At 41.8% G+C, this 64,808-nt stretch overlaps 1 protein-coding gene, 1 non-coding gene and 1 pseudogene across 2 annotated transcripts; 1 reads left to right on the forward strand and 2 right to left on the reverse strand.

Annotated features, from left to right (window-relative positions):
- Window positions 1-97: 97 nt before the first annotated feature.
- Window positions 98-2,887, reverse strand: LOC101722684 (ataxin-3-like; annotated as a pseudogene).
- A 21,544-nt stretch (window positions 2,888-24,431) lies between these two features.
- Window positions 24,432-56,044, forward strand: Hmgcs2 (3-hydroxy-3-methylglutaryl-CoA synthase 2). Its single transcript, XM_004853851.4, has 10 exons — window positions 24,432-24,585; window positions 39,893-40,347; window positions 43,807-43,932; window positions 44,647-44,811; window positions 46,512-46,677; window positions 49,239-49,409; window positions 50,833-50,939; window positions 51,648-51,773; window positions 53,104-53,215; window positions 55,584-56,044. The coding sequence occupies exons 1-9, from the start codon at window positions 24,482-24,484 to the stop codon at window positions 53,208-53,210; spliced, it is 1,527 nt and encodes a 508-aa protein (XP_004853908.2). The 5' UTR covers window positions 24,432-24,481; the 3' UTR covers window positions 53,211-53,215; window positions 55,584-56,044.
- On the reverse strand, window positions 41,305-41,411 carry LOC147827753 (U6 spliceosomal RNA). Its single transcript, XR_015452128.1, has one exon. It is a non-coding gene; the product is annotated as a U6 spliceosomal RNA (small nuclear RNA).
- Window positions 56,045-64,808: the final 8,764 nt, after the last annotated feature.

Here is a 64,808-nt window from a genome sequence, read left to right on the forward strand (position 1 = left end):
TTGGAGTAACAGAAGGAGAGAAAATATTTCTTTTTTATTTTAAATGTAATTGCTGAATGCCTCTTTGCCTAGCATTTGAAGGATCATTAGTTAGACCTACAACTGACACATTTTCCACCTTCTTGTCATTTTGTTTGCAAACCTCCTAAACATTTCCTCCAATGCACATTGTTCTCTTTGACACATTACCAAAATGCACACTATGCTATAATCACACAGGACCATGTTGGAAAATATGAATATCTAAATGATTTTTTAAAAAATATTTTTTCCTTTCTGTTTTCAATTTGTAAGTTTGTAAAGACATACTCATAGCTGCCCGTAAGCATGTCTTCTTCACTCATAGCCTCACCTAGCTCATTCCCCAGTGCTCCTGAACTAGGGGTTGCCCTTTTGTGTGGATGTGAACCTTGCCCTGGTTAATTTGCCTGCTACTGCTGCTGTTGCTTTTCAAAGTAGGTTTTTCTTCTTTTCCACAGCTCTCCTGATGTAAGCTTTGTACCTGGTGTCTGTGGAACAGCTTTTTATATTTCTGGAACTGACTAGCCCTGAGGAGATCTGCTTCTTCATCTTCCATGTCAGTTTCCTAAGGACTTTAGTGCCAGAGCCCTCTGCAAATCTTCTTCGTCTTCATCTAACATTCCCAACCCATCACTTTCTTCTAAGATTCATTCCATATCTGTTTGAAGGACTTTCTGCTGTTTTAGTTCTGTGCATTTCTTCACCAGTAAGTTTTGGTTAGTGCATCTATTGAACCCTGATCTTCTACCAAAGTTGTTCAGCGTCATAACCTGGCAACAATTAACAACAAATATAGAATAACCTTCCTGTTGTAACTCAGCCAAGAAAGGTGCATGTACAGGTGTCTGACAGTTCTGGACCCATCAAGACAGAATTCAAGCTGAACCACATTTTCCCTAATTTTCTAATTGCAAACCAGTGTTCTTTATAATTGCAAATACATGATTTTTCATTTATAGGTTCAATCCTGACCCTCTAATACCCTGGGAGAGTTGAACAGGATTACTTCTAATCCTCAACCTTTTAAGGCATTGTTTATAATAGAGAAAAGCCCACTGTCATCTGTATTTTCAGAAAGCTGCTGTAAAAATACGTGATAAGGGCCAGGGATATAGCTCAGTGGTGCTGCGCCTGCCTGGCAAGTGCAGGGTCCTCAGTTTGATCCCCAGTATCAAAAAACAAAAACAAAAAACGTGTCAAAAAAACTAGTCTTCACTAGTAACTCTGCCCCTGCCACTTTCATTTTTTCTTCTTCATCTAGCTGATATGCAATTGAGAGATAATTCCACCTGGCTAACATCTTCTCCTGGCTAACGTATTCAAGTAATGAGGAGCCCAAAGTGAGCCTTCTTATTTCTTGTGCAAAATGGATTCTATGTTTATTTAGAAAAAAAATTTCTAAGAAAATGATGCAGGTTGATGAATTGGCTTGAGGAAATTGCACAGTGGGAAGCACCCCAGACCTAGTGCAAATTTTAAATTCTTAAACCCAATGCCTTCAAGCCTCTGTGGTATTTTCCTTCCCACTCACTCTGAGTGGACCATCGCCTAATTAAACTTCATTAAACTTTGCTGCTTTTGCCTTATGGTCACATGTCATGTCCAATTCTTTGTCATCTCATACAAGTTCCTGGAAACCTGTCCGGGACTCTATCACCCATGGTTTTTTTGAGAAAACCAGTAGCAAATTCCTCAAAATACTCCTACATAGCTCAAGAGGTACACAGGCCGTCCCTAAGGCTCATCTGTATAATCTCTTCCTTCATGTCTGAAGACAAGGAAAAATCATGAGTTTGTTGTCCAACACATTTCCAAATAGCAGCTGTATGGCTTTGAATGTCTCACGCAATCACTCTGAGGCTGTTTTCCCATCTGTAAAATGGAAAACTCTATAGCTTTTAAAAAGATAGCTGACTACACTTAATGATATTGTCAAGGCAGATATTAAATTGGAGCATAGTGACAACTGGACATATAGACTCCTATAGTAAATAACAGTTTAAGAAAGAACAAATTTGAATAGCTGCTCTCAGTATATTGAAACTGTCGGTTGCCCCAGGCAGTCATTGCTCTGGGATAAGAATGTAACAGAAAGCTTGAGACTTGATTAAAATTCCTGAGAGTCTGGAGCCAATGTGCTAAGAGAGGGAGATCATCTGCATGGGGAGCCCCAGAGCAGGGGTAACAAACAGGCTGCGCTCCTGGGATGGGTGGGGAGCAGGCCAGCTGTGGCTCACTCTGCAAACTCCTTGGAACCTGCTCTCCCAAAGTAGTGGCTGTGCTTCAGGAAACACGGGCTGAGCATGAAAGGGGAGCCTGCCAGGGGCCGAGCTTGGAGCCCAAACACAGGCCAGCCTAGGCCAGGAGTTCCTTTTCCTTGTAACTGGTGGGGCAAAGTGGAAATTTAAACATCTAAACAGTCCTCTTTGGAGGAAGGTGGCTTCTTTAAACTTCCCTAGGCTGAGGGTGTGACAGCCCGCCTTGAGATGCTGACGCCAGGAGGTGAAGCTCAAGTTTCCTTTCCACAGGAAAGGGACACAGGGAGGCCGGAGATGGGCATTGTCTCATTCTATTCCTTTTCCCCTCTGTTCCTTTCTGTAAATGGCTCCTGTGAACCTAAACAAAGTGAGATGCTGATTTGTGGCAAGATGGGAGGCTTCTGTCTCCTTGGAGCTAGCTTTGAATTATATTTTTCTTTTTCACCAAAAGTGGCCTCCCTGATTTGTTTGGGAGAAGTGAGCAAACAGACCCGAGCAGCTGTACCTGGGCACCCTCTGACAGCTGAATAGCGAGGCTGAGAGTGACAGCAGCCGAAGTCCAGTGTATAGGACAGCAGCTGGGAATGATTTGTGTGCCCGAGGGACATGCAGAGCCACTGCTGAGTTTTAGAATGCTTGGCCTTCTAAAGTGATGGGATTGAGCTTAATGTGCTCCTACTTGAAGACTTTAAATAGAGCAAATATAAAATGGTTCGCAAGGCCAGGGATTTAGCTCAGTGGTGCCGCTGTCTGTCCCACAAGTGCAAGGTCCTAAGTTCGATACCCGGTATCAAAAAAACCAAACAAAACAACAACACATACCAAAAAGCAAATAAAATGGTTTGTAAACTTATTCACAGGGAGAGTGAATTTAGATTTATTAGGGTATTAATTCTTCTGACTTCCAGTGTGTTAATAGAGTGGGTTGTTTTGGGGTTTTGTTTTTTTTTTTGAGATCCCTAGCTTCATCCAAATTTCTCAGAATATAAAACCTCTTCCTGGGACATGAATGAACATAGTAGTGGCCTAAGTTACTAAAGCATGCTTGTTGCCCAAACTAGGGACAACCAGCAGAGATGAAAGCTGGTTCATGGACAATCAAGGAAAAGCTCCATTCGACCAGATTAAAATGCTGAGGTGCTAGAAGAATCCCATGCACATTGGTCTCCCAGGGAAGAAACCCTTGACCCACAACTGGAAAGAGTGCTCACAAGTTGGATAAAGCAGGTGCCAGGAAGGAAAAACAAGGAGAGGCTGATAGGGCTCTGCTCCAGGCGTTATAGACAGCTAAGTTAGGTAAAAATATTATAGGCAGTCAGACAGGGCTAGGTCCTCAAGGGAGTCAGTACAGAAGAGGAGAACACATTACACATTACAAGTGTGATTGGAAGTGCATCTGTCAAAGGCCAGGCCTCAAGATAAAGATGGAATGACCAGGCCTACATGCTTCCCCAAAGGATAAGCAGTAAATTGAAGATTATACTATAATTCATATCACCTGGTCCAATAAAGTCTAGATAGACATCAGTCAGCCAAGTGAGTGACCAGGACCTCCTGATGCATCCCTTCCTAACAAGGTCTTTGTTCTTTCCATGTATACTTCCTACATGACCTGCTTCCCCATTGGATCAATATTAACTAAGCAGCTAGATTTTTTATCTTATTGATTTATTATAGTTCCGATCCACATTGTACCCACCTCATGATTTTGGTCCATAAAACTTCCTCTGTGAAGTGGGGTCCATAGCAACTCACTCTCAGGTCCCCTCCTCTCTCTCAGGAGCTATTTCTCTCAATAAATTTTTCCTACTCTTAACCTCTATTTCTTAGAATTCTTTCTTCAATTTAGGGGAACACAATCTCAGTGTATCTGACATCTACAAGTTTGGGAATTATATTATTTCCACTATGTCACAGGCAGTTTCCATAGCTGGAGGAAAGTTTTTGGAAGCCCAAGAAATAGCATTTGGAAACATGAATCACTGTCACATAATTCTGTTAAGTTTCTCATAACAGAGAAGAGAACCTTAGCCTTACATTATTTTGTAAATTAAATTTGTAAATTTATAAATCTACAAATCTGAGACATCATATTCAGGAAGAAATAATACTGTGTTACAGCCTGATAGAATTTTGCAATGAACATTTAACAGGGTCCTGTGACCTTTGATTTAGTCCTGACAATGGAAAAATCAAGCTCTGCTGGATCAAGTGTCCAGAAAGAATTAAGGAGAAGCATTATTGAAGAAACTTTTGTTCACTGGGAACAACTGGCCCATCCTAATGCTCATTTCTATAAAAACAATTCAATAGGAACAAGAAAGCATGGCTGATCTCAGATGACAAAATCAAAAAGCAAAATGATTCTGGAGAGACCTTGAGGGCAGATCCCTGCCAGAAATATCCTAGGGAGTGAGGAGAAACAAGTCCTCCAGTTTGGGTCAAAAGGTTCCACAGAGAATGCATTCGTTTTCCATTGGTGCTGAGCAAATTACTACAAACTTAGTGGCTCCAAGCAACACACTTTTATTATCTTGAAATCTCAGTGGTGGAGGGAAGTGCATGTGGCTTTGCTGGCTCCTCTTGCTCTGTCTCTCAGAAGGTTCCAATCATGGAGTCAGCAGAGGTGCATTTTTCACTGTGGGCTAGACTAGGAAGAACCACTTCCAAATTTACTCTGGATGTTGCCAAAATTCATTTCCTTGTGGTTGTACAACTGAAGTCCCTGTTCTCTTGCTGGCTAGTTTCCAGAGACGAGACTGGCTCTGAGAGGCTGCCTGTAGCATTGTGTTGTCACCAGCTGGGTCTGAGGGTCCCTGAGGCTGAAGTAAGTAACTTAAACCACCCCTTTAAAAGATATATACAGGTTTGCTGACTCCCATATTGGAAAAAGAATTTTCAGGACCCATCAGTGAAAGAGAGGCATAAGAAGGACTTACTGGAGAAAGATATGGGACACACTGAAGGGCGGGGGAGTCCAGGTGCTCAGAAAAAAGAGCACGATACAGTTGGGGTAAGGCACACATTTAAAGGCTGTCACCAACATGGGTGATCTCGGAAGTGTGTTCCCACTGCCCGCCAGGTTGGAGTGTAAGCTATCCATGTGGGTTTGAAGTGCAGAAACATGTTAAGACACTGAAGTCTCCACCGCAGCTGCTTTCTCGGCTGGAGAGAAGCTGAAGGAAAAAGCAACTTGCAGATGAAAAGGGACTTGCCCAGGTTTGCTGTTTTGGGAGAAGGAAAAAAAGTAAATAACTGGGCTTGTGTTCCGTAGCTGCAGTTTTCTTTCATAGTACAAATTTAAATTCTTGATTTCCTGGCCTCCTTTCTACCTGGTTTTATTTCTTCTGTCCTACCTCAGTGTGACCTTTACAGGTAGCTCAGGCATGGCAGTCTGCTTCTAAATCCCAGCCACAGGGGATTCTTCTCTCTCTGGTCTGCTGTAAGAGATCACAATCACAGGAGGGGCTTGCCCGTCACCTGTGCCACTTTCTGCTCAAGGTTCCAGCCACACTCAGCAGAGGGATTATATGAAAGTCATGATTCCTTGTGCAGGGAAAGCTGGGGCACAGGTAAGGAGAATTAAAGGGCCTTAGTGAGGTTTCAGATGAATAAAGAGTTAAGCCCTTGCTAGAGAGAGTAGCTAAAAAAACAGACAGAGAGAGCTGATAAGGCTGCCTGCCTGGCTCACTTCATGCCAAGGATCAATTCCCTTCTCCCTCCACCTCCAAGTAAACACAAAAGAAACAAAGTGGGGCTATATTTTTTTTTAAAAACTCCCTTAGTATATAAAATATCCACTAATACCTAGACACTCACACATCCATATATATAGGTGCATATGTATTTTTATTATTTTCACTATACTAATAAACTAAAATGCACACATATCCTTTTTACTGTTTCGGCCCTGAATGTAACTGTGTTGTAAACCTCGCCAGAGAAGCACCTGGGCAGCACACAGAGACCACAGAAATGCTTATCAAAAATGTACACGTAGGTGATGGAAGGGGCAACGGCCCAATCAGGGGCCTCAGAGCCAGAACAGCCAATCAAGGTGTAACTGCTCTCAAGGGGGAGAGTCTCTTCCTCACCTTGTGATAAAGGAAGCTTGGGACAAAGACCCTGAGTGCAGCTCTGGGCTCCCTACCTCCTCTGACAAGGTAGCTGTCCATCCATTTATTTCCTCTCCTTTTCCCAATAAAGTGATTTTGCTTCCCCATTTCTCTTCCCTTTCCAATAAAGTGATTTTGTTTCTCCTCCTGAACTTATATCTCTGATTCTTTTACAGGTGTAGGTTTTTATTTTCCAACCCTAAGTAAAAATCCACCCTCCCAAAATGTAACCCTTGGAGACTGTCTTAGGGTGACCCCACCACACGGACAAACCTCTTTATGTGTACCTGTGCACATGTGCGTATGTGTGTTTGTTTGGGTGGGGCAGCTTGAGACTATTACAGGCAGCTAAATTAGAAATAAATATATGATCAGAGAAGGACTGGAATCTCAAGGAGGTCAGCTGAAAAAATAAATCCATCAGAATTGTGACCGGAGGTGCATCTGAAGAAGGCAGGCCCAAGATAAAGATGCAGTGGCCAGGCCTACATGGCTCCCTAAGGGATAACCAGTAACTTGAGGTTATATAGCAATTAGTACCACCTTGACCATTAAGTCCAGGTAAGCATCAGACGCCCAGGTGGGTGACCAGAGCCTCTGGATCCACTCCTTCCCCAAAATGTTTCTGTGTTAGAGGTCATAGATAAGCCAAGGATAATGTTGCCAGCCTATACCCTTGCTACCTGGCTCTCTTCCTCATTGGATCAATGTTAGCTAAGCAGCTATACTTGTAATCCTACTGGATGATTGTAGTTTGACCCACATTGTACGTACATTGTGATTTTGTGATTTTGCTGTATAAATTACCCCTGGAAAAGGGCCTCGGTGGCCACCCACTTTCATGACCTCTCCTGTCTCTGAATAAACCTTTCCTCCTCTTAAACTCCATTGTCCCTTGGAATTCATTCTTCAATACTTGGGGGACTCAAACTTGGCACATCTGACATCTAGCAGATTGGGAGTTATCTTTCTCTTATATCAACACCTTGGTTTGTATTCCCTCACATTCAGTCTTTGAGACAGAATTTGTGTAGGGCAGTTCAACTGGGGCATGGTCTTAGGAGACACTTGTAGGGCTGCAGGGCAGGGGGAGCTAAGACAGGGAAAGGAAGCAGCTAAGGTGGCAAACTCTGGTCATCTGGGTTTGATAGGGCCCCATACAATGCATGACTCTCTGAGAGCTGTACGAGGGGCAGGGGAGCTATTTGCACACCACTGCAGGCACCAAAAATGGTAAGACTGAGAGGACCGTGGCAGAGCACAGAAGGAAACATCATATTCCCACCACAGATGCAATCACCAGACTTGCACCCCTGAGACTTAGCATCTGCTTTCCCTAAAAGAGGGAAAGGAGGGTTCAGGAGGAAGCTGAAGAGTTGTGTTTGGACTGTAAGTTAAGGGAATACCAGGTCTCTTGGCCTGTTCTACCCCATGGAGAGAGGATTTGTGGAGCCAAAATTATAATCATCTGCAAATACTTTTCTCAGATAAAAATGTGATGAGATGGAAAACATTTCACTGATAATAATTGTGGAAAAGGCAGTGAAATTCAGAAGACCAAGGCAGGGCCATTCTCAGGGGGACAGTGGTGGGCTAAGACACTGTGCCCCTCCCAGGAAGCTGCACAAGGTGGAAGATGGTAGAGAAGTTTCCTGAATGTCAAAGGTGCTGCAGGGAAGTGGCTGAGAGATGAGATGAGGGATCTCTAATTCCCAGGTAGCCCAGGAGTGACTTTGGGAAGAGCAGAAAGGTTTAATAAAGCGTTTTAAACTTTTGCCTGAAGTATATAGTATACAAAGAAGTACATACGCACAAATCCATACCTTGATGAATTGCTGCAAATAGCAACCCACAGAAGCAGCCACCTTAGGTTGCCTTCGATCCTCCCCCCAAGGGTAACCAGCATTCTAACTTAGAATGGCACGGATTGGTTTTATCTGTTTTATATTTCATAGAAATGGAATCGCGTAATATGTACTCATTCTGCCTGGCTCCTTTCACTCAATATTGTCTGTGAGAGCATCCATGTTGTCGCCGAGTTGAAAACCATTCATTTTCCTATGGTACAGTATTCCATTCTAAAAATACACACATTTTTTGGTTCATTCTACTTATGGATGGATGTTGGGGTAATTTCTTAATAGGATGTTAGTTTGTTTGCTATACAGTGTACAAACAGCTATCTTCTCTGTCTTTCTATGCTGGGAGCGCAGTGCTGTAGATCCCTATGGCTGGGCCTAAGCTCCTCCTCGCATGGATGAGGCAGGGCCCCATGGAGGAGAACAGGTGGCAAGCTAACGTTATGGAGCAAGGCCCGCCTTAGAACACATGCCTTCCTCCTTATCCTTTCCCCATAAAACCATCAAGCATGATGTTCTGCAGACCTTAGCTGCTCTCCTTGTTCCAGTCAGGAGCAGCCCCTTCACCTCTCCCTGCACTTCCCTTATCACTACTACTATAAATAGCTGCGGTTGCCAGGCAGTCCTTTTCTCCCATCTGGAGGAAGACTCCACCTGGCCTCAGCTTTTGTATCTCTTTGTCTGTCTTTTCTTCATCCCCCACTGTTCATCCCATCCACTGTTCTCCCTCCAAGGGTCTTCCAGCCATGCAGGGCTCCGCATTACCACATCTGCAATCAATGACATGTGATGTCAGAAGATCCTGGAAGGTGAATACAAAGTGCCAAGTCCAGTGTCAGGATAGCATGGGATGAAACGGAGGCCACATACAAACCAGCCCCATCAGATTGATATTTGTTCTCTAAAGTCTTGAATTACTTGTTAGATTTCCTTCAACAAAAGCGCAAGACACCTAGTCAGGTTGACTGGAACAGGACAGATTGAAACAAGGCCCACAGTGGGCATCTGTTACCTTGAGAAATCCCATACAGTCCAGGGCTGCTATTTATAAATCACAATTATTTGTCAAGGGAATGGACATGTGACCCAAAAGGACCAGTTAAATCTTTCTCAGGAATTTGAACCTTGAGAATCAAAATGTGCTTTAAGTTGAATTAACTCATGTGGGCCGTAAACAGATGGTTCTTGAATTTGTGCTACCACAAAGGATCCCAAAAGGTCCCAGAGGATCCCTGGCTCCTAAGATGTGAACAGCCCTCTTTTTAATCTATTTACAGTGAGGTTTGCCACCAAAGAACCTCGACTATTAAAGCTTCTCTGACCAAAAATCCCTCCTATACCTGCCTACCATGTTTTGAAAACCCTGTGTTAGGGATTCCTTAAGAGAATCACGCAATGAGAATAGATGCAATACTAGAGCTATTATATGAAAGTATTGAGGAAGAAAACTCTTAAGCTACACTTAATTTCTGAAACGGTAGTTGTCAATGGTTTGTGAGCTCCCATTTACAGCAGAAGAGAATAGAGAATGAATAATTTGGGCTGTGATGAGGCAGTCTGGCACACGATACCCCTCCAGGTGAAAATCCCTGGCAAGTGAGAGAAAGTCGTAAGGGTGCAGAAAGTTGCTGTCTGAGTGTAAGGAGGCTGCTGAAGACGGTCCCTGTGAACCTCGCAGCTTGAGGGAAGTCAGTTTGACTCCTTGTGGGTAGTCAGGGTGTGCCATCTCCCCAGACTGCATGCACAGGAAGAGTATTGAATGGCTTTGTTTTGGTTTCTAGTGATTCTCATGCACAGCGGGTTTGGGAACCACAGAGTTATATGACTTCATATAAAAATTTGTGGGATTTACCCCAAAGCTTTCCTATTGCCCATTTTTATGGAGATTTAATTTTCCTGAGTTTTCGGAAGGTGGTGTGCTTTGAACTAGTTCAAATTCTACAAATTCCCCTCTTCTTTAGGTGTTTGGAAATACAGTGGACTGTTCTCTGAAATTTCCTGGCTCTGTTCCATTCCCCAAGGAGGACACAAGAAGATCTCAACCTTTTCTTCCCTTCATTGCTGCTGTCCTTACTCTTCTCCGTTGCTGTTTCTACTCAATTTATGGCCCAATGTGGACTGGAGAGTCCAGGGAGCTGGCTCTTCCCACTGCTCAGCAGCTGACAAGAGTCGATTAGACACAACTCTTCCCAACTTTATGTTCCTTTTTATATCCTGCAATGGACCATGATGAGAGGGTTTACACCACAGAGATCAGCAAATACTACCAATCAGCTTGTTATGTAATTCTCAGCAAACCAGTGGTTGGGCTGTTCCAGCCTATGGGGTGTGGCACTTGTAACCCATTAACACCAGGGTGGGCTAAACAAATCTTGATTTGGGCTACGGCTCTTTAATTTGTCTGCCTTTTCTCCAGGAGGATCTCACAGGCTGTTTAGGGCTTTTCCAGTTCTCTGATACCTCAGACACACCATGGTCCCCTCTGCTTTCTCCTTCACAGATGATGCCCAGGTTTATGACTGCTGGTTTATCCTCACCCAATTGTGTTTTGGGGATGATAGAGACACACTATCACTTCATTTTATTGCAAGTGGTGAGATTTTGATTTTCCTCTATATGAATTTTATATGGCGATCAAAGATTCAAAAACTACCACTACCATCTCTCCAGAATCTACACTTAGGTGACTACTAAGAATTGTTCCAGTTCTGGAATTGTCTGAGTTCAAATCTCTGAAAACTCTTTAATGAAATAGTGAATTAAACCTAGAGCTATTGTTGGCCCAAAGGCCTCCTAGGGAGCCAGGGCTGGAGTGTTATAGTTCTCATCTTCTGTTAAACTTTTCTAGAAGATACTTCCCCTTAGTTACTTGTGCTTAGGATCCTGCAGGTTTCTCCTTTGAACTTAAACTTTTGCCTGATTTAGGAAGCCTCTGATGTTAGGCTGTTCTGGTCACTGTTTAACTCAGCAGTTACCGAAGTAATGATAATAAAAATTTTAAAACAGGGTGTGTGAAACCATTACAACCCAATAAACATCCACTTCTTAGGAACTGCCTCCTCCAAAGAAGATGTTTCCTTCCAGGGATTTAGCTCAGTGGTTCTGGCACCTTCCTAGCAAGCGCAAGGTCTGGAGTTCAATCCCTGGTACCAAAAAAAGGGTTGACTGAAGATGTTTCCAGGACTCAGGCCTTCGGGGAAATATCACAGATTTAATGTGAGTTCCTCATGTTGCAAGTGAAAAAATTTTCCCTAGGACTGCATTAGACAAAAGAGTGAGATATCTTGACTATTGAGAAATTTATATAAAAATATAATTCTTCAGTGATAATACCAATTGCTGCATTAGGGTTTTCTGGAGTAACAGAACCAAAAGTGTGTGTGTGTAGGTGTGTAAAAAGATTTATTATAAGGAATTGGCTTATACAATTATGGAGGCTGACAAGTTTCAAGATCTGCAAGCAGAAAGCTGGAGCCCCAGAGAGTGAGCTATATTGTTCAAGTCAGCATCCAAAGGCCTGAGAACCAGGGGAGCTGGTGGCAAGGATTTAGCAATGGCTAGGAGGCTGAAGACCCAGGAGGAGCCAGCCTGTCACTTTGAGTTCAAAGACAGCAGAAGGCCCATGCCCCAGCTTGAAGGCAGGAGGAGTTTCTCTTACTGGAGGGTCAGCCTTTGTCTTATTCAGACCTTCAACTGATTGAATGAGGATCACCCACATTATAGGGTCAATCTGCTTTATTCAGTCTGTGGATTTTAATGGTAAACTCATCCAAAAATATGCGCGCGCACACACACACACACACACACACACACACACACTTCCAGAATAATGTTTTGCCCAAAATCTGGGCATCTCATAGCCCAGTCAGGCTGACACATAAAAGTAACCATTATAATTATTAGCATTTTAAAATATTTTTCAAATATAAATTACTTTTAAGTGATCTCATTTAATGCTCACAACCAGTTTAAAATATTTAAAGTTTTATTCTAATTTTATTATTCTAATTTTATAATTGAGATATTAAAGTTTGGAAGGTTAAAAATTTTGACTAAGATAATAAATAAAGAGTAAATAGCACAATTTTTAATCCAAAAGTTTTTTTACCCTCCCTTTCCTTTTCCCACTCTCCCTTCCTTCTTTCTTCTTTTCCTTCCTTCCTTCCTCCTTTCCCATCTTCTCACCCTCCCTCCTTTCCTCCATTTCTCCCTTGCCTTTTTCTGTGGTTTATTTCTTCCTTCTGTCACAGACCACTGCATGGAGAAAAATAACAGATCTTCCTCCACAGCAGGAAATGGGTCTCTGTGGATTGATTTCTACACAGCAGGCACTCACTGCTGATGTTAGGTGGGATGAGTGGAAGTGTTCAATATAGGAAGAAACAGGGGTGTTACTTATGCTCCTCTCACCCTGTGCTGTGCAGGTAACAGGACAGAAGGCAAGAGGGAGATACACTCAATGAAGAGCTGCTCTGTGCAGTCTGGAACTGATAAATTGGGAGCAGGGACTATTGAGGAAGATGATTCTGTCCAGAGTAATCGATTCTAGCAGTCAGAGGAGAGCGAGACCAGAATGAGTTGTAGTGAATCATCTGGAAGTGATGGAGGCGAGTCGAGTTCTGGAGGCTGAGTGAATTTGCACAGAGGAGAGAACGTTTGAGGAGTAGGCCACTAGCAACTTAGTAGAGTACACACGAAAGAAGAGGTAGCTTTACAATAAAGCAGGAGCCCATAATCCCAGCATTCTAGGAGGCTGATGCAGGAGGATTACAGATTTGAGCCATGCCTGGGCAACTTAGTGACTCAGTGAGAACCTGTTTCAAAGTAAACATACAAGAAAGCTGAGATGTAGCTCAATGGGAAGGCCTTGGGTTCAATCTCAATTACAGAAAGAAAAAAAAATAGGACAGGAAAAAGTCCTGTACTGGAGGAAGGATTATCTGACATGAATGCACGAGTCCACTATCAGCTATAAGTGCTTTGAGTTTTCTGCATCGATGTTATATTTTTTCAGCCTTAATATTCAGAAACCATCCATAAAAGTATACACAAAGGTATTATCATGGTTGTGATTGAATCATGCAGTGTTTTCTTTTTGCTTAATAGCTGTTTTCTGAAATGAGTTTTGTTTCTATACAGAAACTTTCTTGGGAGGGGGGGATTTACATTTGCTGTCCAAATGTTTTTTTGTGTGTGAAAAAGACCAGGAATTTCACAATGACGGGCAGGCACTGGAGTTTTCACAGGAGGCAGAGTTCAAGGTCCTGGGCACCCCTCTTCCCCAGCAGTGTGCACGTGATCAAAGCATTTGGGGTTCTCTGTGCCTGTGCACTTTGTCCAGAGCCCTTCACACTGACTTTTCCTCTAGATCCTGCCACATAACTAAACACAGGCTGATTGCAAAAGGGGGAAATGTTTTCAAGTTTTAAGTTTTTCCATAAAGGTCTTGTACAGTCCTGGCTAAACTGATTACTATGCTTTTGTTGCTATTTTTTCACTGTGTTTTTTAGTGGGTTACTGGTAGTGTAGGGAAGCCCTGTTTGTTTTTATAAATTGATGCTGTCTTTGGCAACTTTGCTGAATCAGAAATACCTTTACTGAGCCCAACACCTGGAAGGAAGCTCCGCCGCCGCCATCCCAGGCTCCTAGGGCAGATAAGGTGAGGTCCCAGAACCCGGAAGGAAGCTCCCCCACTGCCATCCCAAGCTCCTAGGGCAGAGAAGCTGAGCCAGTCCCAGAACCTGGAAGGAAGCTCTCCCTCCGCCGTCCCAAGCTCCTAGGGCAGAAAAGCTGAGCCCGTCCCAGCACCCAGAAGGAAACTCCCCCACCACCATCCCAAGCTCCAGGGGCAGAGAAGGTGAGCCATGCAGGCTCCAGAAGCAACCCACCATCACCACCAGCACCACCCCCACCCCACCCCCCCGTGGAAATGAGAAGACACAGAAACAAGCCTCAAAAACAGACTTCTGGATCACCTACAGCAACCCCAAAGGGAAACGAGATAGAATAATCTGAAACTCAACCACCTGGACTCTCTGAACTGGCAACAAAAGAGGATCTGGGAAAAATGAAATCAGAAATAATTACTCAGATAACACCAAAGATTTTGCTCATGGTGCAAGACATGATTAGTAAATCTAGAGAGGACACAGATAAAAAAATAGAGGATCTGAGGAGCATGATGGAATCGCAACACAGGAAACAAATGGAATCCATAAAACAGATGCAAACAGATTTCCAGGGGATTAAAAACTCCATTGAAAGTCTGCACAGCAGAATGAACCAATGTGAGGATAGAATTTCACATATAGAAGATAAGATTGCAATTAGTGACCAGGAAAAGAAAAATTGCTTTAAAATTGTAAGGGAACATCAGAAATCAATCCAGCAGCTGCTAGATGATGCAAAGAAGAATAACATAAGACTGATTGGAGTCAATGAAGAAAGAGGAGAGAGTGCAGATGACATAAAAAAACTATTCACAGAAGTGATGGCAGAAAACTTCCCAAGGAGGGGAAAAGAACTTGACATACAGATAAGTGAGGCATATAGGACTCCAGCTAGCCTTGATCAAAAAAAAAATCTACACATAGGCATATAATAGTTAGGATTCCAGAAATCCAACAGAAGAACAAAATTCTACAAGCAGTGAGAGAAAAGAAACAAATCACATACAAAGGAAAGCCCATCAGAATCACAGCAGACTTCTCAAGGCAAACCCTCAAGGCAAGAAGAGCTTGGAGTGATGTATTTCAAGCCCTAAAGGAAAACAGCCTCCAATCAAGACTGATGTACCCTACAAAACTATCTTTCAAGATTGATGGAGAAATAAGATACTTTCATGATAAAGAGCACCTCAGGAACTTCATGAATACCAAACCGGCACTCCAAAAATTTTAGACAATACCCTAGGAAAAGACAACAAGGATCACAACCCCAGGAAACCCAGCAGAATGAATCCATTGGGCTTGACAAATTAAACGCAAAGGGGGAGAATCCAACAAAAAGAAAAAGTCATGACAAGGCTTTTAAAACTTAACTTCATCTCCCTAATGAGTGTATAATTCAATCTTGTTATTGTACTGATTAGTATTTTTCTGATTCTAGAGTTGTACACCTTTCCTTGTGCTGTACTGGCTATTTATCATCTTCTTATGTCTTCTTTTTAATTGGGTTGTCTATTAATGAGCTCTAAGAATTCTTTATATATTCTGGTCATAGGTTATGTGCATTGTAAATATGGTCTGCTTAAGGACTACTTTTCATTTTAATGATGTCATTTAAAGTTCTAAATTTTGATGGAATCTCATTTATCAATTTTTTTCTTTTATACATGTCCTTTGTATACTAGGTAGTTCTTGCCTACCCTGAATTCATAAATATTTTCTCTTATAATTTCTTCTTAAAGTTTTATACTTTTAGGCTTTCATATTTAGGTTCATAGGTCCCTTCAAGTTATTTTCATGTATGGAAATAAAAGGTTGAGGTTAATTTTTTGTATATGAATACCAGATGTTCTAGTGCCATTTGCTGAAAACACTGTCTCTTCCTCAGCTCTTGAATTGAGTTTATATTCTATAAAATGCTAATGTTAAATAATCATTCAGAACTCAGTGGACCATATATGTGTGGTTCTATTTCTAGATTCTCTGTTTTATTACAATGATCTATATGTCTTTCCTTACACCAACACTGCCTTGATTACAGTAGCTTTAGAAGAAGTCTTAAAATGAGGTACTATACATCTTCCAACACTGTTTTTGTTTTTGTTTTTGTTTTTAACTTTTCTAGGTCCTTTGTACTCCTACATAACTTTTAAATTTCAATATCCAAGTCTTCATTTATAGCAAGTATACACAGACCTGAATTTTTATATATACCTTGGGTTTTCTAATCCTGCTAAATTCAAATACAAGTTCTAGGGGCTCCTAGAGATTTCTTAGTATTTTCTCTGTAGATGATCATTTCATCTACATATAAAGATTTTGCTTCTACCTTGCCAATCCCATCCTAATTGTGTCATTTTATTGCCAGACTATTTTGGTGGGGCCTAGGTTTTGAAGTTTAATGGACAGATAAAGAGTAGGCATATCTGCCCTTGTTCCCCACCTTAAGGAGAAAGCATTGTATCTTCTCCATTCATATAAGGCGTTCTCGCTGGAAGTATGGAGTACATGTCTTTCATCTGTTGAGAAGGTTCTGTTCTACTTCTAGTCTCCTGATAGCTTTTACCATGAACAGCTGTAGAATTTAGTCCAGTACTTTTTCTCCAACTAGTGACAGGATCATATGGCTTTTTCCTTTCCTCTGTTAAAATGATGACTTTTGGGGGTGGATCTTCCAATGCTGAACCAACACTGCCATCCCTATAACAAAACCACTTTCTACATCCTGCCAGATCTGACTTCTAATAGTTTCTTTTGTTAAACAAATTTCTATCTATGTTCATACTTTTTTCTTCTATTATCTTTATCCAGTTTTAGGATTAGCACAATGTTGAGTTCCTAAAATGAGGGGAGAAGTGTTCCTTCTTTTTTCTGCTTTAAATGTTTGATATAATTTATCAGTTAAAATGTGTATGAACCTGTTGTTGTCATATAGGTAGGTTTCAAGCTAGGAATATACTTTCTTTAATAGGTGCTATTCAAATTTTATATTTCCTCCAGAGTTAGTTTCATTAATTTGTCTTCTAAGGTACTTCTTAGAAGTTGTCAAATTTATTTCAAAACAGATTTTTGAAATATGCTTTCTATATCCTTTTAAATTCTGTAAAATCTGTGGTGATGTCTCCTAGATCTTGATATTGTAATTTTAAAAATGTATAATTGATATTGTGCAACAGGAAGAAAAGGTCTAAAGGTGTAGGGGAAGTGGGAGGGGTAGGGGAAAGGAAAAAAGGGAAAGGAAAAAATATGAGAAAAGGAAAAAAATGGAAACAAAGTCTTTGCAAATATGGAAGGGTGGAGGGGGTGAAGGGAGGGCAGGGGAAGGGGAAAAAATAAGAATCAAGATACTCATGTAATGGTACAAGATCCCAATGATGAATGTAATTGTATTTTATACCTAAAATGTACCAATAAACTTAATGGGGAAAAAAAAGAAATACATTTACTGAAATATTGGATCACCTTTACTTTTTCTGTACTCAGCACTGGATCCTCCTGAATTTGTTTCTCTTTACATTTATTTTATTCTGCAATTCTGTTCCTGTTATGGGTCTTTGTGTACTCAAGAACATATATGGCACCTTCTGCATTTTAATGACAATTTCGATTGCCCTTTCCTTTAGTTCTTTTTTTGTCTGGTTGGATTTTCTGTTTTTTTCCTTTTTGTGCTAGAAGGGGTGGAACCCAGGTATACTCTACCACTGAGCTACAGCCCCAGACCTTTTTGTTTTATGTTTTGAGACAAGATCCCACTAATTTGCCCAAGCCAGCCTTGAACTTGAGATCCTCCTTCCTCAGCCTCCTGAGGGAGTCTGAGTATGCATCACTGCATTTGTCTCCCCTTCAGTTCGTTAACTATGTTGCCGCAGGGTCCAGTGCAGTCCCATGTTTCTGTTGTGTGGTACAGTGCCACTTGACTTTTGTTTCTGTATAAGTGATCTTTCTCTCTAGAAGTTCTTAGAATGTCTTTGTCTACGTATTCTCCATTCATTTTTCTCCTTAGCTCTCTTTTGTCCCTTGATGACTTTTTTCAAACTTAGACGTGACTTCTCTCTTTAACAATGGACAATATATCTTTATAAGTTTTTCCAGTATTCCTGCTTTGGCAATTCCCATTAATCAAATATTGTTGACACCTCGTCTATCTCCTAGTATCTTAGTATTTTTACAAAAATATGTTCCTTTTTTGCACTTTTCTATTGGCCTTTATCTGAGAGTTCCCCAATCAAATACTCCTACTCACTAATGACTTTTATTTCTGTCCACCCTGTATTATTTCTCAGCTAGCATATTCTTTACATCAATATTATATTTAGTTACCTATGTAATTCTTAGTTAAGATTTTTTTTTTTTTTGGTGCCTTACAATCTGAAAGTTTTCTTATGTAGAAATACTGTGAATATTCTCAATTTTTGTTTTGTCTCTTTCAAGAATTCTGTTTGTGGCTGTACGCATTGCACTGTCTTCCTTTTCCAGCCCTTGGGAAAGTGATTATTCTGGCGTGTGAGCTTCCGGAAATTTGTATTTACCAAGGGTAGCAGCTGTCCTCCATGGGGCCGTGTGCTTTAGGGTAAGCATTGCAGGCCTGCCTGGTCTGTGTCCTATTTATTTATTTATTTATTTATTTATTTATTTATTTATTTTTCTCGGTACAGGGCCTCCAACTCAGAACCTTGCGCTTGGAAGGCAGATAGGCCCACGGGGAGAGCAGCGGCAGGTAGAACCCCTGCTCGACACGCCTGTTTGCTGCCTTCACCAGGAGACTCCCTAACCATGGTTTTACATCGAAGCCGCTGGGCAACAACACATTAAACATTGGTGGGGCACCAGTCCGAGGATATGGAAATGGAGCTTTGTTAGACTGTCAGAGCAGGACTGGTCAATCCGCACAGCGTGCCTTTAACATCGCCTCTCCTTCCGCTGGCCCCTCCCGGCCTCCTCCACATCAGGATCCAGGGGCCTCCGGACCCCAGCCCTGCCGCACACATCCATCGCGGGCGTTCTTCAGGCTCTTTGAGACGTCCCCACAGATTTGTAAATACTTGTTCTTCAGATTCATACCCCTCCTAGATACTGGCTACCACTTTTCAGGTCTATTTGGGAGGAGACAGACTGGACAGCCTATGACAGTTTGCCACATTGTCAGACGTTTTGACAGGATCCAGTAGTACACGAATATAAATGATGGTGAAAACTAGGGCAATACTGATAATTATCTATCAATCAACTCCAAGAGCTCAAGAAAGAAAGGAAGAAAGGAAGGAAAGAAAGAGAAAAAAGAAAGGAAAAGAAAAGAAAGAAGGAAAGAAGGAAGGAAGGAAAGAGAAAGGAAAGGACAATCACTTGAGCAAACTGGGTGTTTTGTGACATATTATTTGTTACTGATACAAAATGTCTGTGAGAACAGAATTCTTTTTCAAGCTGTTTAAAAGTCTGTGAAGATGAATTCTTCGACAACAGATTCCAGAGAAAGGATGTAACAAAACACTCTAGTTTGTTTATTAAGAATCAGAGGCAGCTATCCTCCCTCTAATTAGGTCTCCCATGCAAATACTGAGTCCTTCCGTTGAGACGGCACAGTGTCTTGCTGGGTCTGTTTGCTGGAGGATGGATAAGATGTATCAGGGCACACATGGAATGAGGAAACTCACCCCACAACACCCGGGTTCATTGTTTTGCTTCTCAGAGATTTCACCAGACTACGTGCCCTTTCCCCTACTTTCCTCAGGAACTCTGAGCTGATTAGATAGGGATCCCACACTACCTACAGGTTTCAGGACTTCTTGCTCACCAAACTCTGGAGGCATTAAAGTCAAAGATCCGCATTTCACCCCAGGAAATCATCTAAGCCAAGACCTAGAAAATAAGAGATTCAGCTCAGCAGAAGCACAGTCTCAATTATGGTTCGTCTTTCTCCTTCCGCAGCAGCATTCCCATGCAGGTGAGAGGAAACAGCCCTCGATTCAGAGAGATGGCTGTTTTATCCATCCCTGGACACTGTCACTTACTATTCATCTACCCATTGGCCACGTCACTTCATCTCTCACAGCCTCAGTGTCCAGATCTTCAAACGGGGCTAATAATTCAGGTCCGCTCCAAAGAACTGTTTAAGAACAGATCATGTAAGTTCAGAAACTGGGAGAGCATTGGATGCGCTTGTACTTCAGTTGTGTTATTATGAAATAAACAAGGGTTCATTTACAAAAATAAAGGAAGGTTTCCTCTTGCCATAGAAACAGGTTTTTCCCCCCTACTTTCTGATGCCTAGACGTCTGGAAAGTTTTTTCCCTCAGGTTGTAGAAAGTGTCAATCTGTGTGGGAGGAGATTGAACCTTGAGAATGCATTTTCAGAGTATTTGTTGAAAGAAGGTGGCTTTCTGAGGTAGAAGAACACAGACTTTGTGTGAGCTAAAGGGTCTATCTAGAAGCCTAGGAACTCTTTATTTTTCTGTCCTAAACCACCTGTCTTAACAAAATTGCCTGAAAAAGGAACATTCTTTTTACAACACCTCACCATAGATGTCTAAACTTTTAAAATCTCGACAAATCAACCTATTTGACTCATTGGTTTATTTATTTAATATCTACCACACATTTTCATTAATCTGTTCTTTCATCGACATTCTGTATTTAGGAACTGAATGACCTGTCATCTCAAAGCAAAAATAAAAATGTCTGTTTTCAGGCCAGGGATTTAGCTCAGTGGTTTCATCGCCTGCTGCACAAGCGCAAGGACCCGAGTTCGATCCCGTTACCAAAAAAAAAAAAAAAGGCTATTTTCATTCGTGTCTTATTTATTTATTTATTTATTTTTGGTACCGGGGATCGAACTCAGGACCTTGCGCTTGTGAGTCAGGTGGCGGAACCACTGAGCTAAATCCCCAGCCCCATTCGTGTCTTATTTACACACAACTGTTGTGGTTCATTCCCTTCAACAGTGCTTATTGCAATGCTTATATATACTATGTACAGTTTGGCCAGGTGTGGTGGTGCACACCTGTAATCCCAGTGCTCAGGAAGCTGAGCCAGGAGGATCACAGTGAGTTCAAAGGCAGACTGAACTACATAGTGAGACCCTACGTCAAAGAAACTAAAGAAAAAAATACAGTTTTTATTACATTAGATGGTTTTGATCTTTAATTTTATCAAGTTGGCCTGTGTATATCTATAGTCCTGTGTGAACATTTAAGTACAGGCCTAATGCTCCTACTCAGTTCCATCCATCTTCTTAGTGAAAGAAGGAACATGTGAGGACAACCTTAGCACCCCGAAACTTAGAGGTCAGAGAAGAATGAGTAGCTGCACGGAGTGACCAGTGATTTGGAGGAGGACTGTGGAATTGTCAGGTCCGTAAGCTAGGTTAAAAGAGCTTTGAGAAGGAAGGAGAACAGCCTTGCTTCTGCTCCCAAGAGAGGTCTAGGAACCTGAAGGTTCAGGACCAAACATTAGATTTTGGAATGAGGAAGTCACTGCTGCCCTTGATAAAAGGAATTTCAGTGAAGCACGGTGAGGGTGGTGGTGTGTGGGGGGTAATGTGTCCTTAAATGGTCAACTAAAGACAAGGAGAGGTGAGCATGTGTAACACTGACATTTTATTGAATTTCACTACAGAGGAAAACATAGATTTGGTGGCACATTCAGTAAGACATAAGGGTCCAGAGAACTTTATTAAGGATGGGATTGTACAAGAACAACAAGATAATAGCAACCTAGTAAAAAGGGAAAACTGAAAGCTAGGAAAAGGGGATAACAGAAGGAAAGCACTCCTTGAGTGGGAAGAGGCCATATACCCTGCATAAATCATGACGTTGGTCCAAAGCCAGAGCAGAGGCTGTTCCTCTCTGTAGCAGCAGAGGGAAGGCAGATTGTGGGGTGTAAGGCAGGCTGTCTATGACTTGCTAATGGAAAATGGAATAGCTTCTGTCTGATTGTTATTGTGTTCTCTGTGAAACAAGAGTCAAGGTGATAATATGAACAGAGAGGGGCTGAAGAGGGGAGAGAATTGTGACAAGCCCTCTCGGAACTGGAAAAATGCAGTAGAATTGCCAGGCCATGCTAAGCATCCATCCACGTAGGGTGCAGATTGTGAATGTAAAACCAAGAAGTTTGTACAACGTTGTGTTTTCCTTCAGCTGTGTTTAGCCATTTATATGTGGCATGGAACCAATCAAGACCTGAGTTTAACCACAGCTGAAGGTTTGCTAGGTGAGAGAGAAGGAATGGCAAAGTGTGAATAGGAATTGTTTGCAGTGCATCTTGGGTAATCTGAGCTGAGTAAGGAATAAAGAGGTCAAGAGGAAGGATAAACGGTGAAAAAGTAGAGGAGACAAAGGTGGAGGGACGATAACAGTGAAATGGGCTGGGTGTGGTGGTGTGCCCCTGTAGTTCCAGCTACTCAGGAAGTGGAGAGGGGAGAATGACTTGATCCCTCAAGTTTGGGCAACACAGAAAGACCCCCATCTCAAGTTTAAAAAAACGAAAAAAAAAAAAATTGAGCTGGGAAAAAAGAAGTTGTCGAAATTGAGATGCATGAAATTAAAAGTTTGGAGGTGGTCTATGTAGGTAATTCCAAGGTCAGGATTGTGACTATGGGAGCAAAGGCTGAAGTTGTGTGGAAAAGAAGAGTGCTGAAGTGGGAACTGCAGTGAGAGGCCCGGTGGACAGACTTGCGTGGAGATGGAGGTCTCTTAGCCATGTTGAGAGGATTGGTGGAGGAGAGGAAGGCTTGGTCCACGTGCATAACGGATGACAGGAAGTGGAGCAAGACTGTTAGTGGACTGCAAAGACAGAGCTGCCCTGGGTGGCCCAGAGAGATGGCATGTGCTTTAAGATAGCAGGAGCTTTTGAGAGGGTGGAGGACAAAAATACTCTGAAGTATCGAAGAAGAGTAATGCAGAGACTTGCTCTGAGCACTGAAATGCTGTGGGTATTGATGGCTGTGTGGTGGGGGGAGGCAAAGGGCACAAACACCAGTTGGAAGAATGAAGATGACACAAACAAAAACCAATGGGCGTTTAATAGAAGAGACAGGAAATGAAGACTTACTCATGACAGAACTTTGCAGGAGGCTAAGTGGAAGGGCAGAGTGGCAGAACAAGGTGGGAGATTGTTAGGATGATAATGCGCCAAGATGTATGGAGTCAAGAAGCTAAAGATGATAGAAGACTTAGGAGTCCTGGACCTCTGGGGGGCATCTAGAGGTCCCTGACTTTGGGAAAATGAGGTCAACTCTGTCCCCGAATGCAGGAACCACTCTAGTTCTTCTCTGTGTCCTCCACAGAGTCACATTAGAGAGGCTAACTGAATGGACTAATGAGTGGATCCATGGAGCTCATGAAAGATTGGAGTCATGAGAGGAAGGGAGGCAGAGATTCATTTAGAATATCAGACGGGGGAGGGGAAGGGGACTTCAAAAGGATTAAGATGTGTTATGTGCATGTACCAACTCATCATGATGACTGTAATCATTATGTACTGCAAACATGTACTGCCATAATAAAAATTAAAATTATTACAGAAAGAATGTCAGGTAATAGGAACCTTTTCATTGAGAAACATAAGAGCAAAGCAGAAAGATCAGAAGCTGGAGTCAAAAGACATAGTGGAGTTCCTAACCTGCAACTCACTAGCTGTAGGTCTCCAAGGGAAAATATCACCTTTCTACGTATCTCTTATTTAATCCTTCCCCGCACACACACCCTGGTGCAGGAGATCAGCACAGAACCTTGAACGTGCTAGGCAAGTGTTCTACCTCTGCACTACATCACCAGCCTTTTTTAAAAAATTAATTTTATTGGTACATTTTATTGGTACAGCCTTTTACTTTGCCCTTAAAGTAAATTTTTCTTCCTGAGGAGCACATGAGGTTCAAATGACAGTCACCTCTTTGGGGGTCCTGTACCTCTGCTGCAGTACTAATCACATCCTGTTTGGAAATTGTATAAAGCTGTCCAAATAGAATGATGGACAATAAAGATAAAAGAAATATATACTAGGTTCCATATGCCCTAATACCTAGCCCTTTACTTATGTGCCAATATCCATTCCCTGCTACTTAAGGAGCTACTATGAAAAGATTCATTCCCTTTGGTTTTGAAAGATTTTTTATATGATGCATAATGCATTAAAAGGATAACATCTAATACCACAAAGAGGATTAGAGACCAAGAAGTGACAGTCACTGGGATAAGTGGAAAGGGTCCAAGAGAAGCTAGTGTTACCCTCAGGCATGTGAGAAGTAACAAACATCTTTCTCTTCAGGTAGCTGGGCACACAGAAAACTGCCAGAGGAACCCAAGAAAGGAAGAATCAGAGCAGCCAGAATCACACACACCCAGGAACAGGGCAGGTGTGTACATGTTGGAGAGACGATGTTTTTCTTTGGCTCACCCATATTCTGAGTGAGACCTTTGGCCCAGTTCTAGAAGCAGGCTGAGCCTCAGTAAGCTGAGGCGGGGCTTCTGGAGGCAGGAGTCCCATGGTTCTATAAAGCCCAACCAGGAATTGCTAGGCATCTCTCCCAAGGGCTGTGAACTGCTAGCTTTCCACTTGCTTCCCTGGAAATGCAGCGGCTACTGACTCCGGTGCGGCAGGTCCTGCAAGTGAAGAGGGTGATTCGGGAAGCTTCCCTCACACCTGTGCGCCTGCTCCCAGCAGCCCACCAAAGGTAAGCCACCTGGTTCCAGAGGTCTACTAGGTCACCTTTTGAGAAGCAATATAGGACCAGCAAAAGACAGGCAGATGGCTTGCCAGAGGGAAAACTCACTAGACTTTCCAGTCAAAACTGGCAAGGCTTATGTATAGCTTTAGACAAGCAGATTAACTTCTCAGGGTCTCAGTTACCTCATCCAGAGTGACAGTCCCTTTCCCACGGAACTGGAGGATGCCAAACTTCTGACACATGCTCTTTGGGAGCAACAGCATCTTTTACTTCACCAGCTGCAGCAAGCTCCAGAAATATTAGTACCAGGGCCCCCAGCCTCTCCTCCCCTCCACTCTTCTCCCCTGTACCCCAGCTCCTGCCAGGACCTTCAGGACTCTGCAACTACCGTGTTAGTGACACCAGTGGCTTTACGTCACTGCAGCAAGATCTAAAATTGAATGACGATGAGAAGTTGTGCTTTTCTGGGCTCCAGTTTTGTGCTAGAGGGAAATGAAATGTTGAGATGGTGTGCATATGTGTGCATGTGCGTGTGCTTGTACAAGGAGAATACACACTTCCTTTCTTTGTAAAATTCCCTCTAGTTTGTTTCAAGTGCTGGGGTCTCCGAGTGATGATGGTAACACAGCTCTAGTTAGTGCCTTGGGCTCGCAGCCATCTGTGTATCATCTGGTCTGTAAACCATCTGTATGTAACCCCTTTTCTCCATTCTTATTCTGCACTTGAATACTGAATACTGAAAAAATCATTTTGCTCTAGTGTCTTTGCTTCCCTGGGGAACATGGACTTACAGGTGTGGTGTGTGTGCGTGGAGGGCAGTGCTTATTACCTTGTTTATTTTCTCCTGACTCTGCCATGGTCTACATTCCCCTCCTCCATCAAACCCCTGCATACAGATCAAATGTGCCATCTCAGAATTTAACTTGTTTCTGTATTTCTGAGAAGAGGTGTTGACGTGGGTTAGCTTGGCCACTCACCAAGGGACACTGATTTCTTTGGTGCAAATCTTGGAATCCTCACTCATGGTTCTCTTTTCGGTGTACTCAGTTCATCTCATTATCCACGGCCTGGACTAACACTGAGAATGTTCTTTCTGGGTCACCTCTTCTCTAGATGTTTATCCCCTTGAATCTAGGCCTCCTCCGAGTTAAGTCCAACCTGAGAACACACCTGGTTCAGCATCTGCTTCTTTGCCTCTAAAGTGAAGCAAGCTCACACCCTCCACTCCTACCTGTTGTCTCTGTGCCCCTTCCTCTCCTCTCCTCTCCAGGTGCCCTGACCTGTTCCATCACCACTGTAGCCTTGGACTCTTCCCGCCCCTCCAATTCCTCATCAGCACAACTCCCCCATCCGTCCAGGTGGATCTCAAAGGCAAGCTCTCCCACCAAGCCTTTCCTCTTCCTGTCATCATGGAAATCTTGACTTCCTTTGAAGTCCTGCAGGATTTTGCCCACATCCTTCTTGTGGCCCTTGTCACCTTCTGCCTCACAGGCGTACATGTGTTCATCTTGTTCCTCAAGGGCAAGGACATCCTCAGGAACCTGGCCTTCTTCTCTGTCCAGCCTTTCTGTCCCATGGCATCTTCCCTAGCACAGGGCCTGGCATGTGGTAGTTCATTTTGAAACATAAGAGAAAGAGAACAAATGGAGGGCAGGAGTGGAAGCTCGATGCGTGTTCTTGAACCAGGCAACACCAAAACAAATTGATTTTAAATTAAATAAAGTGATCATTCCTTAGAGAGAGTACAAGATTAGTAAAATTAGAAGGATACTTTTTTTTCGTGCTAGCCCTGCTTCATTTTGGTTTCTTATTTTGAGACAGGGTCTCACTAAGTTGATGAATTTCCCACGCTGGGCTGAAACTTGCAATCCTCCTGCCTCAGCCTCCCAGATTGCTGGGATTACAGGCATGTGCTACCACACCTGGCATAGAAGGATACTCTAAACTACAGTGCTCTGATGCTTCTGGAAGCATTTACATGCTGTCCCTGAAATCCGTGTCCATAGGTTCTCCCACCAACACAATCACAAAAGTTAACGGGTGATTGCTTCTTAGACTTGTGCTTGAACCTTACAGAAGAGAGGGAGGGAGGGAGGGCAGGAGAGGCAGAATGAGAATGGATCTGGGAGCAAAAAGCCATCCCAGCTGGTGGTTCCAAGCACTGGCTAACCATTAGCCTTGAGCTACTGGGGAAGTGCCTCCATAAATATTTGAAAGTACAAACTCCAGTTCTTTGGAGGGTACCAAGTAAGGTGGGCAGACAAATGAATGCCAACTCTCTCTGTCAGACACTCATGAACACCAAGCACTGTGTCTGTGGGATCCACTTTGGCCTCACAGTGGTCCTTAAATGGTCCTTAAAATGGCTTTCCTGCTGGGAGCGCTGAGGCGCACAGTCCTGAAGGTGACTGTTAGAAGCAGTCTTCATGAGTCAACATGAGCTTCTGTGGCACTGAGATAACTTTAGAAACCAGGCACCCCAGGCAGTGAAGGGACAAAATATTTCTAACATGAAAAACCACAAAGTTACTCTGAATACATTGCTTCACCATTGTGTGCCTGATTTCACTATCTACGCAATGGAGAATGTCAGGGAATCGATCAGACTTCAGGTACTTTCATGTGGGAAGTAGACATGGTGAGTTTGTTTCTTAGAGCAGGGAAGAGACACTCCAGATTTTCCTCAGGAGTCAAAGTTGCAGAGAAGTGGATCTAGAAAAGAAATGGGTCTAAAAAAGAAATAGGGTTTCTCCTCCCAATTCCACTGACCTCTACCATTTTGTCTCTCTCTCCATTTGGAATTACTTTTTTTTCTGGTACCATGAATCAAACTCAGGACCTTGCACATGTCAGGCAGACACAGCACCACGGAGCTAAATCCCTGGCCCCTGGAATTGCTCTTTCTTTTCTGAGTACTCCCACAGCTCTACTTTATGGTGTATTAAGTATAAAGATGCCTGCTTCCTCCGTTAGGTTATGCCCTTTTTGTGGGCATGAAGAGTCTGTTATTCACTGTTATGTATAAGCTCTTTGTTGGATGTGCTCAATAAATATTGAAGGTAGAAGCGGCAGCATGCCTGTAATCCTGGAACTCTGGGAAGCTGAGGCACAAGATTGCAAGTTTGAGCCCAGAGTGGGCAACTTGGTGACTTAGTAGGACTTTGTCTCAAAATGAAAAACAAACCAAAAAAAAAAGGGAATGTAGCTTAATGTGAAGGACCCATGTTCAACTTCCAGTACCACAGAAAATAAGAAAAGGAAGGAAGGAAGGAAGGAAGGAAGGAAGGAAGGAAGGAAGGAGAAGGGGAAAGAGAGGGAAAGGAAGAGAAAAGAAGAGAGGGGAAGGGAAGGGAAGGAAAGGAAAAGAAAGGCAAGGCATGAAGGAGGGAAAGAGGGAGAAGAAATATTGAGAGATCCAATCAGAAAACATAAGATGACAGCAAGAAGAAAACTTTCTTTTCAAGTAGCAAAATGGTGGGTATGCTTCTGTGTAGCAAAAGGAATGACAAAGGAGAGGGGAAGATAATGCAAGGTACATTTTCAAAATGAGTGAAATTTTAGAAATTATGTCCTATGAGGGCTTCTAACATATACAGAAATAACGCATGTGACAATAATAGCTCACAGGGATAGAGAGGGTAAATAAAATTAACCTAAGGTAAGGCTTTTATATTGTTCAGAAGGTGGTAGTATTGTTTGTTTTTATTTTTAATACATGGTATTTGTACATATTTTTAGGATACAGTGCGACATTTCAATACATGTATACATGTGTAATTATCAGATTGGGACAGTTAGCATATCTATCAGTGCAGATATTCATCCTCTCTTTGTATTGAGAACATTCAAAATCTTCTCTACTAGCTATTTTGAAATATTCAATTAATCTTTTTTTTGATACCGTAGATCGAACTCAGGACCTTGTGCTTGCCAGGCAGGTGCAGAAACGCTGAGCTACATCCCCAACCCTCAGTTAATTGTTGTCAATTATAATTATCCCACTGTTAGAAGTTATTCCTTCTATCCAACCACATCCCTATACGCATGAACTGTCCTCTCTCTATACTTCCCTTTCCTATATCTTTTCTGTTATCTGCTAACCATTATTTTTTTCCTAGTGCTTTGAAATCAACATTTTTAACTTTCACATAATGAGCGAGGATTATGTTTTACAATACAATATTTGTCTTTCTATATCTGACTTATTTCACTTAACATAATATCCTCCAGTTCCAAACATGTTGCTGTAATAACAGAATTTCATTTTTAATGGCTGAATAATATTCCACTGTATATACATACACCCAATTTATTTGCCCATTCAACTGCGGTAGACACCTCAGTTGATTCCATATCTTGGATAGTATGAAGAGTGCTATAATAAATAGGCAAATGTAGATGTCTCTTAAGTTTCAATTTCTTTGGATATATATCCAGTGGCAACATTGTTAGATTATATGATAGCTCTATTTCTAGTTTCTTTGAGAAACTTCCATACTGTTTTTCCCTAATGGTTGTATTATTTTCCATCCTCATCAATAGTGTATGAAAATTTCTCCTCTCTCTCTCTCTCTCTAATAGCCATTCTAACTAGGGTGATGTGCCAGTTAAGCTTGACTGTCAACTTGATTGGCTTGAGAGCCACCCAGAGGATTAGTAAACCACACATGGAGATGGGACCTTAGGTACTATATCTTGTCCCTGGCCCCTTTCTATCTGGTGCTGTTCTCCTGGTACTGTTCTCTGCTTTCCAGCCACCATGAACTAAGCAGTTTTGCTACTCCACACTCTCTACCATGCCATTTCTGCCTTGAATCCAGCTGCCCATGGACTGAATCCTTTAAAATCATGAGCCAAATACACCTCTTCTCAATTGTGTATGTTGGGCATTTGATCCTAGCAACAAAAGGCTGACTAATTCAGGTGAAATATTCCATTATGGTTTTGATTTGGATTTCTCTGGTGATTAGTGATTTTGGGCCTTTTTTCCTATACTTGTATGCTGGTTATTTGTACATACTCTTTGAAAAATGTCTTTCAGAAGCCTGTTTTTTAATCAATTTTTTTTCCTTTGCTGTTCATTTCTTTACATATTCTGAAAATTGTTCCCTGGTCAGATGAATATTTTACAAATATTTTCTCCCATTCTATTTGTTGTCTTTTCAATCTGTTGATTATTTCCTTTGCTATATAGAAGATTTTAGTTTCAAATAATCATATTTGCTAAAACTTTTTGTTGTTGCTGCCTGTACTCTTGGGGTCAGATTCCAAAAATTCTTCACCCAAACCAATGTCCTGAAACATTTCTCCTATGTTTTCTTCTAGTAGTTTCATACTTTCAAGTCTTACATTCAAGTCTTTGATCCACTTTGAGTTGATTTTTGTATAAGGTGAGAGATAGGGGTATGTATAGGTTTTTTCTTCTGTGTATGAATATCCAGTTTTCCCAGCACCATTTATTCAGAAGATTTTCCTTTCTCCAATGTGTGGTCTTCCTGCCTTTGTCAAAAATCAGTTGGCTGCAAACACGTGGATTTGTTTATGGGTTCTTTATTTTGTTTCATTGATTTATGTGTTTGTTTTTATATCAGTACCTTGCTGTTTTGGTTAATGTAACTTTGTAGTTTGTTTTGAAGTCAGGTATTATAGTGCTTCCAGCTTTGTTCTTTTGGTCAAGATTGCTTTGGCTATTCAGGGGTCTTTTGAAATTCCATACAAATTTTAAAGGTGTTTTTTCTACTTCCATGAAAAATGTCATTGGTATTTTGACAAGGATTGTATTTAATTTCTAAATCATTTTGGATAGTATGCACATTTAAACAATTTTAACTTTTCCTGTCTATGAACATGGTATGTCTTCCCAATTTATGTATGTATCTTCTTCAATTTCTTTCATCAGTGTTTTATAATTTTTATTATAGATATCACTCATATTCTTAATTGTATGTATTCATAGGTTTGGGGGGTTTTTTGGTACTGGGGATTGAACTCAGGTCCTTGTGCTTGTGCAGCAGGTGGTGAAACCACTGAGCTAAATCCCCAGCCCTGTATTCATAGGTTTTTTATTTATTTTTTTTTTCATTTGTTTGAGTTTTTTGCTTTTGGTACCCAGGATCGAACTCGAGTCCTTGCACTTGCAAGGCAGGTGGTGGAACCACTGAGCTAAATCCCCATAGGTTTTAAAATAACTATTGTGTATAATATTACTTTCTTGATTTCTTTCTCAGCAATTTTTTATTGATGTATAAGAAGCAAATAATTTTGTAAGCTGATTTTGTATTCTACAACCTCTTTGGTGGAATCTTTAAACCTTGGACTTTTAAAAAATGCTGCTGGGTATCGAACCTAGGGCCTTGCACATCAATTGAGTGTCTTAGTTACTTTTCTTGTTGCTGGGACAAAATGCTCAACACACAACTTAAAGGAGGAAAGGTTAATTTTGGCTCACAGTTTGAAGAAGTTTCAGTCCATAGTCAGGAGACTCTAAGGGAGGGCAGGAAGGCAGATGGGCATGGCAGTGGGAAGCAGAGAGAGAGAGAGAGAGAGAGAGAGAGAGAGAGAGAGAGAGAGAGAGAGAGAGAGCCCTTCCAGGCCACACCCCCAGTGACCCACCTCTTCTGACCAGATCCTTCCTGCAAATAGTAAGTCAGCTATAAACTCAACAGCAGACTAACACACTGATGACTGTCTTGGCCCCCAAATCCAGTCACCTCCCCAAAGTACTACCTATCAGCACATGAGGCTTGGGATGGGGGCCATAACATTCTGCCCCTGGTCCCCAAAAGATGCATGCACATCCCTTTATACAAAATGCATAAAATCCCTTTATACAGCTCTAAGAATTGCCAAAGTCCTAACAGTTTCAGCATTGCTGAAAAGTCCAAGTCCAAACTCTCCTCTGACATTCAAGGCAAACTCTGAGCTGTATGTCTCTGTGAAAATCAAAAGAAAGTTAAGCAGTGATGACATACAATGTCACAGGTAAATATGAGGGGTCTTGTACATGTCCTCAAGCCATTTTTCCTATTGTCCTGTTAGAAAGATTTGGCTTTAAAAAATGCTAAAATAGGGAGAGAGAAAGGAAAGGGACCAAAGCAAGACCAAAGCCTAAAAGCACAAACATTAAATCCTGTAGTTCCATGTCCAGAACCCAAGGCAAATTATGGTGAGATGTGAACTCCAAAGGGCTTGGGTGGCTCCACCCCTATAGCACTTCTGGTGGTTGTAGCTCCCATGGCTTCTCTCTTGGGCTGGATTTGCTTACTTCTTGTGGCTTTCCTCAGATGGTCCATGTTCCTAGCTCCTCCAACCTTCTGGGGTCTCCACTGCACTTTTGGCCTCACTCTAATAGCTTCATATGCTTCCCACTCAGGGGCACACTGCCTGACTGTCCAGGCCTTCATCTAAAATTTGGGTGGAGGCTTCCCTCATTACACAATTCTTACATTATGCATGCCACTAAAACTAGCACCTTACAGATAATGCCAAGGTCTACCACTAGCTGGAGCAGTAACTGGGCCCTTTTTTCTGGGCAAGGGGGTGGGGGGGTACTGGGGATCAAATTTAGGACCTTGCACTTGCAAGGCAGGCAAAGTGCCACTGAGCTAAATCCCTGGCCCAAGTGGGCCCCTATGTATCGTGCCAGTGTTTGCAGAGGCCTCTGTGTGCCTGGATGACTGACCATGGTGCACTGAATCCCAGATAACCACTTCTTTAGGCAACCCTTCTGAAGCGGAGGGCCCAGGGGCTTTCCTCTCAAAGCAAAGCCTTTTTTACTTTTGGATCCTTGAGCCTGAGAAAGGTGGGGTCTTGCTCATGACCTCAAGCCATTTTTCCTATTATCTTGCACAAATTTGGCTTCTTTTTAATGGTAACCTTTTCAGTGGCCAAGCTGTCTTCTTCTCCAAGTTTTCTGGCCACAGCTTTACTGAAGCTTCCTTTCTTGGGGAAACTGAAATTTTTTGAATGCGTTTTTTGCCCCTGATAATTAATATCAAGGTGGCTAAAAGCCCCCAATAGTGCCCATGTCTGCCTTGAAATTTTCTCCACCAGATCAATTAGTCTACTTCCTTTAATCTCAGGCTCCTGAAAAGCCTCAGAACATAACAAAATGTAGACAAATTTACTACTAGAGCATAACACACATGATCTAGGGTTTAACTGCCAATGGAGTCGTTGTTCCCAACTGAAACTTTCTGAACCTAGTTTTCTCTGTCTGTATTTCTTGACCATTCTGGTCTTCTGGGCTCTGACCAGAATCTCCTTTCAAGCTTAGCTTACACTATTTTGGGGCTGCTTCTCTAAACATTTTCAAACTCCTTCCAGAAACCAGCTTCAAAGATTTCTGAACTACATGGTCAGGTAGTGTCACGGCAATGACCCTACTTGTCTGGTACCAAAATCTGTACCAGTTAATCTGTTAGAGTTCATTAGAGGGACAGATTTACAAAGTAGGCTTACAATGGCTCCCTATAGATTTAGAGGTGGAAGAATGAAAAGGGGCCATTTGTACACTGGAGAGCTAGAGAACTTAGTTGAAAGCCAAAGATCTGGAGCTCACTGCTGAGTCTGGTGCAAGCTCATATTAGAAAAACCAAAAGGTCTGTGTTGGAAGGCTGAAGTTTGTGCTGGAAGCCTGAAGGAACTGGAGGTGAGTGTCCAAAGGCGAAGGTGAAGGCCAGAGCTCTGCCGAAGGAGCAAACTCAAAACATTATCTTTACCTGCTACTGACACTTCAAGTATGGTACGGCATGTGTTTAGACATCCACCCAAAAGCCTCATGTGGTCATAGGTGGGGCTTTTTTAGAGGTGGCCAGATCTAGAGTGTGTGATGCTAGAATTGATATGGTGCAATGCTAGGATCAAGGGCACTAGGATTAAGGATTTGAGTGCTACCTGCCCTAAGTAGCCTGGATAAGATCTAAGAGATTAAAAAGAGCTGTGGTCAACTCTTTCTGGGTTTGCTATCTTCTTCCCACCATGAGCTGTTTCTCCTCTGCAATGCCAGTCTACCACACCACCCTGCTTTGAAGCCAGCCAGTTATGGACTGAAACCTCTACAAACTGTGAGCTAAATCAATCTTCCCCTCTTTAACTTTGAGTGTCAGGTATTTTGACTCAGCCACGAGGGAGAAGTAACTAAGAGTTTGATACCAAGAGTGGGGTAGTTACTGTGGCTGTACCTGACCTTGTGGTTCAAAACCCTTTGGGAGCACCCAGGAAGCTGCCATTCTACTGCTCCCAGGGCAGAGGAGGTGAGCCAATCCCAGCACCCAGGAGGAGGCTCCCTGGCCACCATTCCACTGCTACCAGGGCAGAAGAGGTGAGCTGCACAGAGACCAGCAGCACCCCTCACCCATCGGAATGAGAATACAAATAAACAAGCCTCAAAAACAGACTGCCAGATCACCTACAGCAACCCAAAGGGAAACGAGATGGAAAAATCTGATACTCAACCAACTGGACTCCCTGAACTGGCAACAAAAGAGGATCTGGCAAAAATGAAATCAGAAATAATTTCTCTGATAACAGCAGAGATTGTGCCCATAGTGCAAGACATGATTAATAAATCTAGAGAAGACACATGATGGAATCCCAACACAGGAAACAAATGGAGTCCATAAAACAGATACAAACAGATTTCCAGAAGATTAAAAACTCCATCAAAAGTCTGCACAGCAGAATGAACCAATGTGAGGACAGAATTTCAGGTATAAAAGATAAGATTAGAATTAGTGACCAGGAAAAGAAAAATTTCTTTAAAATTGTAAGGGACCACGAGAAATCAATCCAGCAGAAGCTAGATGATGCAAACAAGAATAACATAAGACTGATTGGAGTCAATGAAGAAACATAAGACAGTGCAGATGACATAAAAAAACTGTTCACAGAAGTGATGACAGAAAACTTCCCAAGCAGGGGAAAAGAATTTGACATACATATAAGTGAGGCATATAGGACTCCAGCTGGCCTTGATCAAAAAAAATCTACACATAGCCATATAATAGGATTCCAGAAACCCAGCAGAAGAACAAATTTCTACAAGCAGTGAGAGAAAAGAAACAAATAACATACAAAGGAAAGCCCATCCGAATCACAGCAGACTTCTCAATGGAAACCCTCAAGAGAAGAAGAGCTTGGAGTGGCATATTTCAAGCCCTAAAGGAAAACAGCCTCCAACCCAGATTGATGTACCCTGCAAAACTATCTTTCAAAATGGATGGAGAAATAAGATATTTTCATGATAAAGAGCACCTTAGGAACTTCAGGAATACCAAACCAGCACTCCAAAAAATTTTAGACAATATCCTAGGAAAAGACAACAAGGATCAGGATCACAACCCCAGGAAGCCCAGCAGAATGAATCTGTTGGGTGTGACAAATTAAATGTAAAGGGGGGGAAATCCAACAAAAAGAAAGAGTCATGAACTTCATCTCCCTAATGAGTGTATAATTCAACCTTGTGATTGTACTGATTAGTATTTTTCTGATTCTAGTGTTGCACACCTTTCCTTGTGCTATGCTGGCTATTTATCATCTTCTTGTGTCTACTTTTTAATTGGGTTGTCTATTAATGAGCTGTAAGAGTTCTTTATATATTCTGGTCATAGGTTATATGCATTGTAAATATGGTCTGTTTAAGGGCTACTTTTCATTTTAACAGTGTCATTTCAAGTTCTAAATATTGATGGAATCTCATTTATCAATTTTTTTCTTTTATACATCATGATTTTTTGAATCCTAGGAAGTTCTTGCCTACTCTAAATTCATAAACATTTTCCCTTATAATTTCTTCTTAAAGTATTATAGTTTTAGTCTTTCATATTTAGGTTCATAGATCCTTTCAAGTTATTTTTATGTATGGAAATAAAGGGTTTAGGTTAATTTTTTATATATGGATACCAGGTGTTCTAGAGTCATTTGCTGAAAACACTATCTTTTCCTCTGCTCTTGAATTGAGTTTATATTCTACAAAATGTTAATATTAAATAATCTTTCAAAACTCAGTGGAGGGCCGGGGATTTAGCTCAGTGGTTTTGTCGCCTGCTATACAAGCACAAAGACCTGAGTTCGATCCCTGGTACCAAAAAAAAAACCTTAGTGGAACATATATGTTTTCTACATTCTCTGTTTTATTCCAATGATCTATACGTCTTTCCTTACAATAACACTGCCTTGATTACTATAGCTTTAAAGGAAGTCTTAAAATTAGTTACCAAACGTCTTCCAACAATGTTTTTTTTTTCTTTTTCTCTTTACTTTTCTAGGTTCTTTGTACTCCTACATAACTTTTAAATTTCAATATCCAATTCTTCATTTATAGCAAGTATACATAGACATGAATTTTTATATATACTTTGTGTTTTCTAATCCTGCTAAATTCAAATACAAGTCCTAGGGGCTCCTAGAGATGTCTTAGTATTTTCTCTGTAGATGATCATTTCATCTACATATAAAGATTTTGCTTCTGCCTTGCCAATCCTATCCTAATTGTTTCATTTTATTGCCAGAATATTTTGGTTTAGGCCTATGTTTCAAAGTTTAATGGACAGATGAAGAGTAGGCATATCTGCCCTCGTTCCCCACCTTAGGAAGATAGCATTATATCTTCTCCATTTATATAAGGCATTTTTGCTGGAAGTATGGAGTACATGTCTTTGATCTGTTGAGAAGGTTCTGCTCTACTTCTAGTCTCCTGATAGCTTTTACCATAAACAGCTGTAGAATTTAGTCCAATACTTTTTCTCCAACTAGTGACAGGATCATATGGCTTTTTCCTTTCCTCTGTTAAAATGATGACTTTTGGGGGTGGATCTTCCAATGCTGAACCAACACTGCCATCCCTATAACAAAACCACTTTCTACATCCTGCCAGATCTGACTTCTAATAGTTTCTTTTGTTAAACAAATTTCTATCTATGTTCATACATTTTTCTTCTATTATCTTTATCCAGTTTTAGGATTAGCACAATGTTGAGTTCCTAAAATGAGGGGAGAAGTGTTCCTTCTTTTTTCTGCTTTAAATGTTTGATATAATTTATCAGTTAAAATGTGTATGAACCTGTTGTTGTCATATAGGTAGGTTTCAAGCTAGGAATATACTTTCTTTAATAGGTGCTATTCAAATTTTATATTTCCTCCAGAGTTAGTTTCATTAATTTGTCTTCCAAGGTACTTCTTAGAAGTTGTCAAATTTATTTCAAAACAGATTTTTGAAATATGCTTTCTATATCCTTTTAAATTCTGTAAAATCTGTGGTAATGTTTCCTATATCTTGATATTGTAATTTTAAAAATGTATAATTGATATTGTGTAATAGGAAGAAAAGGTCTAAAGGTCCAGGGGAAGTAGGAGGGGTAGGGGAAAAGAAAAAAGGCAAAAGAAAAAATATGGGGAAAGGAAAAAAGGCAAAAGAAAAAATATGAGAAAAGGAAAAAATGGAAACAAAGTCTTTGCAAATAGGGCAAGGTGGAGGAGGTGAAGCGAGGGCAGGGGAAGGGGTAAAAAATAAGAACCAAGATACTCATGTAATGGCACAAGATCCCCATGAAGAATGTAATTGTATTTTATACCTAAAATGTACCAATAAACTTAATGGGAAAAAAAAAACCCTTTGGGATTGGCTTGTGGAAAGAGTTTGGAAATGTTCAGAGTTGCTGACTGAAAAAGTATAGTTGGAATGTATTAGACTGTACTTGATGGGAGATACTCATCAGTGCTCAGAAGACCAGAAGACTGTAGAAATCCTGCCAGTAAAGACTAGGCTTGGGAGATTTCAGTTGGAAAGGACTGCACTGGCTTTTTGAACTCAAGTCAATGAGTGTTATACCTTAGCAGAAATTTTGTACGCATTTTTCTCATGTTCAGAGTTTTTGCCTGAGACTAAGATTAAAAGCAGCACATTAGTCTTGCAGAAGAAATTCCAAGGTAGTCTAATGTGGATGTGGTGGCATGGCTACTCTTGGGGGCTTTTAGCCAGATTTATGTTAAAAAATAAAGAGCAAAGAGCCCAGCAGAATGATTCAGAATGTTGTGAGATTGGCCAGAAAGGAAGCTCCAGTAAAGTTGTGGCCTGCAAAGATGCAACAAACAAAGGAGAAATTGGTCGCTGAAAAGACTAGTAAGAAAAAAATCAAGTATTTCAGAAGAAGACAATGGAAAACATGGCCTGAGAACATCACAAGAATCAGCAGGACCCCAGCCTTTGTAGCCTCAGTGTTGCAAAGGTAAAAGACTTTGCTTTGAGAAGAGAGCCCCAGAGCACCATGTTCCAGGTGGTGGTCACCTAAGGAAGTTGTTCCTTGGGATTTGGTTCATAAGCACTGGACCCTTACAGCCAAGGGATAAGGAACCCTAGCTACTGCTCCAGCTGGCATCAGACCTTGATATCATCCATGTGGTGCTGGTTTTAGGTGCAGGCATAATGCAAGAGTTGTGAGGTCAGGAAGGTTTCCACTCCAATTCCGGAAGAAGGCCTGGATGCCAGGCAGTGTGTCCTTGAGAGGGCAATGTGTGAAGCTGTGAGTACAAAGCCTAAGGTGGAGTGGAGACACCAGAAGTTAGGAGAAGCCAGGAGCGTGGATCTTCTGAGGAAAACTGCAAGGCGGGAGCAGAGCCAGCCCAAGAAAGAAGTCATGGAAGTTACAACCACTGGAAGTGCTATAGGGGCAGGGCCACCCAAGCCCTTTGGAGTTCACAACTTGCCACAAATCGCTGTGGATTCTGGAAGTGGAACTGTGGGATTTAATGTTTGTCCTGCTGGATTTTGGTCTTGCTTTGTTCCCATTCCTTGCTATCCCCTTGTTTGTAAGTTTTGGAATGGAAATGTCTATCTTGTGCCATTGAATGTTGAAAGTGTTTAACTTTCTTTTCATTTGTACAGGAGCTTGTAGCTAAGAGTCTGCCTTAAATGTCAGAGGAGACTTTGGACTTGGACTGTTCAGCAATGAGGAGACTGCTAGCACTTTGACAACTCTTAGAGATGGGCTTTTGCATAAAGGAATGCACATGAGTCTTTAGGGGACCAGGGGTGGGATGTTGTAGTTTGTGTCTAGATGTCTCTCCAAAGCCTCATGCAGTCATAGGTAGAGCTTTTTCAGAGATGACTAGATCTAGCTCAAATTGATTCATGGTGCAATGCTAGGATCAAGGGCAATAGGATAAGGGTATGAGTGCTACCCACCCTAAGTAGCCTGAAAGAGCTGTAAGTTTCCCCTAGCTTGCTTGCTTTTGCTGTCTTCTCCTTGCTGTGAACTGTTTTCTCCTCTGTGATGCTCCTCTGCCAAGGTACCCTGCCTTGGAGCCAACAGATTATGGACTGAAACCTCTACAAACTATGAGCTATATAAACCTTTCCCCCTTTAATTTTTGGTATCAAATATTTTGCCCCAGAACAAGAAAAGTAACTAAGACATTCATTTAGGATGAAAAACTAACTTGCTCTTAATTCAGGGTTGATTTTAAGAAAGTAGATATTGTGTGCTTAATTTGCTTCTTTGTAAGGTTATCATATATCTCTGAGCCCTTCAATGGCTTTCCCACATCCCCACTTCACTATAGTAGTCTGTTGCAAATGTGCCAGTTAAGTTGTTATTTTTTGTTTTGAAGGGAAGCATGTCATGAATCTCTAATCGCCCATCTTGCTGATATCACTTCCCTAGTAGAAGTACTAATTTAAATTATATTACAGTAAGCTAAGTATGCATAATTTAATTTCTAAGATCTCCACTTAAAAGAGAGAGAAGAGATAAAATGTAATAAATATTTTCTTAATCACAAAGAATTTAGTAAAAGGGGAGTAAAAGAAGAAAGAGTATAGAAGAGAAATAGAAAGAGAGATGGTAGGCTTAATTCAAAGTATATTGGTAATTACAAAAAATATAAATGGACTAAATTATTCAGTTAAAACACCACTGTTGTAAAACTTGTTAAAATTTTTAATCAAAAGACTCAACTATATACAGATGACAAAATTCACATGTTGAATATAAAGACTGAGAGATTGAAAGAATAAAAGGCCAAAAATAAAAAGACTCTAATAAGCTGCAAGCATACAGGACAGAATTACCATACAACCAGGAACAAAAAAAGTCAGTGTAGCTAAACTGACATCAGGAAAAGTAGACTTTATGATAGGAATATAAGGATAAAAAGAACAATTCAACTGAAAGATATAAGAATACTAAATTTTTATTCACATCAGAACATAGCTTCACAACGTATTAAAATATGAATTCAATGATTGCTGCATTATTGTCTTTGAGGAAACTGGTACAGACCCTTAATGGAACTATGATTATTATCTTCATCACAGGTTATTTACAATCTCTGCTGCCCCCCTGGCCAAAACAGATACGTGGCCAAAAGATGTGGGCATCCTTGACCTGGAGGTCTACTTCCCAGCCCAATACGTGGACCAAACTGACCTGGAGAAGTACAACAAGGTGGAAGCAGGGAAGTATACAGTGGGCTTGGGTCAGACCCAAATGGGCTTCTGCTCCGTCCAGGAGGACATCAACTCCCTGTGCCTGACGGTAGTGCAACAGCTGATGGAGCGCACAAAGCTCCCATGGGATTCCGTGGGCCGACTGGAAGTCGGCACTGAGACCATCATCGACAAGTCTAAGGCTGTCAAAACGGTGCTCATGGAACTGTTCCAGGAGTCAGGCAACACTGACATTGAGGGCATAGATACCACCAATGCGTGCTATGGTGGCACTGCTTCCCTCTTCAATGCTGCCAACTGGATGGAGTCCAGCTACTGGGATGGTACGTGCTGCCAGAGGCATTATGCAGGAAAGGAGCTTGGGTCAGAGGTTGAATCCTTGAAGTTTTGTTTCTCAGTTTACCAGCGTTTTGCCTGTCTGCTTCATGGGACTGGTAAAATAAATGAATAAAATCATCCATAGGATATAAAATACAGTAATTTGGCTGTCCATATACTCTATATTTACTAAATTCAAATCTAAGTGCACATATGTAATCCCAGCTACATAGGAGGTTGAAAAAGAAGGTAGCAAGTTGAATCCAACCTGGGCAACTCAGCGCGACCCTGTCTCAAAATAAAAATTAGAAAGGGCTGAGAAGGTAGCTCGGTGACAGAGTTCTCCTGGGTTATATCCTCAATACAGGGCAGGGTGGGAGAAACCTAGGACTAAAAACTATGGAAACCAGAGTAAACATTAATTATAAAATTAATCATAAAGTTTAATGTTGCTGGGGAGCTTAGAGATATCCTAATATAATATTCTTTTCTTTAAAAAAAGAGACCAAGAGAACTTTAACAGTTTATCTCTAAGTGCGGAGCAAGACAGTGAACCCTATAAGCCCATTCATTGTTTTCATTTTCGTTGTGTATATGGAGGTCCCAGGTGCTGTGAGGCAAATGAGAAATGTTCAGCCCCTGGGGCCAGAGAATCTGGGCTCAATTGCTTTCCATAGCTTTCACTGTTAGTGATCCCTTTAATGTGGGATGTTCTTGTCTCTGTGTCATCAAATCTGTCCTTACAGTGCTTCTCCTACTTGGCATTTCTATTATCTTTAGCAACCCCTACCATTATTACCACCAATTTGTTCAACCAAGTGTGTAGTTAGAGGGTAGAAATGAAGGGCAAGGGACATCTACCAGCCTTTAACCAGCAACTAGAGAGCTTGTTCTTGGGAACATGGTCAGCTTGAAGTGTGTCCCTTCAAGTGAGTAGATTCTGCTGAGTGACTGTGCATTCCCAAAGACAGAGCCATAAATGCATGTTTTGTGTCATCCTTGAGCAGGGGCCATGCTAATCTTCTCTGTATTGTTCCAATTTTAGTATATGTGCTGCCGAAGCGAGCACTATAAATGCATGTTTCTTTAATGCAACATGCTTTCTCACGGTAGATGCCATGTGCTTAGTTCTTGGTATAAAATAAAAAACCAAGTTATAGAAATGTGGACTTTTAGGGTATAAAACAAAACAGAAAACACACATATAAGCTTGAGCCTGAGCACCTGAACTACGCACTTGAAGGTGAACTACACCCCAAGACCAAAAGAAGCCAGTGTGGCTGAGATCTCTGCTTCTGACCTTGCTGACGTCCACCAGGGCCCTCAGGTGCAGGGACTCACCAGGGAGTTCTGAACCATCCCAGAGAAGACAGCATGGTGTGAGGGAAGGAAAGAGTGGGACTGGCTGGAAGTTGCCATGTTTTATTGTCTTTTGAAAACTGAAAGCTGTTGAAGCTTATAGGTGGGAATAAAAACATAGACACACTAATGGTTGTAAAGTGAAGAAGAAGCCTCCTCCACACCACCACTTCCCAGTATTAGCACTAACATTTTCTACATATTCTTTCAAAAATTTTCTGTATGCCTGCAAGCATACACATATCTATTTAGTTTTAAATATTGTACATACTATTCTTCATCTCTGATCTCTTAGACCTCATTCTATATCACCATATATAATGTTTACATCATTTTTTTTTTGGTACCAGGAATCAAACTCACAACCTTATGCTTGCGAGGCAGGTGCAGTGCCACTGAGCTAAATCCCCAGCCCTACATTATTCTTTTTTGAAACCAACATATTTTATTGATGGCTATGTCAAACTTCATTTAATTAGTTCCATATTGGTGGATATTTAGATTGTCATATTTTTCCAGTTATAAAATACATTTTAAGGAACATTTTACAATAGCTTTGCATGCTTATGGCAGTATGTTGTAAATATAAAATCCTAGGAATGAAATTGTAGGATATATTGATTTAAATATGTAATAATATGTGCCAAATTGCTCTCCAAAATGTTGTACTAAATTGTATTCCTAAAATAGACATTATCAAGTCTTGTAATATTTGTCAATTTAATAAGTAAAATAATAGTGTTTTGGTTTGCCTTTCCTTCATTATATGAAAGCTTGAACTTTTTTATGATGCCTATTGGCCATTTTTCTATTACATAGCTGGCATTTCAGACTTTTAGAAATGAAGGGAAATAGTTTTTTGTTGGCTGTAAGTGCAGTAGTACTTCTCAGTTTTTCTTTTGACCTTGTTTCTCATAGGAGGTTTTGGTTTTTAGATAGTCAAATTTATTGATATTTTTGTAAATGACTGCTAAGTACTTTTCTATAGTATCTAATTTTTTTTAAAATGTGAGTGAAAATATATATACTTATATACATACATATACACACACAAAAGGATTATTTCCCCACAATTATACACTTATATATACAAACATGCACCACATGTATCAGTGGGGGTGGGGGGAAACAATAGTGTTTTGTTGTGGTTGTTATAATTCTTAAGACAAGTTCCTTGGACTTCAATGGACTTGGGTTGGAGTCCTGATTCTGACTTTTTATCCTATCATTTATTAGATATGTGGTTTTGAGCAAGTGACTTAAGTTCTTTGTGGCTCAGTTTCTTCATCTGAAAAGAAAGGTAACTATATCTGCTATATAGGCTTATCAGGAGGATCAAATTACATGAAAATTTGGCTCCCAAGACAGGGCTATGGGTGAATGCTGGGCTTTCTCACAGGCTGACAGAATACATAAATCTAGGTGGCAAACGAGTTTATTCTTCCAAGCTCAAGTTTTAAGGGCAGTACTTTGAACAGTAAGCACATAATCATCAAGACAATTTCTTATTAATAGTCCATAAGAGAGTTAGTTACTATTAATTATTGATAAACTTTTCCACAATGAAAGTGATACCAGGCAGTTCAAAGCACATGGCTTAGAGTCCAGCCAGAACTGGGTGCAAATCGCATATTCACTATGTATGTGATCTTCAACAAGTTATTTAATCTTTCAGGAGGCCAGTGGCTTCATCCACTCATGTAGATGTTTACTACCTAATTGCACTGCTTTAAGGATTGTCTGAGGACAAGTAACATCTGGCTCCTATTTTGAATGTTAATTTCCCTCCCTATTCCTTGGCCTTCCTTGATTTGAAAGATATTCAGGATCACGGAGTGCTGTAAGGTGATTGGCAAAAACAAGTGCCAATTAACAAGTTTTTATTGAATTCAGAAATTAAATTCTGAGTAAATGAACATCTTACAACTAGGATGTGATGGCACTTTACATTTCAAATGCATATGAGTTTTAAGTGCCACAGGCCTGGAATTATTTGTTTTGTTCACCACTCTACTTCCAGTACCTAAAATTGTGGCTGGCACCCAGTGAGCAGTCAGTGAACTCTGGATTTGGTGATGAGCACGATTTTTCATCTGTCTTTGCAGGTCGCTACGCGCTGGTGGTCTGTGGAGACATTGCAGTGTACCCCAATGGTAATGCGCGCCCCACGGGTGGCGCTGGAGCTGTGGCCATGCTGATTGGGCCTAACGCCCCTCTAGCCCTGGAGCAAGGTTTGTAGTCAACCATGATCAAGAGACTGTGCACAGCATAACCAAACACAGAGTTTGCCCAAGTAAGCATACCCAACAAACAAACAGACCAAGCCAGGCACAGTGGTGCATGCTTGTCGTCCCAGTACTTGGGAGGCTGAGGCAGTAGGATCACCATGAGTCCCAGGCCAGCCTGGACTACACAGTGAGTTCTAGGCCAGGAACACATACCAAGACCTTGTCTCAAACCAAAACAAAACATCATAGTGTACTCAGTCTGGGTTTGAGGATGCTATCAGTTGCCTCCCAAAGGGTGTTCTGTTGAGCAGAGGGTAAGTAGGAAACAAAGAAAGAGGGAGCCAGTGAAGATTCCTTACTGGAATAATGGTGCCTGCAATGAGTGATATTGATGTGAAGAGGAAATGAAGTGAAGTAAACTGGCAACTGATGCTGAAATAAACCTGATGTAAGGTGAGTCTTTCTCTCGAGAATTTTGGCTTCTTTTCCAGATTTTGCTAAACCCACATGGGTGTGGAAAGGGAAATATAAGCCTCAATTGTGCAATGCTAACAGTCTACTCAGCTCCTTTCGAATAGGTGAGAGGTGAAGAGTAGGCTCTGGTTTGGCCATGGGAGACAGGCAAAAGCCAGGAGCTCTTTACGTGGCTCTCCCATCCCCTCTGCTGGAGGTGGGCTGCATTCTGGATTCCCTGACACCCTCTGTGTGCCTTTCCAGGACTTAGAGGAACCCACATGGAGAATGCCTATGACTTCTACAAACCAAATTTGGCCTCAGAGTACCCGTTGGTGGATGGCAAGCTCTCCATCCAGTGTTATTTCCGGGCCTTGGACAGATGCTACACATCATACCGCCGAAAAATCCAGAATCAGTGGAAGCAAGGTATAGGACTTGGAGGGCAAACAGTGGGGCTTTGTTTACATGGCCAAGAATCTGTACCTACAAGCTTAAGACATGGACTCTTTTCTCCTTCCCTGAAAACAATGTCAAGAAAATTGTTTCATATCCCCTTTTTGCACTCTTCCTGGGTTAATGCTAAAATTCATTTCAATTTCATTTAAATCCAAGTATAATTTTGCATATAATGTGAGCTACATAAATGAATAAACAATGCAGAGCCGAAGCCACCAGTGTGAAACCTGTAGGTGTCCCCAGCTGGGGGAATACTGTCGTGAGACAGAGTGGCCACATCCTAGTGAGGCTGGGATTTGTTTCTGTTTAAGTCAGGCACAGCTGGACTTTTGGTTTGTCTGATTGATATTGCAAAGTCTTATGTATGCTTTCTGAATACTGAAGTATGTAGTATTCTCTAGCTGGTGGTGTTAGAGGTTGATTTTATCTTCACCTTTAGTTTTTGAATTGTCTGGCTACAAAATAGGTGCCAATTTCATACTCAGAAAGAAGAAAAGAAATATTATTTTTCAAATACAGAGAAATGTCTTTTAAAAAAATCTCTACCAGCTTAGCCATCTTGGTCTAGATGAGCATAGCAAAAGGTAGGTTTTAGCTATGAAAAAAGATATAAGCTGGAGAATCAGACTGTGGGAACTAGGGGGTGTCCCTTTCCAAGCACCATGGGTGGGCTGTGGCCTGCCAGAGCTCAGCCCAGTGGCTAAGGACTCAACTCAGGACTCTCTGCCTCTGCCCATCCACTGTAGAATTGCTATTGGCCAATTGCTCTCACCTCTTCTGAATTCCCAAGGCATTTGAATTTTGCTTCTTCCTTGCATACAGAGTTTGTATGGATGCTTCTTTGAATCACAGCACTAAATTATAAACTTTGCTAAGAGCAGAAGTTTCATTACCTTCCTTTTAAGAGTAAGAGGCAGCCTCAGGGTGCAGGCAGAGCCTAAATCCAAAGCTGATCTTTTTTAAATTGAGTGATCATGAACATCTGACTCAATGCAATACTTTAGAGTCTGTTTCCCCTCTGGAAAAGTGAGAAAATGATACAACACAAAGTTAATTTGGAGACTGTCTTAGTCACTTTCTTGTTACTGGGACACAATACCTGTAAAGTAAAGGAGGACCAGTTTATTTTTTTCTAACAGTTTGCAGAGGTTGCAGTACATAGTCTGCTGGCTCCTGGGCAGGGTGGCATGGCAGAGGGCACAGTAGAGGAAAAGGTGTCCACCTCACAGTGGTTGGTAAGCACAGAATGAAGGGCAGAGCTGGGGAAGAAGAGAGACCCCTCCAGGTCACGTCCCCAGCGACCCACCTCTGCTGATCCAGCTCCACCTCCTAACACATTTAGCTATAAACTCCCGTAATTCAGTCACCTCCCAAAAGCTCCACCTATGATCATGTGAGGCTTGGGGAGACATCTAGATATAAACCATAACAGAGACAGTATCTGTCATAGAAGTTGCCAATAGTAGATACAAAGATGTTTCTTTTCCTGTACATAAATGATATTCATTAAACACAGGAACAATGAATGAGCAACCCTTTCGTTTATTTGCTGGAGGTAGGAACTAGGTCTCTGAGAAGCCTAGGGTCCCTCAGCATACTTAAACCTCAGAGGGTAGGTCAGTGTGGCTTACCATCGTGGCACCTCCTCGCTTTCACACTTCCCTTTCCAGATGGCATCGACCGACCTTTCACCCTTGACGATATACAGTATATGATCTTTCACACACCCTTTTGCAAGATGGTCCAGAAATCTCTGGCTCGCCTGATGTTCAGTGATTTCCTGTCATCCAGCAGTGCCACACAGAACACCTCATATAAGGGACTGGAGGCCTTCAGGTAAGTCCTCTTTGTGGGAAGCCTTGAGGCTCCTGAGGGATAAATAAGGAAGCAACTTCCTAGAGTCTGAACTACTAGCACTCCTGTGAAACGTCCAGCTGGAAGGATGGCAGCCCTGATATGGTGGGATGAGATGGGCCCTGTCGGGGTGAGGTCTTCCATGTGTCCTCCCAAGGGAGCACGGTGGGCAGTTTGGCTGCCCCTCTGGACAAGCGACTGTAAAAAGCAACAGAAAATCATACTATAAGCTCTTGGTATGCTGAAATAAATGTACCCCGTGACCCCTGCCCCAGATCTCACAGACTACATGGACACAGACACACAGAAGCAAATACTCGCAGTACTTCGTGGCCACTTGGTGAGCATTGCTTCACATTCTCACCTGCCACTGTCTTAGGGTTTTTCTTTGGGAGCCTCAAGTTTTCCTATCTGTAAAATGAACATAATGCTGCTCACCTCTTGAGATATCAAACAGCAAGAAGGCGGTCTGTTGGTGCACTCCCCCAAGACACACAGAAAAGAAGAAAACAGAGCTCTCACTGAACAGTGGATCTGAACCAGAAAGTTCCTCAAAGAAGAAAGGCATAATAATCTCATATGAAAATGTGCATACTCATTAGTTTTTAAAAAGCAAGCAAGTAACCATTATCTTTACATAGTTTTTTAAATTTTTGAACACTTAGAACTGATGAAGCTATGGGGAAATGGGCAAAAGTGAATGTGTAAACTGATACCAATGTTTTGAGGAGTAATGGGAACATGAAGCAAAAGGCTTAAAGATAGTTGTATCTTTCAACTTATTACTTCACTTGTTTGAAACACCACTGAGCTGTTCATTGCAGTATTTTAACTAGTGAGGAACACAAGCAAGGGGACTGGCTAAAATAGGATATGTCTTGTTAGGAACCATTTTTGCAGCCTTTAAAAGTAATGTTATAGGAGCTTAAGGGTATAGTTTAGTGTACTTAACATGAACAATGCCCTAGGTTCAATCCTCAGCTCCAAAAAACAAAATAATAATAATAATAATTATTATTATTATTAAATAATGTCATGGATATGTAATATGTAACATATATTATGTGTATTAAATATGATTATTTCCTTCTTTGCAAAATTGGGAAAATGATACAACATAAGGCTGTTCTGGAGATGTTTCTTTCCCTTTTCTATATGTAGAGGATACTTAGGAAATGCATGTAAAATGCATGAACAAACCTTATGAGTATTTGCTAGATACACATATTCTGAGCTAAGAAAGCATGCTAAACCTGGTGTTGTGGTGCACACCTGTATCCCAGCACTTGGGAGGCTGAGGTAGGATTATGAGTTTGAGGGTAGTCAGGATTATGTGATGAGATCCCGCTTCAAACCCAAGGCTGGGGAAGACATGCTAGACACAATGCCTAGTGTGACTTTATTTCAGATTTTCTAATAGACTGTAGGAAAGTAGGGATGGGTTCTATAAGGAATATATAGCCTCACTGTTTTCTCTAATTGACAGGACTGTTAATGGCATGTTTTCCTTTGTGCATTTTGGTATTTTTAAATATTATAGGCCAAATAAATACATGAAAAACTGCTCACCATCATTGGCCATAAGAGAAGTGCAAATTAAAACTACACTGACATACCATCTTACCCCAGAAAGAGTTGTTATCATAAAAAATCTAATAATAATAAATGCTGGCAACTAAAAATATGAATTTCATTTGACCGAGCTGTGTTCCTTCTAGGTATCTTCCAAAAAGAGTTAAAAGCATTATACCCATGTTTATAGCAGTACAATTTATAATAGGTAGATCTTGGAAACAGTGTAAATGTCCATCAACAGATGAATGGATAAAGAAAATACAATAGAATACTACACTGCCACAAAGAAAGATAAACTTGAAGCTTTGTAGGTAAATGGTTGAGAACATAATGTTAAGTCAAATAAGTCAGAAACACAAGCTCAAATATTGCAAGGTTTCTCTTATATGAGAAATGCAAATAAAGAATAAAATAGAAGAGAGATAAATAGGTAATAGGGAGAAGTACAAATACTTTTCCAAACTACAAATTCCACTGATTTAAAAATATTTCAGTATATATGCTAGTTGGTTTTATTTATGCTACTAGTTTATCTTAGTTCGTTGAAAAGAAAGATTTGTGTTATTATTTGTTTGTTTCTTTTTCATAAGACTCTTTTTGGTTTATGTCTTATACTCTAAGTAAGTACTTTGAAGATAAAAGTTACACAGTGTAATAACTATTATTATTCTCATATTATTTGATTATGTAATTTTGATTTTTTTTATAAAATAAAGAATTTTACCAAAAACAAAAATATTGTAGGCAGGCATGGTGGCACATGCCTATAATCCCAGCATTTGAGAGGCTGAGGCAGGAGAATTGCTGAGTTCAAAGCCAGCCAGAACTACATAGTGAAACCCTGTCTCAAAAAACCAAAAGATGAAATAAATACTTAAAATACGTGCCCAAAAGCCTTGTCTCCAGAAGCTGCTCCTTTCCCCCTTGTTCCCTCCCTCCCCACCTGGCCACCTCTGGCTGCTTCACAGGAACCTAAAGCTGGAAGAAACATACACCAACAAGGATGTGGATAAAGCCCTTCTGAAAGCCTCCCTGGACATATTCAACAAGAAGACCAAGGCCTCCCTCTACCTCTCCACACACAACGGGAACATGTACACCTCATCCCTGTATGGCTGTCTGGCCTCGCTTCTGGCACAGTGAGTCCTGCGTCTGGCCCACCTCCTATGCCCCCAACCCACTGTTCTGAGAGGCCAACCAAGTTTGGTTCCTCTGGTGAGTCACACTTGTAAAAGAAAGAACGAGAGAAGGGAGAGAGGAAGGAGGAAGGGAAGGAAGAAGGAAGGAACTCGTTTCAAAGTGTATGCACAGGCAGATTTACCATCTGTGTTGAGCAGTGGCCTCCAAAGCCAAGTACAGTAAGTCTGAGAGGTGCAAGATCACCTGGGTGCAGCCCAAAATAGTAGAACTTGTGTGCATTTTTGGTCTCATCTATTTAAAATCTCTATGTTTAAGAGAATGTGGTGGCTAAGAAAGTCTAGCTTAGTCGCGTGTCCTGGCACACATCTGTACTCCCAGGGCTTTGGAAAGCTCAGGCAGCAGGATTGCAAGTTCAAGCCTAGCCTGGGCAACTTAGTGACACCTGGTCTCAAAGTAAAAAGCATGAAAAAGGATTGAAGATGTAGTTCCATGGGAAAGCCCTGGGTTCCATCGCTAGTGTCACCAAAAAAGAAGGAAAGAAGGAGGGAGGAAGGGAAGGAGGAAGGAAGGAAGGAAGGGAGGGAGGGAAAAAGAAAAAAATCTAGCTTGAGTCCACATCCTAGGTTGAAGTCTATTTACTGTTTTTTGCCCTTCAAAAAACACTTAACCTGGGCTGGGTGCAGCGGCATGTTCCTACAGTCCCAGCTACTTGAGAGGCTGAGACGGGAGGCTATCCTAAGCCCCGGAGTTTCCTGGGCAACATTGAGGCACAGTTTCGAATAACAAAGCAAGCAAATGAACAAGCAAAAACAAACACCCTGATTGTGCCTCACTTTCCCCATCTCTAAAATATGTATAATAACAATACCTGCTTTCCACATATTTATGAGCATTGCGTGTCTAAAAATATGAAAACTGTAGTGCTCAGCAGGTGCTCAATTGTTAGCTGTTGTTTTTATTGGTTTTCTGTTTTGTGAGGTTTATAAACAAATACTGCATATAACGTACGAAAAAATACTCATGGGTGAACTGGATCAAATTATTACTAATGGGAGTGTAGATCAAAAGGCTGAATGATTGCCAGGCAGCCTGGGAGCCTGGGGCTGCACCTCCATGGGGACACTCAGTCATTGAACCCATCCTGACCTGCGGAGTGGAGAGGAGTTCCTTTTATACCCCAAATTCTGTTGTGCTCCTTATGCCTTACATATTCTGGACTTTGGCCACCTCCTTCGGGCAAGGTTTCCCACTCCTGGGCTTCCCCCCAGCGTCCACGAAAACCTTTTTGTGCAGAGATCTTGAGGCACACTGTTAGTTTCAGAAAGTAGACAGGGACAAGTGTGGGCTGACAGGTGGGTGCTTTATTTCCTGTGCAGAATATAATACCATTGTGGTTTTTTGTTTTGCTTTCTTTCCTTACAGTCACTCTGCTCAAGAATTGGCTGGCTCCAGGATCGGTGCCTTCTCCTATGGCTCTGGCTTAGCAGCAAGTTTGTTCTCATTTCGAGTGTCCCAGGATGCTTCTCCTGGTGAGTCTCATCTTTCTATCAGGCCCTCCTGATAAGATTCACTGATGCAAGAAGCCATCTCCTGCCTTGCCACTGCCAAGGTTGCAATGTTGTAAGGAAGAACAAAGAAAATCCCTGCAGGGATTTAAGCAGTGATTTGTCTAACATATATACTTAAAGCCCATCCATGGATACTGCTTACAAACTACTTTAAAGAGGAACAAAGATAGATATGGGGAAACCACTTAGATCTAGCCACAAATAGTCTAGGCAAGAGATAACAGTGGTTTATTTACACATGCTTAAAAAGAAGTTAATAGAGTTGAGATATCCAATAAGTGTTGATTGTTTTATGATTGCTGTGATCGAAGAGACATATCTAGGCTCTATATGGGATGCATCTTGACTAAATCAGTGCCCATCTGTGTGTTTGCTAACATTGATGATTGCCTATCATCACTTGATATTTTTTAAAATTAATTTTATTGGTACATTTTTGGTATACAAAACAATGAAATTCATCATTGGAAATTTGCACCTTTGTATACTCTATCTTGGTTCTTCTTTTTTCCCCCTTCCCCTGCTCTCCCTTCAACCCCTCCACTTGGTATTTGAAACAACATGCAGAGCACTCACCGCCTGGGATGCAATCTGCCACAGAAGCTGGGTCCCCGGTGGCTAGTGATAATGCAGTAAGGAAGGTTTAACAATCTGGCTTTTGCGTCCCAGGCTCCCCATTGGAGAAGCTGGTGTCTAGTGTATCAGACCTGCCAAAACGTCTGGCCTCCCGGAAGCGTATGTCTCCTGAAGAATTCACAGAAGTAATGAACCAAAGAGAGCAATTCTACCACAAGGGTAAGAAAATGGGCAGGAAGAGAAGAGAAGCACTTCCTTTCAGATTCCATGCCAGTACCTAGAAATCAGGGATTCATCAGAAATCTAGCATGTGGGTCAAGACCTTTATGAGGAAATGACTAAAAGAAGACCTGTTAGAAGGAGCAGGAGCTGGGTAAGGAAACAGAAAGCAGAGTTGGGAAGAGGTAGGAGTCAGCATAGACTTCCCAGTGGACAGGGAATATTGTCCCACGGAAGCTGGAAGTAGAGTATTTGAAAACTCTGTGTAAATGTTGTAAGAACCCAGAGTTCAAAGCTTAAGATCTAAATCTAAATGAGTGGTGTCACTTACTAAAAATATTGAACTTTTCATCATTATGTCGTTTTTTTTTTTTTTTTTGGTACCGGGGATTGAACTCAGGTCCTTGTGCTTGTGCAGCAGGTGGCAAAACCACTGAGCTAAATCCCCGGCCCCGATTATGTCATTTCTAAAATCATAATAACTTGGCAGACTTGCCGGAAAGATTAAGTGAATGAATATACTTAAATAAGTTATCAATGAAAATCAGTCTCCTCCCAATTGCCCCCTTTCTCTGCGAAACAAAATATAAGCCCAAAAGTAAAAAATGGAAAGGAAACAAAAGCCAAAGTGAGAACTGGAGAGACCACATGGTCTTCGAACCATGGCGACTCCATGGTTTGCAGAGTGGTTTGAAGAGGGGAAAGAATATACGGAATTGGGAATATTGCAGATGTCTTAGACTACTGATCTCTTCTGGAACAGATGTTAGAGCAAAGAAAAACAATAAGAATAAAAAATAAGACTTCTGAGATGAACATTAATGTTCAAAGCACTACGGTGCTGCAATAAATCAGAGCCAAAGATGTTAGGATGAAGTAGGAAGTGTATCAGTAAACAGAAAGTTCTGGGGTATACCTCAACCCAAGCACATTGCCAAAAGGATGTGTGGAAGATTTCAGCGGATGAAAGTAATGTTTACTGTAGGAAGAGGTTATACTTCTATCATAAAATGTCTAATAAGTCAGGCTTTAAGTGCCAGATCCAAGATGGCTGCTTCTCTGGTTCTCTGGTGGTCCAATGTTCACTGAAGGAGGCCTTGCAGCCCCTGGCAGCACAGCCAGGCAAGCTTCACCACGAGTTTGTAGGAATTTCTATTCCTGTTTTCTCTTCTCCTAACCCATGTAATTTTTTGTTTTTTGGGTTTTTTTGATACTGGGGATCGAACTCGGAACCTTGGGCTTGCGAGGAAGCGGCCGGCGGAACCACCAGGCTAAATCCCCAACCCCATGTAGCTTTTTGTGCGTACTATCTTTTTTCCTCATTGCACAGTGAATTTCTCACCACCCGGTGACACAAATAACCTTTTCCCGGGTACTTGGTACCTCGAGCGAGTGGACGAGATGCATCGCCGGAAGTATGCCCGGCATCCCATCTAAAAGTGGTGAGTGAGAGCTTTCAGGGTAAACTCCTTGGGTGGCGCAAATCCCTGAGGTCTCTGTCTAGGGAACAGATGTGGTTCTGATACTATAACCAGGCCAGAGAGGGGCCATAGTTTCCAAAATGACTGGGAGACGGGGTTTATGCACTAGGACCAGTGAAAATCCCTGGGAAGGAAGGCAAAAGCTGGGAGAAGATCGTGTCTTGAAATCTTGAATGTGGAAAAAAGTAAAGACTTGTTTATCTGGCCTGCTCAAGATGGGAAGCTCTCCTAGAGGCCTGAGAGAGGAGGAAGCAGGCAGTGGAGCTGAACCTGCAGAACTCATTGCTCCAAAGGGACAGTGACAAAGATCCACAGCTTCTGAAAAGGTTCCTACCTGGGTGCTAGGAACAGAGTCTTGAGGAAGCAGGGTGGTGCCAGGCTCTGTTAGAGCCAGAAGCCTTGGCTAGAGGGTGGTTTGGGTTAGAGGGCCATGTGACAATTGTTACGTCACAAGATTCTGTCTGAGGAGAAGCAGTGAGGCTTGGGAGTATGGTGGGGCTGAGTGTAGGAAGAGATGAGAGCTTAATGGAAGAGGACTGGGGCGAGAGGATAAATAGAAGAATTCTTTAAGGTGTTTCTTTAAGGAAATTCCAGTTTTAAGAATAGCAGTCTTGTAGTTCCTGAACTCAAATATCTGTTTCAGTGTATCTATCAAATAGATAAGCAGAAGAGTGAGAAGTCATTTTGTTTGTAACACAAAATTGTCAATGTAATCTCCACTCGAGTTTTTAACTTTTAGCTCCTTTGGAAAGCAAAGGGGGAAGACTAAAAAGGTCTTCCAAGGGCAAGGCCTGGAGCAGGGGAGAAAAGGAAGAGACCAAAGAGAAGGAGAGACTCAAACAAGCCTCACAGGAGGAGGCAGGAAAATCTAGGATGGGTGCCCAGATTTTCCCTGTAGCCAACTAAATGTTCTCAGTTGCTCAAATCCTCTGCTGGGCTGCTGAAGTGCTGTTGCTGAGCTGTTAGGGACAAGGCAATGCGGACATGAAGCTACCAAGCCCAGGCTGCAGGATGACATGAGGACAAGCTCTATAAATAGTCTTACAAGACTTTGGTACTGCCAAAGGAGTTGTTGGAAATATGATTCTTAGGGCTAGCTTGTTGGCAAACAAAAGGATAAATGTATCCAACTAAGTTCAGTCCTGAGAAAGAGAGAAAGACAGACAGACAGACAGGCAGACAGAGAGAAGAGGGGCGTTTAAAGGAGACTCTCCACAGACAATAGGAAACGGGGAGTTAGATGGTTTGCAAATGGGAAGGGGACCAAGAGATGGAAGGAGGTGGGGAGAGGATGTAAAAAGAATGAAGATGTGTTACACACATTGTCTTAGTTACTTGTTCTTGTTGCTGAGACAAAATACCCAACACCTAAAGTTAAAGGAAGAAAGGCTTATTTAGCTCATAATTTGTAGAAGTTTCAGTTCACAGTTGGCTGGTTGCAAGACAGGGTAGCATGGCAGAGAGCATTGCAGAGGAGAAACAGTTCATGGCAGGCAGAAGGCAGAAGTCAGGAAGACAGCAAGCTACAACCACCAAGCAACAAGTGATTCACTAGCCCTCTTTTTGTCCCTTATATTTTTATTCAGCCTACTCACTCTTTAGGGTGGGTAGCACTCACAACCCAGGGTGGGACACCCTTAATCCTACCCAGAACTAATCAGTAATCATACACCCTTGATCCCAGTACCACACACTCTAGATCTAGCCACCTCTGAAAAAGCCCTGCCTATGACTGCACGAGGCTTTGGGGTGACATCTAGACAAAAGCCATAACATACTTGTACTAATTCCCCATGATAAATATAATCATTATGTACTACAAACATGTACTAATAAAAATAAAAAAGAAAAAAGTTTAAAGAGGGATATACCATTAAAAAATAAATAAATTCAAAGGAGAATCTCCAAGTCAAGCCCCTTCCCTGACAAAAGCATTGCACCTACAAAGAAAACTAGAGCTCTTGTACTTTTCTCTGGCTAGTAGTCCCATGAGCAATGAGTCTATTGCAGTGAGATTTTAGCTGGAACAAAGGTTTGATATCTATGCAGTGCTCTGCGGAGCTCCATAGGTCTCAGCACCACGCCAGCCCAGCCTACTCTCCCATCACAGGCCCAGCAGAGTAGATGATGTGGACCCTGCCCACCTCCAGCCTTGGTTCCTGGAGTGTGGGATGCCAGGGCTCTCTGGCATTCAGGCTTGGAGCTGAGAGGGCAGCAGGAGTACCCCAGACCTCAGGATGCACAGCCACCCCTAGGGCAAGGAGCAGGTGCAAGTAAGCAAGATGAGACTCATGCTCTAATCTTTTGCTTATTTCTTTATGTTCTACAGGTCCATAGAACAGTTCCTGTGGAAGACTACCAGCAGAGACTCTGCCCATGAATCATGTTTAAAATTCTGCCCTTAGCTGGTAAATGAATTTGGCTCTACCAGTAGCCCCCATAAACACTGGCCCTGAAGACAAGAATTGAAGCTCCCCTGAAGAAAGAAAACAGCCAAAGCTCTTTCAAAGAAAAACCACTGAAACTCCTCAGAAGAAAAGCAATCACACAGAATCTCCTCCAAGAAAGATCAGCTGAAATCCTTCCCTCCAATTCTCCTTTTTATACTGCTCTGACAACAATCCCCCTTCAGGGGGGTCTTCCAAGCCCAGAACAATACTGACTCAATTCAGCTGGCCATTCCCACTCAGGTTGACAATTAATCAATTAACCACTACAATCCACCCCTCTCCAACTTGATAACAAGACATATTTTCTTAAATTTGTCTCCAGTAAAATATTTGAAAAGAACTAACATGTCTTGATCTATTCAGATTTACATTACTATAACAATTACATGTACACAATTCTTATTGTATTTATTTCCACACCAAAAACAAATATTCAAAGGGTTCTTAAAATTCAAAATTAAAACTACAGTATTTTGACTAACCTGATTACAAACAAATGTCTAAAAACTACAAATGAACATATATGCTTTATAGCAACCCCCTTCTGTCTCTCTTACTTTATTCCAAAATCTTTAAAATGCATTTAATACTAATCAATGATTAAAATATCAAAAAGCAAATAAAAAGAAAAATCATGCCCACAAGAAAAAAAAATGATAATTTATTTACAAAGTGCAATATACCAATACAGTGTGTCCACATTGAAAAAATATGGCTTCTCAAGTTTTAAAATTCCCTTGGCTCCCTATGTGTATAGTTTTAAATTTAATTGCATTGCATAACATAATAAGCCTGTGTAATAAAGCTTAGACCCTTAGTATAACATAGGTCTAATAATAATTAAAAACCAATATCTATCAACATTATATCACATTAAAATCATATTAAGAGAGAGCAATTAAAATTATAATCTTCATTTCTGTAGCCAGTCATGAGGTCATAGCTGGCATTTAGAACTACCTTCCTCTACTACCCATTCTGTGTTTCCTTGGCCTTCAGTAAGCACCTCAGCAGGTCTTGGTTCTTTACCTGATGGGGTGACCCATACCTTCATTCCTGAAGGTTCTGGACCATTTGTCATTCTGCCTGGATTGGGTTGTTGTAGTTTCCCATTAACTTTAATAACAGGTCATAGTAAAACTAGAAGGCTCCCCTATGGATCTCCTGCACTCTATGTATATTTCTCCTTTCCTCCATTGTGAAGAAGTAGTCCTATTTCCCCTTGATAGTCTGGGTTGATCACCCCTGCCAACACTGTAACTCCCTTATTAGCTTATTCCCTCGGAAGCATGAGGAGACCAAAATGACCAAGGGGAAGTCCTAGCTTCCAATTTAGTGGTATCATTATTGTACTTCCTGGTACAAGCCTTCCCCTCTCCTGAACTAGGATTTCTAAGCCAGGAGAGCAAAAAGTTTTGGGAACAGGAAGCAAAAACTTTGCTAGTGGATCATTAGGGATAATAATGAATGGTACCATTCCCACTTCCACCCCTTGTTTCCTGGACCTGTGAATCCTGACTATGGGAGACACAGTACAGTACAGTGGGCACTGATTCAGAGTATATACAGCCCTCTGAAGAACCTTGCCCCACCCCTGCAAGCTACTGTCACCTAATTGGTGCTGTAACTGTGTCTTCACCTTTCTATCAGTCCAGCCACTTCTGGTTGGTGAGGGATATGGTAAGATCAGTGAATTCCATAAGCATGAGTGCATTGCCTCACTTCTTTGTCCATAAAATGTGTTCTTTGGTCAGAGGCAATACTATAGGAAATTCTGTGATGTTGGGTAAGGCATTCTGTGAGTCCACGGATGGTAGTTTTGGCAAAAGCATTGTGCACAGGAAATTCAAATCCATATCTGTATAGAATAAGTGTCTGTGTCAGTAAGGACAAAGCACTGTCCTATCCATGATGGAAGTGGTCCGATATAATCCATCTGCCACCAGATTGCATGCTGCTCACCCTGAGGAATGATACCATATCTGGGGCTCAGTGTTTATCTCTGTTGCTGGCATATTGGGCATTCAGCAGTGGCTGTGGCTAGATCAGCCTTGGCGAGTGGAAGTCCATGTTGAGCCCATGCATAACCTCCAGCCATCCCACCATGACCACTCTGTTCATAAGCCCACTGGGCAATGACAAGGGTTGCTAAGGAGGTTGATCACTGTCTGCAGAACTGGTCATTTTATCCACTTGATTGTTAAAGTCTTCTGTTGAGGTCACTTTCTGTGTTTATATGGAATACAAATATTTTCACATCCTTTGCCCATATGGAGAGGTCTATCCACATACCTCTTCCCCAGATATCCTTGTCACCAATTTTCCAGTCATGTTCTTTCCAAGTTCTTGACCATCTCACTAGACAATTGGCTACAGCTCATGAATCACTATATAGTCTCACATCTGGCCATTTGTCCTTCTAGGCAAAATGTACCACCATGTGCACTGGCTGAAGTTCCACCCACTGTGATTTTCCTTTACTACTGTCCTGGAAAGGGGCTATAATGCTGCAGCTGTCAACTTGCAGACGGTACCAGCATTGTGTGCAGAACTATCCATAAGTCAGAACCTAGCCTTCTCTGCCTCTTACAATTCATCATATGTTACATCCCATGAGACCATAGTTGCATGCTGGGAAACAGAAGGCAATATAGTGGGAGAAGGAGCCATGGGCACATGGGCTATTTCTTCATGTAACTTACTTGTACCCTCTGGACCTGCTCTGGGGCATCACATGTATACCATTTCCATTTAACAATAGACTATTGCTGTGCACATCCAAACTTATGACTCAGTGGATCAGATAATACCCAGCTCATGATAGGCAGCTCAGGTTGCATGGTAAACTGGTGTCCCATGGTCAAGCATTCAGTTTCCACTAAGGCCCAGTAATAGGCCATGAGCTGTTTTCCAAGTGGAAAGAAGCTGTCTGCAGATGATAACAGAACCTTACTCCAAAATTCTGGAGGCCCCCACTGCAATCCACTGCTGGAGGCCTGCAAGAGACTCCATCTCTACTTGCCACTGATACTTGAAGTCTGTGATGGCTTGTGTTTAGATGCCCCCACAAAGGCTCATGTGGTCATAGGTGGGGTTTTTTCAGAGGTGGCTAGATCTAGAGTGTGTGATGCTGGAATTGGTATGGTGCAATGCTAGGATCAAAGGCACTTGAATTAAGAGTGTGAGTGCTACCCACCCTAAGTAGCCTGGATAAGTGATAGAAAGAGCTGTGGTTGCCTCTTGCTTGATTTGCTATCTTCTGCCCACCACGAACTGTTTCTCCTCTGCAATGCCTGTCAGCCATGCCACCTGCCTTGGAGCCAGCCAATTATGGACTGAAACCTCTACAAACCATGAGCTAAATAAAACTTCCCCCTTTAACTTTGAGTGTCAGGTATTTTGTCTCAACAATGAGAGAGAAGTAACCAAGAATTTGGTACCAAGAGTGGGGTCACTTCTGTGACTATATCTGACCATGTGGTTCAAAAGCCTTTGGGACTGGCTTGTGGGAAGAGTTTGGAGAGGTTCAGAGATGCTGACTGAAAAAGTAGAGCTGGAATACCTTAGGCTGTATTTGATGGGAGATTCTGATTAGTGCTCAGAAGATCAGAATGCTGATAGAAATCCTGCCAGTAAAGACCAGGCTCAGGAAGGACTGGAAAGAAGTCCAGGAACCAGATAGAAACTGAACACTTGACCATGGGGCACCAGGTTACCGTGCAACCTGAAGACTGGTGGGATGAAGAACTGCATTAGCTGTTGGACTCCACATGATATGTGTTATACCTTGGCGAAGTTTGTCTGCATTTTGTTTGTGTCCGGAGACTTTGCCTGAGACTAAGATTAAGGGCAGCACACTAATTAACCTTGCAGAGGAATTTCAAGGTAGTTTAATGAGAAAGTGGTGGCATGTCTATTCTTGAGGGCTTTTAGTCAGATTTATGTGAAGAATAAAGAGCAAAGAGCCCAGCAGAATGATTCAAAACATTGTGATATTGGCCAGAAAGGAAGTTGCAGTAAGGTTGTGGACCACAAAGATGGAACAGAGGAGAAATTGGTCATTGAAAAGACTAGCAAGAAAAAGCCAAGTATTTCAGAAAGAGACAACAGAAAACATGCCCTGCGATCATCACAAGAATCAGCAGGACCCCAGCCTTTGCAGTCTCAGAGTTGCAAAAGTGAAAGACTTTGAGAAGAGAGCCCCAGAGCACCATGTTCTCGGTGGTGGTCACCTAAGGAAGTTGGCCCTTGGGATTTGGTTCATAGGCACTGAACCCTTATGGCCAAGGGAGAAGGAAGCCTGGCTACTGCTCCAGCCAGCATTAGACTTTGATATCATCCACGTTGGTGCTGGTTTTAGGTGCATGCAGAATGCAAGAGTTGTGAGGTCAGGAAGGCTTCCATCCAGATTTCAGAAGAAGGCCTGGGCGGCCAGGCTGTGTGCCCCTGAGAGGGCACAATGTGAAGTTGTGAGTGTGAAGCCAAACATGCCATGGAGACACCAGAAGTTTGGAGAAGCCAGGAAAGTGGATCCTCTGAGGAAAACTGCAAGGCGGGAGCAGAGCCAGCCCAAGAAAGAAGTCATGGGAGCTACAACTACTGAAAGGGCCATAGAGGCAGAGCCACCCAAGCCCTTTGGAGTTCACAACTTGCCACAGATTGCTGGGGATTCTTGAAGTGGAACTGTGGGATTTAATGTTTGTCCTGCTGGATTTTGATTTTACTTTTACCCATTTCTTGCTATTTCCGTGTTTGTAACATTAGGAATGGAAATGTCTATCTTGTGCCATTGAATGTCAGAAGTGTTTAACTTTCTTTTCATTTGTACAGGGGCTTGCAGCTAAGTTTGTCTTATATCTCAGAGGAGACTGGACTTGGACTTTTCAGCAATGCTGAAAGTGTCAGGACTTAGGCAATTTGTGGAGATGGACTAAATGCCTTTTGCATAAAGGGGTATGCATGAGTCTTTGGGAGGCAGAGGCAGAATGTAGTGGCTTGTGTCTGGATGTCCCCCTAAAGCCTCATCCAGTCATAGATGGGGCTTTTTAAGAGGTGGCTGGATCTAGAGTGTGTGACTCTGGAATTAATATGGTGCAATGCTAAGATCAAGGGCACTAGGATTAAGGGTGTGAATGCCACCTGCCTTAAATAAGCCTGGATAAGATCTAAGGGATTAAAAAGTGCTGTGGTCAGCTCTTGCTTGCTTTGCTGTCTTCTGCCTGCTATGAACTGTTTCTCCCCTGCAATGCCTGTCATACCACCCTGCCTTGGAGCCAGCTAATTACAGACTGAAACCTCTAGAAACTGTGAGCTAAATAATCCTTCCCCCCTTTAACTTTGGGTGTCAGGTATTCTGTCTCAGCAAGGAGAGAGAAGTAACTAAGACAAAGTACCATTGGATCTGCTGGATCATATGACCCTAGTGGCAGAGCATCTTGCACAGCAGCCTGGACCTTTTGCAAAGCCTTTTCCTATTCTGGGTCCACTCAAAACTAGCAGCTTTCCATGTCACTCCAAAATCCAAATAGGTCCATTAGGTCTTGTACCTGTTTTTTGGTTATGGGGAAGCCAGATGCAACAACTTACATTTTACCTTAAAAGGAATATCTCTACATGTCCACTGGATTCATAGAAATTTCATTGAGGTGAAAGGACCTTGAATTTTACTTGGATTTATTTCTCATCCTCTGGCTCTCAAATGCTTTACTAACTCATCCAGAATGGTTGCTACCTCTTAATCATTTGGCCTGATTAGCAAAATATCATCAGTGTAATGGACCAATGCAATATCTTATGGGAGAAAAAGGCAATCTAGCTTCCAGCAAAATAAACTGATACAGGGCTAGACAGTTAATATAATCCCAAGGTAGGATTGTGAAGGTGTATTGCTGGCCTTGCCAGCTGAAGGCAAATTGTTTCTGATGGGCCTTATGGAGAAGAAGGCATTTGCCAAATCAATAGCTGCATATCAAGTACCAAGAGAGGTGTTAATCTCAAGTGAGGGCACATCTGGTACAGCAGCTGCAAATGGAGTCACCACTTGATTCAATTTATGGTAATCTGCCATCATTCTCCCAAATCCATCTATCTCTTGCACAGGCCAAATAGGAGAATTAAATGGAGATGTAGTGGGAATCACCATCTCTGCATTCTTCAAATCCTTAATAGTGGCACTAATCTCTGAATTGATTTTATTTTTTATTTATTATTTTGCCAGGCAAAGGCAACTCTAATGGCTTCCACGTTGTCTTTCCAACCATAATAGCCCTCACACTACAGGTTGAAGAACCAATGTGAAAGTTCTGCCAAGTACCGAGTATGTCTATTCCGATTATACGTTCTGGAACAGAGGAAATGACTACAGGATGGATTCAAGGACCTACTGGACCCTCTGTGAGTCCGACCTTCCATAAAACTGTTGATCACCTGACCGCCATAGGCCCCTACTGTTACTGGTGGGTCACAATGATGTTTTGGATTCCCTGGAATCAGCTTTAGTTCAGAACCAGTAACCAGAACCAGTGTCCAGTAACTCTCAAAATGACTGATCATTTCTCTTTCCCCAGTGTACAGTTACTCTGGTAAAAGGCCTTAGGTCACTTTGGGGAAGGATGAGAGAGATTGATCATATAATTTTTGGTGCTACACCAGGGTCCTTCCTCAAGGGAACCCAGCCTCCCCTTCTCTCAAGGGGTTCTGGCTCTGTAAAGTGGCTCAAATCTGGGAACTGGCTGAGGGGCCACGATTCTCTATTACTATGATTTGAAGTAAGTGCTGTTCATTTGCCCTTAAATTTTTTCACCTATATAAATGTAGTAAAAATTTTGTAGGCTTCTTGTTTATTTCACTTTTGGGGATGCCATGGCTGATAAACCAACACCATAGATCTACATGTGCCAAACCATTCTCATCATTGTTGTTTCTGCTGTCCATTACAGTAAGCGTGTGCACCTTGCCTTTAGAAATTGTGCTGCCACTTGACCTTTGCCACTCTAGGATCCAATCAAACCCATTACCTTTGTTTCTCAGTTGAGTAACTGCAGTCCCCACTATAAGGTCCAGCATACAGAGAAGGGCGATGACAGGGCTCTTCAGGGATGCTGATGCTCCCCTCACAAATCTGTTTCTCAAGGTGTTAGTGAAGGGTATATTTTCTGGATCATTTCAGTTTGGCATATTAGGCTTGACATGACAAATCTATTCCAGCATTCTCATTGCCCTAAGCCCCTGTATCCCTTCATCAATAGTAAATCACGAGGGCTGGGGAGTTAGCTCAGTGGTTTCGCCACCTGCTGCGCAAGCGCAAGGGCCCAAGTTTGATTCCCCGGTACAAAAAAAAAAAAAAGTAAACCACAAAATATCAGGCATCTCTAACTCATTTCACAGTAGGCCACCTTTTGATCCATACTTCTGACAACCGGCCACATAAACCATTAACATCTTTCTTTACTCTATGAGCTGCAACATTAAATTCAGAGTCGCTGCTCAGTGGGCCCATATCAACAAACTCAACCTGATCCAGGTGTATGTTTTTGCCACCATTATCCCTCACCCATAAAACCCATTCCCACACTTGCTCATCAGGCCTCTGCTTATGAGTTAGAAAACTCAAACATTGTTGTGGGAGAATAATGGATCTCCTCATGAGTCACACTATGTACCTCACCTTTAGGAGCCTTCTGGGATTTCAGCCTAGTTATAGGTCTAGAGGCTAAAGTGGGTGGTGAGGCTGGGTCCTGAGGAGAGTCAGCATTATGTGGTCATTAGCTTAGTTTCCTAGGGTGTACTGGGAGGGGCCAATACCACAGAGGTGGTGTTTTGTGTGGGGAAACCTCCTCCTTGGGCAAAATAGTCTCATCAGAGTCTAAGAGCTCAACATCCTTGGTCTCACTGAGATCCTCCCAAATACGTCTATTCCAGTTTATGGGATCCTATTCTTTTCTGATTAATGTGCTTACCTTCACTTCACACATCTTCCGAGGCTGAGTGTTAAACTTAACACTGTATTTGAACTAATCGAATAATGAGGGCCTGTGTTTGCGTTTCTGTGATCTCTGCTCTGCAGCTAAAACACAGATTTTCTTTCGGGACACACTTAGAAATTTTTAACTTTTTTAAGTGTCTGGAGCTTGGCATTTGCATCTTTGAGCTCCTTATTTTCTTTCACTAATTTGTCCTCACCGTCAGAAGACTTTAGATTTCCTATGGACATTTTGAGCTCATTATTTTCCTTCACTAATTTACCCAGAGATGCGAAAACCAACCAGCCAGCATCATTATATTTCCCACTCTGCCAAAAATATTTAAAAGATTCATATACAGAGTTGCTAGATTCCTTATATCACACAAGCGGTGAGTTGAGATAATCAAATGGATCTACATCATGTATCCTTTTAAACAGTTGACGCCAAGGGCTATCAGTATTCCCTACAGTATTAGGAGGGACCATGGCATCTTTATTTTTAAGGTCTCATCAAATTAGAGAACCATCAGCTCCAAGAACCCCTAAACCCACTGAAACTCTCATCTTTACAATTCTGTTTCTCTAGAGTCACTCCTGGTACCAAATCCGTATTAGTCAGTGCTTCTAGAGTCAGATAAAATGTCTGCCTGCAAGGTGGAGACTGGAAGGATCCAGTCGAAGGCCTGGAGCCCAAGGCAATCTCCCATTCAAGTCTGTATCGGGAGGCCAAAGGATCTTTGACAGGGAAGACCAAAGGATCTATGCCAGAAAGGCCCAAGGGCCAGTGCTGGAAGCTTAACTGCCTGTGCCAAAAGGCTGAGAGATCTGCCCTGGAAACCAGGAGATGACGTCCAAGATGAGGATGAGCACTGACACTCTCCGAAGAAAGAAAACAGCCAAAGCTCTTTTGAAGAAAGGCCACTGAAACTCCTCCGAAGAAAAGGAGTTGCAATGAAGCTCTTCCAAGGAAGATCAGTTGAAATCCTTCCTTCCCATTCTTTTTATACTGTTCTGACAACCATCTTCCTTAAAGTGGGAATCATGCTGACTCAATCTCAGCTGGGAGTTCCCCACTCAGGCTGACAATCAATTAAAAGCCCCACACCAACTAAGGAGGTGATGGATGGGCCCTGTCAGTTCC

Source organism: Heterocephalus glaber, unplaced genomic scaffold, assembly GCF_053883595.1.
Source record: "Heterocephalus glaber isolate CG9 unplaced genomic scaffold, H.glaber_assembly_v1.0 deba00001442, whole genome shotgun sequence".
Classification (NCBI taxonomy): domain Eukaryota; kingdom Metazoa; phylum Chordata; class Mammalia; order Rodentia; family Bathyergidae; genus Heterocephalus; species Heterocephalus glaber.

Excerpts from the sequence above, each read along its gene's own strand:
- Hmgcs2 (XM_004853851.4), top strand. The coding sequence starts at position 24,482 with ATGCAGCGGCTACTGACTCCGGTGCGGCAGGTCCTGCAAGTGAAGAGG. Across the intron at positions 43,933-44,646 it reads CCCTCTAGCCCTGGAGCAAG|GACTTAGAGGAACCCACATG; the intron begins GTTTGTAGTCAA and ends GTGCCTTTCCAG. Across the intron at positions 49,410-50,832 it reads CTGGCCTCGCTTCTGGCACA|TCACTCTGCTCAAGAATTGG; the intron begins GTGAGTCCTGCG and ends CTTTCCTTACAG.